This window comes from Chiloscyllium punctatum, chromosome 51 (assembly GCF_047496795.1).
Source record: "Chiloscyllium punctatum isolate Juve2018m chromosome 51, sChiPun1.3, whole genome shotgun sequence".
NCBI lineage: Eukaryota > Metazoa > Chordata > Chondrichthyes > Orectolobiformes > Hemiscylliidae > Chiloscyllium > Chiloscyllium punctatum.
The window spans coordinates 12,179,396-12,251,484 of NC_092789.1; positions in this window are offsets into that span (position 1 = coordinate 12,179,396).

The window sequence follows — 72,089 nt, forward strand, 5'->3', positions numbered from 1 at the left end:
GAATGTCACAGTGTGTGAGGGCGTGGGTGAGTGAGCGTGACGGTATATGAGCATCATGGTTGGTAGACTGCGGCTGTGTGAGGGTGAAGTGGAAGCAGTTTGCAAAGAGTGAGCATGATGGTAGGAGAGTGAAGGTAACAGTGGGGGTGTGTGTAGGGAGTGACCATCATGGTGAGCAAGTGTGCAGAGGAGGGAGTTTGACAGTGAGGGAGAGATGACATGCATGAGTGCGATAATGGGTGAGTGCATGGAACAGACTGTGTGACGGTGAGGGACTGTGCAGGGAGTAAGTGTGATGACTGGGAAGTGCGTGAGAGAGTGAGTATGATTTTGGGGGAGTGTGTGATGGAGTAAGTCCAGCTGTTGGGGAGTTTGCGGGGGAGTGAGCAATGCAATGGGGGAGTGTGCGGGAAGTGAACCTGATGGTGTGGGTGTGTGGTGGGAGTCATTTTTACAGTGGGAGAATGTTTCTGGTGTGTGTTTGGCGATGTTCGACTGTGTTAGGCAGTGGGTTTGATAGTGCGGGAGCGAGGGAGGGAGTCAGAGTGACTTTGTGGAAGTGTGTGGAGGCGTGAGTTTGCCACTTGCAGAGTGTGTGGGAGAACGAGTGTGACGGCGCGTAGAGTATACTGAGTGAGTATGACGGTGTGGGAGTTTGTGGGGATGTGGGCATGACGATCGAGGAGTGTGTGGGGAACTGAACATGATGGATGAAGAGAGTGTAGCTGTGTAAGCGTGTTGGTGCAGCAGTGCACAGAGCGTGGCAGATGGTGTTTGAGCGAAAGTAACAATGGGGTGAGTGTGTGGGGAGTGTGCAGACGAGGGAGTTTGACAAAGTAGAGAGGTCGAGGCATGAGTATAACTTTGCGTCATTGCATGGAGGAGACTGTGTGACAGTTTAGAACTGCGCAAGGGAGTGCGTTTTATGCCGGGGAAGTACGTGGGGGAGTGAATGCGATGATGAGGGACTGTGCATGCCAGTGAATGTGACAGGGGGCAGTGGGCATGGGAATTAGGGTGCAGCTGTGCGTGAGAACCGCAGTGGGGTGTTCGCGTGACACTGGGCGAGTTGCGGGGGGTGGGTGTGATGGTGTAGCATTGTGTGGGCCGGTGAGTGTGAAGACAGGTGGTGTGAGTGTGATCGTGTAGAAATGTGTGGCGTCCTGAGGTTGACGTTGGGGGAGGCTGTTGGGGAGTGAGTGAGACAATGTGGGAGTGTAAGAGGAACGAGTGTGAATTTGGTGCAGTGTGTGCAGGAGTGAGCATGACAGTGGCGGAGTGTGCTGGGAGTGAGCATGATACGTTGGAAGGTTAGGGAGGAGTCAGTGTGATGTTGGGGAAATGTATGGCGGCGTGAGGTTGACACTGGGGGATTGTGTGTGGCAGTGAGCGTGCAGGTGGTGGTTTCTGCAGGGGATTGTCTGAGCCGGTAGTGTATGTATAGGGAAATGAGAATGACTAAGTGGGAGTGCTTTGTGGACTGAGTGTGACAGGGGAGAATGTGTAGGGGAGGGATCCTGACAGAAGTAGATTGTGCGGGCTGGTGAGCATGATGGTGTTGGTGTGTTAAAGGGACCGAGCAGGACGGTGTCGAGAGGTGTGAGCGTGTTGATGGGCAAGTTAGGGTGAAACTGTAGGAGTGTGCGGGGCAGTGAGTGTCATCATCAGGGAGTATGCCAGGGAGTGAATGGGGCAATGGGGCAGGGTTGCGGGAGTGAGTGTGATGGTGGAGAGAGTGTGGGGAGGGAATGTGACGGTGCGTGCACTGCGTGGGAGAGTGAACATCGTGGTCATGTTGCGTGATGGGAACTGAGCATTGTTGTGGGGGTGATTGCAGCGGTGTGAGGTTGATGGTAGGCAGTGCAGGGGGAGTGGAGATGATGGTGGGAGAGTGAAATTAAGAGCGGCAGTATGTGGGCAGTGAGCATCATGGTGAGGGACGTTTCAGGGAGAGTATTTGGCGGCAGGGATGTGCACGGGAGAATGAGTGTGACTGTGGCTGGATGCGTGATGGAGTGTTACCGTTGGGGACTGTGCAGGGGAGTGAGCAATTCAATGGAGGAATGTGCAGGGAAAGGAGCCCGATGTTGTGGGAGTGTGTGGGAGAGTCAGTATGACGGTGGGGAAGTGCATGGGAGAGTGAGTGTGACAGTGTTGGATGGCATTGAGCTGGACAGAACGGGAGTGCATGGTTAGTCAGCATAATGGAGAGAAAGCGTGCCAGTGTGAGGTTAACGATGGGCGAGCTTTGGGGGCGTGAGTGTGGGTGGGTAGAGTGTAGAAAGTGGGTGTGATGGCGTGGGAGTGTGTGGGAGAGTGAGAATAACAATCGATGTGAGTTTGGCGAACTGAGCATGATGGTCGTGGAGTGTGGAAGTGTGGGAGTTATGTGGGGCAGCACACGGGGAGTGACATGATTGTGGGTGTGCAAAAGTACACCCACAGGAGTATGCAAGGAGTGAGAATGATGGTGTGGGAGTCTGCAGAGATGGCAGGAGTGAGATCGGGGACATGTGTGTGACTATGGTGAGCGCACGGAGGACATTGCATGATGTGGGGGTCGATGCATGAGCGTGAGCTTAATGGCGGGGAATTGCGCAGGAGATTGAGTGTGACGGTAGGGGAATGTGTGGGAAGTGAGTGTGACGGTGGGGGAATGTGTGGGGAAGTGAGTGTGACGGTGGGGGAATGTGTGGGGAAGTGAGTGTTTCGGTGGGGGAATGTGTGGGGAAGTGAGTGTGACGGTGGGGGAATGTGTGGGGAAGTGAGTGTGACGGTGGGGGAATGTGTGGGGAAGCGAGTGTGACGGTGGGGGAATGTGTGGGGAAGCGAGTATGACGGTGGGGGAATGTGTGGGGAAGTGAGTGTGACGGTGTGGGAATGTGTGGGGAAGTGAGTATGAAGTTGGGGGAATGTGTGGGGAAGTGAGTGTGAAGGTGGGGGAATGTGTGCGGAAATGAGTGTGACGGTGGGGGAATGTGTGGGGAAGTGAGTGTGACGGTGGGGGAATGTGTGGGGAAGTGAGTGTGACGGTGGGGGAATGTGTGGGGAAGTGAGTGTGACGGTGGGGGAATGTGTGGGGAAGTGAGTGTGAAGGTGGGGGAATGTGTGGGGAAGTTAGTGTGACGGTGGGGGAATGTGTGGGGAAGCGACTATGACGGTGGGGGAATGTGTGGGGAAGCGAGTATGACGGTGGGGGAATGTGTGGGGAAGTGAGTATGACGGTGGGGGAATGTGTGGGGAAGTGAGTGTGACGGTGTGGGAATGTGTGGGGAAGTGAGTATGAAGGTAGGGGAATGTGTGGGGAAGTGAGTGTGACGGTGGGGGAATGTGTGGGGAAGTGAGTGTGACGGTGTGGGAATGTGTGGGGAAGTGAGTATGAAGGTGGGGGAATGTGTGGGGAAGCGAGTGTGACGGTGGGGGAATGTGTGGGGAAGTGAGTATGAAGGTGGGGGAATGTGTGGGGAAGCGAGTATGACGGTGGGGGAATGTGTGGGGAAGCGAGTATGACGGTAGGGGAATGTGTGGGGAAGTTAGTGTGACGGTGGGGGAATGTTTGGGGAAGTGAGTGTGACGCTGGGGGAATGTGTGTGGAAGTGAGTGTGACGGTGGGGGTGCGCGAGGAAGTGAGCCTGATAGTGTTGTAGTCTTGGAGGGAATCAGTTTGACTTTGGGATAGTGAGTAAGACAATATGGGGCTGTGTAGAGACATGAGTTTTACAGCGCGGGAGTGAGTGGAAGATTCGGCATAGAGGTGGTCAAGTGTGTAGCAGTGTAAGGATGACATTGAGACAGCGTGTGGGGTAGTGAGCGTGATGAAGTGGGAGTGTGCAGGGGAGTGTTTGCAATTTTGAGTGAGAGTGAGGTGGAGGCCACATGGCAGTTGGGGTGCAAGCAGGGGAGTGAGCCCGATGGTGATTTTGATGGTGGGTTTGCATGAGGGTTAGCAAACGAGTCAGTGGATAATGTTGTGAGGGAGTTAGTGTGACAACCGAGGGCTATGCGGGAGAGTCGGTTTGACAGCGTGGGAGTGCATAGCGATCTGAGTCTATTAGTTGGAGAGTGCATAGGGTAGTGAGTGCGAATGTGTGGGACTGTGTAGAGGAGTGAGTTTGTTGGCAGGGGAGTATGTGGTAGTATCAGCGTGACAGCGGGGACGTTTGTGGTGCCGTGAGATTGATATTGGTAGTATATGCAGGAGTGAACATGACGTTGGTGAATATCTTGGGAAATCACTGATTCGGTGAATGTGACAACAGCAAAGCGTAATGGTGGAGACGTTTGTGATGGATTGATGGTGACAGTTGGGGAGACTGAGGGGGAGTGAGCGTCATGGTGGGGGAGTATGCTTTACGGTGAGAGAGTGTGTGAGACTGTGTACGGGTTACTGAATGTAATGGTGAGGAAGTTTCTGGGGAGTCAACGTGAGTGGGAATGTGCGGGGGAGTAATTGTGACTGTGGAAAAGAGTGTGTCAGGAATGAGCATTCCAGTGGGGTATGTGTGGAGGAGTAAGTGTGACGGTGGTGTGTGCAACACGGTGAGCATGATGGTTAGGGTGTGTGTGGGGGAGTGAGTGTTACCCCATTCCCACACTGTTCACCTTCCTACAGCCTGCGACACCAACACCACACCTTTCAGCTATCAACGGCCATTAACACAATCCCCACTGTGTTCCCCTAGTAATGAACTCCGCAAGTATTCCCATTCTGTACTTTTAGCAATGGCCTCAATACCATTCTCATGCTGTTCACCTAGCACTGGCCTTTGAATGAAACCTCAATATGCTCTCCTAGCGTCCCGAGTGGTGGGAGAGTTTGTGAGGGCTGAGAGTGATTGTGTGGGTGCAATAGAGTTAACAGGACAGTGGGTCAGTGTCTGGGGGAGTAATGAGGCAAGTGCAGGGATGTGGGCAGGATAGATGGGGCAATGTGCGGGGAAGTCAGCATGCTCGTTGAGGGTATGTGGGGGAGTGAGCATTAATGTGTATGGGCGAGTTTGTGGAGGCGTGAGCGAGATGGTTTTGTAGTGTATTAGGTAGTGAGATTAACGGTGGTCGAGGAGGCAGAGGAGCGAGCGTGACGGTGGGTGTGAGGTTGACACTGGGGGGAGAGTGCGGGGGAGTGAGCGGAACATGTGGGAGTGTGGGGGTGTGAGTGTTGCGGCGGCAGCCTATGCAGTGAAGTGAGCGTGATGGTGGGTGCAATTGCGATGGTCTGAGGGTGATGGTGAGGGGCTGTGGCGGGAGTGAGCGTGACAGTGGTAGGATCTGCGAGGGAGTGCGCATGGCAGTGTGAGAGTGTGTGAGTGAGTGAGCGTGATGGTGTGGGATTGTGTGCGGGAATAAAGGCGAAGGTCAGGAGTGTGTCAGGGAGGGAAGTTGATGTTGGTGAGTCTGTGGGGAGGTTGCTGAAACGGAAGGGTGTGTGCGAGGGGGTGAGTGAGATGGTAGTTTAGTTAAAGGGGAGAAACAGTTTCGGCCCAACGGCCAGGTTGACAGAAGGGGAGGGAACGAACGTCAAACGCAGGTGTTGGGTTTAAGTTACTCTGTACTTGCTTTCACTTCTGATGATCTGCACCCTGCCCCATTCTCCATCACTTACCCCCTCACGCACTATTCGCACATCCAAATATCTCTCTCACTGTTTTACGTCACGATTGTGTTTCATTCTAGGGTGATGAGTGGACAGGTCGTTGCTCAGAGAGCACAGTGTGTATTGGCGTCACAATCCATTGCTCACGGAATAGAGTGGAGATGGTATCACAGGCCATTGCTCAGACTACACAGTGGAATTGGGTCACCGGCTAAGGTAACAGACTGGGTATATGGTCCCAGGCCGTTGCTAGGGCCACAGATAGAGGATGAAGTCACAGGTGATTACTCGGAGAACAGAGCAGGGACAGGTTCACAGACCGTTGCACGGGAAGAGTGTTGCAATAGGATCACAGGCTTTTTGTTGGGAAATAGAGTGGGTATTGGTAATAACCCGTTGCAAGGGGAATAGTTTGGGGATGGATTCACAGTCTGTTACAAAGAGTACCCGGTTGGGATGTGGTGACAGGCTTTGTTCGTGGAACATATTAGTAATGTGTTCACAGTCTGTTGCAAGTTCAACAGCGTGTGGATGGGTTCGGACGCCGTTGGGAGTGGTACACAGTCGGGAAATCTACAGAGACCATTACTTGGGGAACAGAGTAGAGATAGATTGTCAGTCCGTTGCTGGGAGAAGGGTGTTGGGTTCTAACGCCTTTCTGATTATTACGGGCAGCAAGGTGGCACAGTGGTTAGCACTGCTGCCTCACAGCGCCAGAAACCCGGGTTCAATTTCCGCCTCTGTGTGGAGTTTGCACATTCTCCCCGTGTCTGCGTGGGTTTCCCCCGGGTGCTCCGGTTTCCTCCCACAATCCAAAAATGTGCAGGTTAGGTGAATTGGCCATGCTAAATTGCCCGTAGTGTTCGGTGAAGGGGTAAATGTAGGAGTATGGGTTTGGGTGGTATACGCTTCGGCGGGTCGGTGTGGACTTGTTGGGCCGAAGGGCCTGTTTCCACACTGTAAGTAATCTCATAAGAAGAGAGGGGGAACGGGTTCAAGGGCTGTTGCGAGGTAAACAGAGTGCGGAAGGGGTCACGGGCTATCGCAAGGGGTACAGACCAGGGATGGGTTCACAGGCTATATTGAAGAGAAAAGATTGGTGATGGTTTCAGAGTCCATTGCTTGGACAACAGATTGGTGGAGTGTTCACAGGCGTTTGCGTGGGGAACAAGGTGGGGATTGTGTCACTAGCGTTTGTGAGGAGAACAGTTAGGGATCGGGTCACAGGACCTTGTTACGGAAGCAGACTGGTGATGGGTGCACAGGTGCTTTAGGCAACAAACTGCCGATGGGTTCAAAGGTTGTTGCCAGTAGTAAAGAGTCGGGATGGGGTCACAGGTAGTTACTCGGAGAACAGAGCAATGACAGGTCATAGGCAGTTGCTAGGAGAACAGTGTGGTGATGAGTCAAAGGATGTTCCAAGGGGCACACTGTGGAGATGTGTTCAGAGGCCGCTACTCGGACATAAGAGTGGGGATGGGATCACAGACATGTGGTACGGAAACAGAGCGAAGATTGGGTCACTGGCTCGTGCTGGACAACAGAGTGGGAATGGGTTCCGAGACCGTTTCTGGGAGTACAGAGTGAGGATGCTATCACAGTCCATTATTTGGGAAACAGAGTGAGGATGAGTTCACAGGTGCTTGCTCGGGGAACAGAGTGAGGATGGGGTCACTGGCGATTGCTCGGTGAATAGAGCAGGAATCGGGTCACAGGACGAGGCTGGAACAAACGAGTAAAGGGATTGAGGATGGGATTAGCGGCCATTGTTACAAGAATAAAGTGCAGATACTTGCTCAGGTCGCTTCTCGGGGAATAAAGTGGTGATGAGTTCAGAGGTCATTGGTTCAAGAACAGATTGGGGATGTTTCATCTCTCATTGTTCGTGAAACAGAGTGGGAATGGAGTCACTGGCTGTTGTTAGGAGTACAGAGTTGATATGCGTTGACAGGTCGTGAATACTGGAGCAAACACATACTGCAAATGCCTTTGCAGGTCCTTGCGGGGAAAACGGAGCAGAGACAGAATCACATGCTGTTGCTAAGGAATCAAGGTGTCAGTGGGTTCACAGGCTGTTCTTGGGAACATCGAGTGAGGACCTATTACAGGCCTTTGCTCAGGGAGTAGACTCGGGACGCTAGGAGAACATAGTGAGGTTGCGTTCAAAGGCCAGTGCTGGATGAACAGCATGACAATTGTATTGAGGCCATTGCTAAAAGTACAGAATGGGAATACTTGCGGACTCCATTGCTGGGGGAACACAGCGGGGATTGTGTTAATGGCCGTTGAGAGCTGAAAGGTGTGGTGTTGGGGTCACAGGCTGCAGCAAGTGGAACAGTGTGGGAATGGGACAACAGGCCCTTCCTGGGAGAGGAGAGTGAGGATGGGTTCACTGACGTTTCTATGACAACAGATTTGGGATGTGGCTTTGTCAGTTGCTAGGGGAATAAGGTGGGAATGGGTTCCTGGGTGAACAAAGTGGATATGTATCTTTGCGTTGAAAGGGAAACAGTGTTGGGGTGTGTTCACAGGCCGTTGCTTAGAGAGGAGTGTTGGGATTGAATCATTGGTGTTTGCGAAGGGAACAGAGTGAGGCTGGAATGAGAGGCGGTTGCAAGGAGAACAGTGACGATACTTTTACAGGCTGTTGCTAAGGCAATAATGCAGCAGTGGGTTCACTGGTCTTTGCTTGGTGAAGAGATGGAGAATCAGTTCACAGGCCGTTGTTACGGAAGTAGACGGGGAATGTCGCCAAAGGCTGTTGCTAGGAGACCACAGTGGGATGGGTTCAGAGGCCTTTCCAATGAAAGAATCGCAGGATGGGTGCACAGACCTTCGCGAGGAGAACACAGTGAGAATGGGATCACAGGACGTTGCTGGGAGAAGACAGTGGAGATGCGTTGAAAGCCCATTGCGACCATAATACCTTGAGAATGAGTTCACGGCAATAGGAACAGATTGCAGATGTGTATGGAATTTGATTTTTCAGAAGTTGGTGGAGTGGAGTAAATTGAAAATGTTTAAGGTAGAGTTAGATTGTTGACGAATCAGAGTGGATATGGGTTTGGAGATCAAAACTCAAAATCATTAACCATTCTCATTGAATGATAAGGATACTTTGTGTAGCTGAATGGCATTCTTACTCTTCCGTATTCATGCTTTTGTATATTCGCCCTTTATCCTTCAACACATCCCACGCTCTCCAATATGGCAGATTTCCCCCTTCCATTCCAAATATGTCTTGCTCTGTACCAAACCACATTCCCCAGACACAATCCAGCTCCTCCTATACACTCGTAACTGAAGTGTGAACACAGAAACACAGTTCGAACGAAGTCACTCCGAGCTTGAAATGTTAACGCTGATTCTCTCTGGACAATCTCTGTAGACCGAATAGCTCTCCTAACATTTTCTGTGTTGGTTACGTTTTGTGCTTTACTGAATACATTTCAGGCCGAGACAAACATTGTTAGTCTTTCGGAGAACGTAGGCATAAGAGGATTGGACAGGGAAGTAGAGTTTAAATCGGGGAGCAGTCACATTCACACTGAACAGCAAACCAGACTCAAATGACCGATGGGTCCTATTTACTGCATTCTCTCGGTCGTAGGAATGGGCCTGGATGCTTTTTTTTATTTCATTGGAGACATCATTCCTAGATTTGGTAGAATTGTACGTTTGCAACAGAGGGATAATTACCCAAATCTGAAAATTTCTGATTTAAAGTTTGTGTATCGTGTCAGTCATGAGAGGCATAGACAAGTTTGATAGCCAGCATGATAGGGGAGTCTAATTCCAGACGGCATAGGTTGAAGGTGAGAGGGAAAAATAACAATGGGTTGTTGATAACTGTTTTCATGTACAGGGTCGTGAGTGTCTGGAACAGGCTGCGAGGGGTATCGGTGAAAGTGAATACAGTTTTGTTGCTTAAGAAGAATTGCAGCATGTGTAAGGATAGGAGTGGAGGGACATGTATCAAATGCTGGAAAATGGGACCAGTTTATATTGTGAAAAATGATCAGTATGGACACCTTGAGCGAAAGGGCCTTTTTCCATGCTATGCATTCCGAGACATCTAATTACATATCCCTCAATATCCTGATATTAATTTCCTCTGACTGCACAAACTGTTGTTCTGAACTGGGCATTGACGAACAGGTTGAAGACTTGGATCATATTTTAGTTGGTCAGTGAAATGCCATAAGCATTTCCGGGGGCGGGGGTGGGGGTGGGGATGTGGAGACGGAATATGGAAGTTATGGTTGTGATCCACACCTGATCGAATGAAAGTCCAGATTCCCCCCTTGACAGAGAGTCTCTCCTTTGTGACGAATATCCCAAGAGAAACTGTTTCACCAATCTCAAACAGGATCAAAAACCAGAACTAATATTCCTCTCAACCTATTCTCAGAATGCATTCATGACGACCTCTGAGCTCAAAAATTGCATGAATTTATGTAAAACTCTGTTATCTTACCTTTTAGAGTAGAATCAATCTAAACATCCTGGCATAGACAGAGAACACAGGGGGCCAACGCCTTCAACATATTGTCTCGCTATCATCATTGTTAACAGCTAACCCGAGAATGCAAGTTTAAAAAAATGTTTTGTGATTTACACATGAAAGAAGTGAAACTATCACTGTATTCTAACAGATGAAAGGCTTAACAGACAATCAATTTTTCAGTGGATAATTTCAGTTACATCACACTGTAAATTTTTGCTTTAAATTCTGTGTTACGGTCGAGCCCTCCACTATCACCTGATGAAGGATCGTCGCTCCGAAAGCTAGTGTGCTTCCAATTAAACCTGTTGGACTATAACCTGGTGTTGTGTGATTTTTAACTTTATTCTCAGAATGAGAGTACTGTTTGATCAGAGAGACGTTTACTGCCTGTCTGTAATTACGCCTGGGATTATTGACTTCTTTTTGGCACAGCTTTATATCAAGGTATAACATTAAAGCAAATGTGACCAAACAGGTAGATGAGAATAAATCGGTTGATGTGGTGTTAATGGATTTCAGCAAGGCGTTCGATAATGCTCCCCACAGTAGACTATTGTACAAAATGCGGAGGAATGGGATTGTGGGGGATATAGCAGTTTGGATCAGAAATTGGCTTGCTGAAAAAAGACATAGCATGATGGTTGGTGGGAAATGTTCATCCTGGAGTCCAGTTACCAGTGTTCTACCGCAAGGGTCGGTGTTGGGTTCGTCATTTTCATAAACGACCTGGATGAGGGCGTTCCAGCCCTACCCAACCTCCCTTTGTAACTCAACCGTTTCCAGTACAGCTCTCATCCTAGTAGATCTATTCTGAATTCTTTCGAGTTTTATAATATCCTTTCTTTGGTGGGGCGAGGAGAACTGTACACAGCAAGCTAAATGTGTCCTCACAACGTATTGTACAGCTCCAGTAAGACGTCCCATCCCCTATGCTCAATGTTCTGATAGACGAAAGCTAGCATGCCAAGTGCATTCTTTACGGTCCTGTCTACTCGTGACTCCACTTTAGTATTTGTTGATGATACAAAACTCGATAGGAACGTGGGTCCTATGAAGGATTCGATAGCCTACAGGAAACTTGGATAGTCTCAGTGAGCATTTATTTTATTCACTCCTGGGCAGTAGACATTACAGGATACACCATTGTCCGGGAAAGTAATGGCCTCGAAGTAGTATTGCTTCTAGAATCTAATGTTTTTAGGAGACTGGCTTAAATCCCACCAAGGCACATTGTGGAAACTGAATTCAACAAAAAGAAAATGAATTGTGAATCTACTGATAAAAATATTCCCGATTGTCAGAAAGCTGTATCTGTCTCAGTCAGAAGAAAGGAAGGAAATCTACCTCCACACATGGTCTGGCCTCCGTGTAAATCCAGATCCATAACAATGCAGTTGAATCTCACCTGCCCGGTCAAATGACTCAGGAAACCAACAATCACCATGACGTCTCGCGTTGACTGCAGCAGTTCTACAAAGCAGCTCAGCACCACCATCTCAACGACAACGTGAAAATAAAAATAAATACAGGCCATTGTCCCACAGTGAATTAATAAAAGTATTACCCATCTTTGTTTTCCCGCTGGAGGTGGTGGTGAGCTGCCTTGCTGACTCAAAGCAATCCTTTTGTGATAGGGGCAACCACAGTGCGAGGAGGATTGAGCGTGGTTTGGAGCGGTAGTTGAAAATGCTGCGGGTAACATACACAAGCTGTCTTTTCCCTTCCCATGCGCAGTGTGTTTGAGTGTGTAAAGTGTTTCTGAAAGAATTGTGAAATCGTTGCATCCGTTGCATGGTACACACTGCTGTCACTGTGTGATGTACTGAAGTGGGTGAATCTTGAATTTAATGAATGAGGTGTTAAGTACGTGGCTGCTTTTTCTGGGTGGTGTCAGGCTTGTCGAGCTTTTGGAGCTGCATTCTTCCTGGCAAAAAGGAATTGCCTTATCACCATCCTGACTTGGGCGGTGTCAACGGTGGGCATGTATTCTATACGGTGCAGATTTATGAAGTTTTCAGTGGATTACGAGATCAGATCTGTTTTTGTGAAGATTGGTTTGATCCTGTGATAGATGAATGATAATTTGTGCATTTGGAGCTGTTTATTCTCCTTCCTGTTTCCAAGGTGGTGAGTACCCGGTGGTGTGTGTGTGTGTGTGTGTGTGAGTGACTGTGTGTGTGTGTGTGTGTGTGTGTGTGTGAGTGTGTGTATGTGAGTGAGTGTGTGTTGAGTTTGTTTTTATTCTGTAGACTGCAGACACTTGTTTCAATAGAAGGGCCTGTTTTTCTTCCATCCTGCGCACTGCACATTGCCAGGGACTGTGTGGGGGACTGGGTTTGTCACTTGTTAGATATGAATGATCAGTTCGCTGATTGGAGCAGACTACTATCTTTGTTCTGTGCACTCTGAATTTTCAATCCCCATTTGAGGTTTGGTAATTATACTTAGGTCCGCAGATGGTCAGTTCCGGTGTGAGGAGCTAGTTCCTTACAATGGCCTGCAGATTGTCAACTGCTGTGTTGGGAACAGCTCCTAAACTGTGGCCTGTAGATAATCAGTTGCTTCATTACGTCGAGTTGTTATCCTGTCGCCTTCAGGTGGTCAGTCCCTGTGTGGGGGCTGGTTATTATCCTGTGGATGGTCAATGGTTAATCCCTGTTTGTGAGCTGTTTAGTATCCTATGGGTCGTCGATGGTCAGTCCCTATGCGGGGGATTGATGTTATCCGGTGGTCTCTCGGTAATCTGTCCCTGTGTGGGGAACTGTTTCCAAGGTGTGGAAAGCAGATCGTCATTACCTGTGTAAGGGCAAGTTATTTTCCCGTGACCTGCACATTGTCCGTCCCGGTGTGGGCGTTGTTCCAACCTAAGGCTCAATGATGGTCAGTCACTGTGTGGCCTGGATAATATCCTATGGGCTGCAAATGATTTAGCCTCTGTCTGGAAGTCTGATTATTATCCTGTGAGCTGCAGCTGGTCAGTCACTGTTTGGGGGCCTTTTATTTTCTTATCACTTGGACATTGCCCCTCCCTGTGTGCGCATAGTTACAACCTGTGGCTCGCAGATGGTCAATCTCCTGTGTAGGAGCTGATTATTAATCCTGTGGCCTGGAGTTGATCAGGACCTGTGTGGGAAGCTGTTTCCAACCTGTGGCCTGCAGATGTTCAGTCTCTGTGTAGTGAACTATTCCCAACCAGTGGGCGGAAGATGGTCAGTCTCTGCATGAGGGGCGGAAATTAACCTATGGCCAGTCCCTCTCTGGGGGCTGTAGATTGTCGCTGCTTGTGCAGGTGCAATTCGAAACTGTGGCCTGCAGCTGATCAGTTTCTGTGTGCGGTCCAGTTGTTAGCCAGTGAGCTGCAGATGGCCAGTCGCCGTGTTGTGGGTCTTTATTTTCTTGTGGCCTGCAGATGGTCAGTCCCTGTGCGGAGGTGTTTATTAACCTGTGGACTGTAGTTGTTCAGTCCCCGGTAGGGGAGCTGTCTCCAACCTGTGGCTTTTTGGTGGTCAGTCTCTGTTTGAGGAGACTGTTTGTGCAGGGAGTTGTGATAAGTATTATGGTCTTGGAATGGTAAAATTTTTTTTTTGTAGCAGTATATTATGTTATGGTCTATGAATGGTCATTTTTGTATAAGGAAGCTGTGTTTAGAATTATGGTTTGTGAATCGTCATTATCGTGTCAGGAGCTGTGCTTGACATTACAATCTATAAATGATCAGTATTGTATGGGTGAGCTGTATTTATGATGATTGTAGATGAATGTTCAGTTTTCCATAAGGGAGGTGTGTTGTAATATTGTAATCTATAAATAATTAGTGTTGCTGAGGTAAGCACTGTGTATAATGTTACTATCTATGAATGGTCAGTTTGGTGAGAGTGAGCTGTGTTTACTATTGTGGTCAGTGTCGCAAAATCAGCTATGTTTAATGTTGCAGCTTATGAATGGTCAGTTTTATTTGGGTGAGATATTTCTAAAAGTACCGGGTATTAATGGCCAGCTTTGTTTGGATGTGCTGTGTTTAATAGTATGATCTATCAATGGTCAGATTTACGCTGTGATTAATATTGGTGTATGAATGGTCTAAATGAATGAGGTGCTGTGTTTAATATTACGATGTATAATGTCATAGCCATAGAGATGTACAGCATGGAAATAGACAATAATCAGACCTTGCAAACCTCGATAAGGTCACGCCTCAGCCTCTGACGCTCCAGGGAAAATAGCTGCAGTCTGTTCAGCCTCTCCCTGTAGCTCAGATCCTCCAACCCTGGCAGCAGCCTTGTAAATCTTTTCTGAACACTTTCAAGTTTCACAACATCTTTCCGATAGCAGAGAGACAAGAATTGCACGAAATATTCCAACAGTGGACTAACCCATATCCTGTACAGCCGCAACATGACCTCCCAACTCCTGTACTCAATGCTCTGACCAATAAAGGAAAACACACCAAACGCCTTCTTCACTATCCTATCGGCCTGCCACTGCACTTTCAAGGAGCTATGAACCTGCACTCCAAGGTCTCTTTGTTCAGCAACACTCCCTGGGACCTTACCATTAAGTGTATAAGTCCTGCTAAGATTTGCTTTCCCAAAATGCAGCATCTCGCATTTATCTGAATTAAACTCCATCTGCTACTTCTCAGCCCATTGGCCCATTTCGTACAGATCCTGTTGTAATCTGAGGTAACCCTCATCGCTGTCCACTGTGCCTCCAATTTTGGTGTCATCTGCAAACTTACTAACTGTACCTCTTATGCTCGCATCCAAATCATTTATGTAAATGATAAAAAGTAGAGGACCCAACACCGATCTTTGTTGCACTCCACTGGTCACAGGACTCCAGTCTGAAAAAGCAACCCTTCACCACTACCCTCTGTCTTCTACCTTTGAGCCAGTTCTGTATCCAAATGGCTGGTTCTCCCTGTATTCCATGAGATCTAACCTTGCTAATTAGTCTCCCATGGGGGACCTTGTTGAACGCCTTTCTGAAGTCCATATAGATCACATCTACTACTCTGCCCTCATCAATATTATTTGTTACTTTTTCAAAAAACTCAATCAAGTTTGTGAGACATGATTTCTCACGCACAAAGCCATGTTGACTATCCCAAATCAGTCCGTGCCTTTCCAAATACAAATACATCCTGTCCTTCAGAATTCCCTCCAACAACATGCCCACCACCGAGTCAGGCTCACCAGTCTATCGTTCCCTGGCTTGTCTTTACCGCCCTTCTTAAACAGTGGCCGTCTTGTGAATCTTTGAGGGGCCCTATTCTCTCCCTAGTTACCATTTTGTCCTTAATATATTTGTAAAACCTTTGGATTCTCCTTAATTCTATTTGCCAAAGCTATCTCATGTACCCGTTTTGCCCTCCTGATTTCCCTCTTAAGTATAGTCCAATTTCCTTTTTACACTTCTAATGATTCACTCGATCTATCCTGTCTCTCCCTGCCATATTCTTCACCAAACCCTCAATTTCTTTAGTCATCCGCATTCTCTATACCTACCAGCCTTCCCTTTCACCGTGACAGGAATATACTTTCTCTGTTTTCTCATTATCTCATTTCTGAAGACTTCCCATTTTCCAGCCTTCCCTTTACCTGTGAACATGTGCCTCCAATCAGCTTTCGAAAGTTCTTGCCTGATGCAGTCAAAATCGGCCTTTTTCCAATTTAGAAGTTCAATTTTTAGATTTGGTCTATCCTTTTCCATCACTATTTTAAATCAAATAGAATTATGGTTGCTGGCCCCAAAGTGCTCCCCTGCTGACACCTCAATCACCTGCCCTGTCTTATTTCCCAAGAGTAGGCCAAGTTTTGCACGTTCTCTGGTAGGTACATCCACATACTGAATCAGAAAATTATCTTGTACACACGTAAGAAATTCCTCTCCGTCTAAACCTTTAACACTATGGCACTCTCAATCGATATTTGGAAAGTTAAAATCCCCAACCATAACTACCCTATTATTCTTACAGATAGCTGAGATTTCCTTGCAAGTTTGTTTCTCAATTTCCCTCTGACTATTGGGGGGTGTATAATACAATCCTAATAAGGGGATCATCCCTTCCTTATTTCTCAATTCCACCCTGGATGTATTTCCGGGAGGGTGTTCCCTCAGCGCAGCTGTAATGGTATCCCTGATCAAAAATGCCACTCCCCTCCTCTCTTGCCTCACTTTCCATCCTTCCTGCAGCATTTGTGTCCTGGAACATGAAGCTTGCAGTCTTGAGCCATGAGCCATGTTTCCGTAATTGCTATGATATCCCAGTCCCATGTTTCTAACCATACCCTGAGTTCATCTGCTTTCCCTGTTAGGCCTCTTGCGTTGAAATAAATGAAGTTTAATTTATTAGTCCTACCTTGCCCCTGCCTGCCCTGACTGTATTTCCGGGAGGGTGTTCCCTCAGCGCAGCTGTAATGGTATCCCTGATCAAAAATGCCACTCCCCTCCTCCCTTGCCTCCCTTTCTATCCTTCCTGCAGCATTTGTGTCCTGGAACATGAAGCTTGCAGTCTTGAGCCATGAGCCATGTTTCCGTAATTGCTATGATATCCCAGTCCCATGTTTCTAACCATACCCTGAGTTCATCTGCTTTCCCTGTTAGGCCTCTTGCGTTGAAATAAAAGAAGTTTAATTTATTAGTCCTACCTTGCCCCTGCCTGCCCTGACTGTATTTCCGGGAGGGTGTTCCCTCAGCGCAGCTGTAATGGTATCCCTGATCAAAAATGCCACTCCCCTCCTCCCTTGCCTCCCTTTCTATCCTTCCTGCAGCATTTGTGTCCTGGAACATGAAGCTTGCAGTCTTGAGCCATGAGCCATGTTTCCGTAATTGCTATGATATCCCAGTCCCATGTTTCTAACCATACCCTGAGTTCATCTGCTTTCCCTGTTAGGCCTCTTGCGTTGAAATAAAAGAAGTTTAATTTATTAGTCCTACCTTGCCCCTGCCTGCCCTGACTGTATTTCCGGGAGGGTGTTCCCTCAGCGCAGCTGTAATGGTATCCCTGATCAAAAATGCCACTCCCCTCCTCCCTTGCCTCCCTTTCTATCCTTCCTGCAGCATTTGTGTCCTGGAACATGAAGCTTGCAGTCTTGAGCCATGAGCCATGTTTCCGTAATTGCTATGATATCCCAGTCCCATGTTTCTAACCACACCCTGAGTTCATCTGCCTTCCCTGTTAATCCTCTTGCGTTGAAATAAATTAAGTTTAATTTATTAGTCCTACCTTGTCCCTGCCTGCCCTGACTGCTTGACTCAATGCTGTTCTCAGCTGTACCCGTCTCTGCTCGATCTCTTTCCTCACTATCTCCCTGGGTCCCACGCCACCCTCCGAGTTTAAATACTCCAAAGCAGTTCTTGAAAATTTCCCTGCCAGTATATTAATCCCCTTCCAATTTAGGTGCAATCTATCCTTATTGTACAGGTCACTTCTACCCCAAATGAGATTCCAATGATCCAAAAAAGTGAAGCCTTCTCCCATACAGCAGCTCGTCAGCCATGTATTCATCTGCTCTAACCTCTTACTCCTGCCCCTACTAACTCGTAACACTGGGAGTATTCCAGATATATATATTTGGTCACCTTTGAGTGGGGAGATGTGTTTATTATTATGGTCTATGAATGGTCAGTTTTGTACGGGCGATTATGTTTATCATAAGGGCGTATGATTGTTCGTTTTTTCATGAGTAAGCTGTGAATTGTATTATTGTCTTTGAATGGTCAGTTTTGTTTTGGGAGTAGTTTTTAATATTATGGTCCATGGATGTTCCGTTTTGCATGGCTGAGCCATACCTTTTATCATGATCTCTGAATTCTCTTTTTTTTTGGTTGGACATATTTAATATTCTGGTCAACCAATGGTCGGTTTTGTATGGGTGAGCTGCGTTTAACATTATGGTGTATGAGTAGGCAGTTTCATGCCAGGAGCTGTGTTTAAATTTATGGTCATGGAATGGCTTGTTTTGTGCATGGAACTGTATTTCATTCTAGTCAATGAATGGCCAGTTTTGAGAGGGGAGCTGTGTTTATCATTAGTCTGCCAATGGTCAGTTTTGTGTGGGGCAGGTGTGTTTAATATTGCGGTATATAAATAGTCAGCTTTCTTTCGGGAGCTGTGTTTAATGTCACGGTCTATGAATGCCCAGTTTTATGTGGGTGAGCTGTATCTAATATTAAGGTCTGCGAGTGGTGAGTATCTCGAAGTCAGCAGTGTTTAATACTACACACTATAAATGGTCAGTTTTGTGTGAGTGAGCTGTGTTTCATGTTGGAGTCGCGAATTGGTCAGTGTCGTGAAGTCAGTTGTGTTTAACATTACAGTTTATGAATGGTAATTTTAGCGTGTGAAGCTGTGTTTAATATTATGATCTATGCACTGTCAGATATGATTGGGGAGCTACGTTTACCATTACGGTCATTGATTAGTCAGTTTTGTGTGGGGAGATGTGTTCCATTATCCAGTATATAAAAAGCCCGTTTTGTGTTGGAGCTGTGTTTAATATTACTGTCAATTCGTCGTCCGATTTGAGTGTGGAGTTGTGTTTAATATTGCAGTCTATCAATGGCCAGTTTTGTGTAGGTGAGCCGTCTTTAATATTACATTCTTTCAATTGTCACTTTTCTGTGCATGGGCTTTGATTAATATTATCATTGACGAATGATGAGTGTTCAGTGGTTTGCTGTGTTTAATCTCATCGCGTATGAAAGGCCAGTTTATGTGGGTGAGCTGCCTTTAATCTTAGGGTCTATGAATGATCAGTTTATGCAGGGAACCGTGTTTAATCTTTTTTGTGCAAAGATGTTTTTAATATTCCGGTGTATGAATTGTCACTTTTGTGTTCGTGAACTGTGTTTAATATTACAATCTATGAGTGGTAGTTCTTGTTTGGGACAGCTGTGTTTAATATTAGTCTTTGAAAGGTAACTTATATGTGAATGAGCTGTGATTAATGTGTGGTCTAAGAATGGTCAGTCATGTGTCAGTGAGATGTGTTTAATATTTTGGTCTCGGAATGGTCAGTACTCTGCAGGAAATTGTGTTTAATATTAGTCTATGAATGGTCAGTTTTGCGCGTGGAGCTTTGTTTAATAGTACAGTCTACGATTGATCAATTTTGTGTGGGTGAGTTGTTTTTAATATTGAGATCCGCGAGTCGTCAGTGTCCTGAAAATAGCCGTGCTCAATATTACACAGTACAAATGGACAATAATGTGTTGCGGTGCCATTAATATTACAGTCTCTGAATGTTCAGTTTGTTACTTTGAAATGTGTTTAATATCATGCTCAATGAATGGCCACTTTTGCACGAGGATGTCTGTTCAATATTAGTGTGTCTGTGTGGTCAGTTTTGTATGGGGAGCTGCGTTTCCTCGACGGTCTAATAAATGGTAAGTTTCATAGCAGGAGCCGAGTTTCATGTTGCAGTCTGTGCATGGGCTGTGTCTAATATTACGGTCAATAAATAGAAAGTTTTTGTTCAACGACCTCTGTTCAACATTACGGTCTATGAATTGAGTATGTGTGCGTGAAGCTGTTTTTAATATTACGCAATATGAACTGTCAATTCCGTGCGGGTGAAATGTGTTTAATATTAGAGTCTAAGAATGGCCATTTTTGTTTGGATGTGCCATGAGTGATATTAGTCTTTCAATTGTCAGTTTTGATTGGTAGCAGTGTTTCATATTGCATTCTATGAACCGTCAGTTTTGTATGGGGAGTTGTGTTTAATGTTACAGTTTAAAATCGACAGTTTTGTGATGTGCCTGTGTTTAACATTACATTCAATGAATGGTCAGTTTTGAGTGGGGAGCTGTGTTCAATAGAACTATCTATAAGTCGTCAGTATTGTGTAGGGTCTTTCAGTGTTAATATTTTGTGGGTGAGTTGTTCTTATATTATATTGCATGAATGGTCAGTAAGGTGTCAGTGAGGTGTGTTTTGTATTACATCTATGATTGATCAGTTTTGAATGGTTAGCTGTATTTAATTTTATGATCTATGAATGGGCAGCTTTGTGTGGGGAGATTTGTTTAATTTTGTGGTCAATGTATGGTCAGTTTTTGTGCGTTCGAACTGTGTTTGATATTTGTGTCTATGAATTGTCACTTTTGTCCGGGATGCTGTGTGTATTAAATGGTCAGAAACCATTTTATGTGTTGCGAGCTGTTTCCTCTACGGTCTATGAAAGGTTAGTTTCCTGCCAGCAACTCTGCTTAATATTTCAGTCTGTGTATAATTATTTTTATTTTATTATTCCAGTCAATGAATGGTGACATTTCTTCTGAGTGTTGTGTTGAGTATTACTGCATATGAATTATCAGTTTTGTCTGGTTCAATTGCGTTAATATTACGATGAGTTTTCGGCGGAGAGCTACGATTATGATTAATCTATGAAGGGTCAGTTTTGCTTTGGGAACTTTAATTAATATTGTGTGCTATGATTCGTCAGTTTGGTGTTGGGAGTTATGTTAATATCAGGGTTTTGAGTCGTCAGATTTTTGTGGGTGAGCTGTTTTTAATATTTCTGTCTGTGAATTGCCACTTTTCTACGGGGAGCTGTGTTTAATAATACGTTCCCTGAATGGTCACTTGTGTGTGGTGAGCTGTGTTTACTTTACGGTCTATGCAAGGGCGGTTACATGTCACGAGCTGCGTTTAATATACCGGTCTATGAATGGTCACAGCCAGTGACCAGTGAAATACTCCGTTAGCCACGTGAATTCCATCTCATCTCAATTTCTCAGGAGATCTCTGACTGTGATGTTACTCTTTACTCAGGTTCTTTATTCAATGCTTGATCTGAGATAAATATATTCCGAGCTAGTTGTACAATGTTTTGTTCCAGGAAACACTGACAGAAAGAAACATTTTACAAATTGTTCATTGAGATCACTCTTGATGTGTGATTGCCCAAGATGATATGGAGATTACTGAATCAGCCGTAACAGCCCCCAGAAGGACACAACAGAGACCGAGCGCAGTGGCCAATCCTCGATCCCGTGGGTGTGCAATCTAAATCACCATCCCAGTATCCGTTACACATGTTTCTAGGGGTTCAACGGAGTGATCGAGAGAGTGGATCACACAGTGAGCGAGAAAATGGACGTGGCCACCACTCGTCAACTACAGTGGCAGTCGCTGTGCTTTCCTTCCCGTCCTCTCCCCTTCCTCCCACTCTCCTCACCTCTGTCCTCGTACTGCCTCAGCGGGAGCAGTTGCCCAGCGCTGAACTGTGAATCTGCACTCGCAGTGCAGGCAATCTGAGTTCAAACAGCAGTTCCTGCTCTCAAGTTAACTTAGACCCATCCCTCGCCACTGTGCCAACCCCTTGTGCAGCTAAGCCCGTGTGGTAGCTGATTTGTAATGGTGTCCCCATGTTAAAGATGCCACACACGCATCTTTCACACCCTGAGGATGGAGTTGGGACATGGAACATCAGGACTCATTATGGACAGTCCCACCAGTGACAGACTGGAACGCCATACTGCCATTATTCCCCAGGAACACAGACGCTCTGATACAACCATGAATGAAACCCAGCGGGGGGGGGCGGGGGGGCGGGGGGGGCGGGGCAGGGGAAGGAGATCTCAGCTCAGAGAGCAATGTGGCGGCGGTACATATCTCGAGGAAGTCAAGGCCGAAGAAGAGACCTGCATTCATGGAGTCAGCTTCACAGTGAAAACCAAACTGATGGACCAACTATGAGTTCCCCTGTGAAATAAATCAACACCTCATGTCCCTCGGCCTTCCCCTTGTGGGAACCAATGTTACAACATGGCGTGAAGCCTTTCTGCAAATTAAACCGAACTCACAGAGAAAGCTCAACTCGCCTCGTAATCTGTTCATGTATGAGTGACAAGAAATTCCCAATTTCCACTGTTTAGAGAAAAAAAATCAATTGTATGCTTTAACTTTAAAAGTGAATATTAAACAACAACTACTTCCGACTCAATAACTCGTTTCTCTTAACAGCTTGTTATCAACCTCCCACTCTCTAACAATATACTGATTCAATAAAAGTCCAAAATAAATTTAAAGCAACTGAATTTTCAAAGCTATCCAGAAGCTGTCATCGACGTTGTCGGTCTTCTATGCACTGCCAGATGTTCCTGGGTTGTTATCGGTCTTTTGCTGCAAAGATGTTTCATATGAAAAAGGTGTCTTTGATAGAGAATGTTTTACCTGCAGTCTCTGAATGGTAATTGCTCACTCCCTCTGGTTAACGCTCAACATACCAGCTGCTTTACAGCCCGAGCATCGGTTCCTTTCTTTGGCTTGATTTTGTCAAAAACAATAGATTGAAATTCGTTTTGTTTTTTCATCTTGGGGCATCATCTAAACTGGTTAAATTCGGACTGTTTTGAAAACAGCTAAAGGCAACATATTTTCAACTTTGCAGTACGCTCTACGATTGATAGTCGGTCACATGACAGTAACCTGCAAACTGTCAGTGGTACGGAGCTTTGACTCTCTCTCAAAGGCACAGTACATGCCTGCAAATTCACAAAACCAGTATGTCACCATATTCAGTGCGTATGCACCAAGGCTCGATGTCTCAGCTGGGGACAAGTCGGAATTCTACTCCAGCATTGAACAATCTCTCTCTCTCAGGACCCTGCAGTGAATAAAGTATCTTCCCATTAGACTTCAACGCCACAGTCTGGAAAAGTGCAGACCTCTTGGACAAAGTAATAAGGAAAGAGGGAGGAGAGAAGCGAAACTCCAATGCCACACTTGCCCTGACAAAATGCTGCTAACCCAACTAACTCATCACCACAACACTGTTCCACGAAAGTGACAAATACAGGACAACCTGGCAGCAGCAGTGCCCCAAACACTGGTACCTGCTTAATTACGTCATCGTCATAGCAAAGGCTCAGAACGACGTGAGTGTCACCTGCGCCACGGGACAGGAACCGCCGACTGTTGGAGAGACCATCGGCTGATCAGAGCCATGTTCATAGTATATAAAGCCCTACCGCAGTGGAGACACCTGAAGCAGAGCCACAACAAGCTCAACACGAAGGCACTCAGAAAGAGTGAAAAGAGAGCCTCATAAAGCCAGCCCCTCCCCACAAACCGGGCGACCTTCGGCAACAGGATGCCAACAGCCACTTGTGCAAACTCAAGGCCGCCATCATTAATGCATGCATACACTCGACCGGTCACTTAACCCGGAAACACTGTACTGGTTTATCCAGAATGACCATAAGATACAAGAACAGATACACTGGAAGCACATGGCATATATCCATGATTATTGTAATCTCCATAAACTATTTCAGAGGCAACGGCACACCTTAACTGTGTAACCTTCTTCAGTCCCCACGACCCTCCCGTTCTCCATAAACGCCTTCAATCCCCACGACTCTCCCTAACTTTGTAACCTTCTTGTAACCACACGAAACTCCCTATCTGTATTGCCTCTTTCAGTCTCCACGAAATTTGCTTTCTGTGCGACTCCTTGAGTCGCAACAGCCCTCACTTATTGTGTAATCTGCTTCAGTTCCTGAGACCTGGTCTATCTGTACAAAGTACTTCAGTCCCGACAACCCTCCTTATCTGTGTAACCTCCTTTAGTCCCTCCGATCCTCCCTTTCCATGTAACCTCCTCCAGTTCATTACGACCCAACCTAGCTGCTCATCTCCTTCAATCCCCATGGATCCCTTAACTCTATACCTTCCTTCATTCCCTCGACACTCTCTATCTGTGTAACCTCGTTCAGTCCCCACTGTCCCCCATGTCTGTGTAGCATTCTTCTGTACCCACGGCCCTTCCTATCTCTGTAACCTCCTTCACTCCCCACAACACTCTCTATATGTGAAAGCCTCTCGGTCTCTACAACCCTCACTCCTTCAGTACCCACGACACTCCATATTTGTGAAGCCTCCTTCAGTCCATACGTCCTCCAGTGCCCTGGATACTTCTTCTGGCGACACGACACTCGCTCTCTGCATAACCTCCTTCAGTTCCCACGGCCCCCCTATCTATGTAACCTCCTTCTCTCCCCACAGGCCTCCCTATCTGTATAACCTCCTTCTGTCCCCACAGTCAATATACAATAGACAATTGGTGCAGTAGTAGGCCATTCTGCCGTTCGAGCCTGCACCACCATTCAATATGATCATGGCTAATCATCCTTAATCACTATCCTGTGACTGCCTTATCTCCATAACACTTGATTCCACAATCCTTGAGAGCTCTATCCAACTCTTTCTTAAATAGATTCAGAGACTGGACCTCCACTGCCCTCTGGGGCAAAGCATTCCACACAGCCACCACTCTCTACGTGAAGAAGTTTCTCCTCAGGTCTGTCCTAAAAAGTCTACCACGTATTTATAAGCTGTGTCCTCTGGTTCGGCACTCACCCATCAGGTGAGTTATCTCTATAACCTCTCTCATTCATTCGACCTCCCATTCAGTGTAAAATCATTCTTCAAATCCTAGAAGACCCCACATATGTCAAGGTGCTTCAATACCTTCAATCCTCCCAAATTGTGTAACTTCCATTTGTTCCTAATCCATTCCTAGCTTTATAACGTAATATCCTGCAGTGTCTAAATCTCTCTCGATCTTTGTGGGCTCCTGCAATCACTACAACTGTTCCTGTGTTTGTAACGTTGACCCACACCTTGAAATCTCCTGAATGCTGAACCTTCTTCTGGCACTTCCTTGATAGTACCTTCCCCTGCTCTTAGAAACCTGTCCATGTATCTGATCCCCTGCTGTGTCTCGAGCCCTCCATATCTCCAACATCCACTCGCCTCCACAATCCTCCCAACATCTGTAACTTTTTCCATTCGCTTCACCGTCCGCCTTTACTGCAAACTCCTCCAATATCTGTATCACTTTCCATTTGCCAAACTGATTGCAGTCTCTAAAATATGTCTGTGTCTGAAGTGCTTCGCTTTCTAATCTCCATACGTCTGCAAGTCTCGCTATAATCCATAAACTCAACCAGGGCTACACAACCAGCCCTACCTCTCCCAGCTCTTCCTCACCCATTGACCGTTCTATTCTTACACATGCTATAACACCTGTTTTTGTGCCGAAAACCTTTCCTGTCTGTACACTGCTTGAAACCCGTCCACTACCTCCATGAAACACCGAATTCCGTGTTAATTATTATGTTCTTGAGAACAATCTTTGGAGCACCAAAAACTTCCCTCATTGGCTAATTCCCTCAGGGCCCTGCAGAATTCCTTATCTGGAGCAACCACTCCAATCTGTGTGAGTCTCCAGTTCGTCCAAGACTGACAATCAGTATCAGCTCATCCAGTCACGTCATCCATCCACTTATCTCGATATCCTTCCGCAGCTCTTACACCCCAATCTATGCAAATAGACAATCATTAACCCACCCTACCTAGGGTACCTCCTCCAGTTTGTTGATACCCCCTATGTATGTAAGTTCTTCTGGTCTGTAAAAGCTTCCACACTCCCCAAATGTCCTGTCTGAGTAACTTGTAGAAGGCACAAGCATTCTTATATTTGTAAGTTTCTGCAGACACAACAATCCTCCATATCTCTGTTAGGTTCTCCAGTCTTCTCTTTCGAACAGTCCTCTCTCTGTGTGTGCTCCTCATTCTGCCTGTCTCTCACTACACCCATCCCTATTCCTTGAGTATAATTCAGCCTGCTCTGTCTCTGCAAATCCATCCAATTCCTAAAGCTCTTCATTCCACGAACATTCTCGACTGCTTGCATCTGCGCTTAACCTTGTCAAACCCTCAAGCCCCTGAACACGTCCCTATATCTGTGCCCTCTCTCCATCCCCTTAACTCACACTTAAACACACCAGGGATTTGCAACAAGGGCAACTGGAATGACAGCATTAACTGAAGTGAACAGATATGATCGAACTGTCATTACGAAGATATGACTGAAGAATGGCCATGACTGGCAAGTGAATATTGTAGGGTTGTCAGAACTTAGGCAGGATTATTAAGAAGTCCAACAAGGTCTGGTAACGTTGTGAGGAAAGGATGCATTCATTGAACTTGTGGGACAATCAAATGGATATGAAAATCAAAATTCTGATTCTATTTGGATGAAGATAAGAAACAGAAGGAAGCAGTAACCATCAACAGGATATATTTTATCGACACCAAGCAGTGATGGTAAAGTAAATATGGTTACAATAAGGAAATTGATTGTACCTGTTGCAAGTGCAGTACAGTTACTGTGTGCTACAGTAGTCTCCGTCCTGACGAGATAACTAATGCGTGTCAGGACTGTAATTGATGGAATCCTGCATCTTATACAAGATGGGTTTCCGTAACAGCGTGTGAAGAAACCATCAAGGAAACGGAATATTCCAGACCAAATGTTGTGCAGAGAGAAATAATTAATAACCTCGTTTTAAAGAATCTTTCTAAGCAGAGAACCAGAATAAGATGTAATCCTTTTATTGAGCTTGAATTTGATGAAGAGAAAGCCATGAGTGGCGGAGATGAATTAAACCATTTGGCCCTTTGCGTAATTCCGGTATTCATTGGTACCATGGCTGATCCGATGACCCCGACCTCTACTTTCCTGCCTTTCCCATGCTACCCTTGTTTCCCAGATGAGTTAAAGTCTTACCATTTCTGCTGTAAGTAACTTACTGACCCAGCCTCTACAGCTCTCTGCTGCAAGGAATTCCCGAGATTCACTATACTCTGAGTGAAGAAGCTCCTTCGCATCTCTGTCTCCAATGGGTGAGCCCTTGCTGGGATTCTGGTTTACAGGTTCTCACACAAGGGAAAACAAGTCCAATGGCAAAAGTAATTATTGCAGACGACAAGAAACATTGTGGAGTTATGGATAATAGGGGCAGTATCAATGGCTGCAGCAGGATATGTTTACTGAAAGGTTAGATGAAGAAAAGGCAAGTAGAATTTAACCTGACATGTGTAAGATGATGCCTTCGTCGGGGTTAATTGTAAGAAAGCTGTGATACTGAGGGACAAAAAATATAAAGGGATCTTGGCGCACCTGCAATGCTTCATGAAAGTGACCATACAATTTGGTGAGCTCGGAAAGAAAACAGATGGCATTGTTGTCTTCACCATTCACAGAACTGAGAAGGAATGTTTGCATGTTATGGTGTAAGGATATGAAACTTTTGAAAATGTTTGGTCATACTTGAACTAGTATGTGTTGTTCACATTGACACACGACAGACAGGATATGGAGGATTTGGAAAGGGTGCAAAAGCAGATTACCAACATGCTGCAGGTGTTTGTTGTTTTCAGACTGTGTTAGCAGTAAGGTGAGATGGAACAAACTTGGATTGTTTGGCTCGTGTCAAATGCGAAGTGGTGACTGTGTAGATTTATATAAAATTAGGAGAGGCAAGAACAACGTGGATTGTCGAAATCTCTTGTTTCAGTGCAGAAGACTTAAATACAATGGTGCACAAGATTAGGGTGAGGTGGGGAAAGATTAAATGAGATGGGGAAGCAATTGTTTTCTTTTTACAATGAGGATGGAAAATGCCTTGGGGACTAGTGAAAGCAGAAGTGTGAGCAAAGAATCTAAGAGGCACCTCAGCAGAAACATGTTGATGGGGTGCACAGAGAGTGTGGGTATTCAGAGGGAGGGCGAGAGAGAGAGATTGGTGAGGGTTTAGATAGAGTCGGAGGGGAGACGGGAGATAGTGGGAGGAGGACAGAGAGAGGGAATGGGAAGATGGAGACAGAGTGGGTGGGGCCAGTGAGAGACAGGCAACAAGGAAGACGAGTAGAGGGAAAAAGAAAGAAAGAAAGGGAGGAGAGTGGGATCGGGGAAGAGAGAGGGAGTGTGGAGAGTTAGAGCCAGAAAGCGTGCAAGAAGGTAGATCGAGAGATGGAGTGGAGAGTGGAAGGTGTGTAGAGAGAGATATTGGGAGGGACGAGAGGGATAGATTGGGAGTGGAGAAAGGGAGCGAAGTAGTGTGTAAAAGAGACAAATTGGGGTGGTATAGACTGAGATTGTGAGGGAGTAGACGGAGAGAGAGAACGGAGAGACAGTGAGGAAGGGAAGAGGAGAGAGAGAGAGGGAGTGGAGAGAGAGAGAATTGGACGGGGGCAGAGAGAGTGGGTGTGGTACAGAGAGAATGAGAGGGGGTTAGAGAGAGAGAGCGGGGAGTTTAGAATGAGAGAGAAAGTCGTACTGTGGGTATAGTGAGAGAGAGAGTGTAGGGGTGTAGAGAGAGAGGGGGAGGCAGTTCAAGAGAGAGACAGAGAGACAGGGAGAAGCAGAGTGGGAGAGAGTGGGAGAGGACGTTCCAGAGATTTGGAGACAGAGACAGTGGGAGGCGGGAGAGAGAGAAGGAGGGGCCAGAGAGTCAGAGAATGGCAGTGTGATAAATAGACGGAGACAAAGAGGGAGAGGGGAGTGTGAGCTTTGTCGATAGAGAAGCGAGTGCACAGAGAGAGGGGGGTAGAGTGTAATTGGAGAGAGAGAGTGGAAAGATATAGAGAGATAGAGAGTGGAAGGGGTGGAGAGACAGACAGACAGTGGAAGGGCAGTACAGGAAGGGAGAGAGTGGGAGGGGCTAGATGGTGAAAAAAGAGAGCGAGGAGAGTCGTAAGGCTGCAGAGGAAGAGAGAGAATGTGCTGGAATAGAGGGAGAGATCTGGGGTGGAACAATAGTGAGAGAGTTGCTAATAGATAGAAAGTGGGAGAGGTGTAGTGAGAGAGGGAATGGCAGGGTTTTGAGAGTAAGATCGAGCAAGAGAGAGAGAGGAGGGTAAAGAGAGGCGAAAGGGTAGAAGGAGACACAGAGACTTGGAGGATTGTAAAGAGAGAGAGGGAGGAGGCAAAGTGTGATAGTGGGAGGGTAGAAGAGGGAGAGAGACAGGAAGTAGGAGGGGATTAGAGAGAGAAAGGGAGGAAGGTGGTATTGAGAGAGAATGAGAGAGATTGGGAAAGCAGTAGAGAGTGAAGTGTTATAGAGCCAGAGAGTGGCAAGGAGGTACAGAGAGAGAGAGACGCGTGGGCGGAGAGGAAGAGAAAAGAGAAAGATAGAGGGGGAGTGAAACAGAGTGGGGGCGTAAAGGGAAAGAGTGTGAGGACAGTGGAGAGAACGAGAGAGAGGGAGCATGGTAGACAATGAGAAAGATAGATTGAGAGGGATGTAGTGAGAGAGGGTAGAGAGAGAGAAAGAGCGTGTGAGGTGCGAACATGGAGAGAGGGTGAGAGTGGGATAAGATGTAGAGAGTGAGTGGGAGGTGGTAGATGAAAAAGATAACGAGAGAGAGAGATTGTGAGGAATGTAGAGATTGAAGAATGGCAGTTCGAATGAATAAGAGAGAGGGATGAGGAAGAGAGAGGAAGGTAAGGGTAGAGAGAGAGGGAGAATTATGGGGAGAGTGTAGAAGGTGGTAGACGGAGAGAGACACGGGGAGTGGTTCGAGAGAGCTAGAAAGAGAGGGATGGGTGCAGAGAGAGGAAGAGTGCGGGGGAAGAAAGAGAGAGTGAGAGGAGAAATTAGAGAATGTGTGGGAGAGTTGTTGAGAGAGAGGGGGCGAAGGGTAGAGATACATATTGTGGAAAGCGAGTGTGGCGGTGTAGAGATAGAGTGCAGTGGGTAGAGCGAGACAGAGTGGGTAGAGTAGAGAATGGGACAGGTCGAGTGAAATGACTTATAGAGAATGAGTGGAATGGTTTAGAGACAGAGAAATCAGAGGAGAGGGCCCGGGAGTGACAGAGGAGGAGCCGTTCTGGAGAAGGTGGGAGGGCATAGATGGGGTGAGTCTATGAAAGGCGTGCAGTGAGAGGGTAGAAAGAGAGACAAAATGGGAGGGTTCAGAGATAATTCGTCAGAGGGATGTAGAAAGATGGAGAGTGTGTTAAACGGCACATGAAGGGAGAGTGGGACGGCGATAGCGGGAGGGAGCGAGATAGAGTTGAAAGGGTGTATAGAGAAAGAGGGAGGGGCACAGACGGAGAGATTAAGAGGTGGGAAGAGAGAGAAAGTGAGACTGGGATGGTTTAAACAGAGAGAGTAGGAGTGGTTAGAGAGAGAGATAAGGAATTAGCGTGGCTTAGGGGGACATTGGATATGGTGTAGAGAGAGAGTAGGAGAGGGTATCTAAGGAGAGAATGAGAGATTGGGAGGAGTGCCGAGAAAGAAGGAGGGGAGTTAGAGAGAAAGAAAAAGGGAGGGAATGGAGAGAAAGAGAAAGGGACTTAGACAGAGAGCGTGACAGGTGTTCAGAGAGAGCGTGTGAGGCGAGTAGAGAGTGAGCCAGAGAGAGGGAGGGGGTGGGGTAGAGAGACAGAGTAGGAGGGTTTGAAGAGAGAGGAGGAAAGGTAGAGAGAGAGAGGAGGTGGTAGCGAGAAGGAGATGCTTAAATAGACAGTGTGAGGTGGAGTACAGGCAGACAGAGCGTAGGATTTCAGAGAGAAAGTGACAGAGAGGGAGTGAGGTCGAAACATGGAGTGAGAAGGGTATAGAGGGAGAGTGTGGCGTGTATTGAGAGGGAGTGAGAGTGGGAATCTAGAGAGAGTGGGACATAGGTAGAGAAACAGAGAGAGAGTGGGAGGGGTGTAGCGAGGGAATGAATGGGAGTTCCGTTAAGAGAGTGAGAGTGGGGGCTTGGCGGCAGAATGAGTGGCAGGTGGGGAGAGCAAGCGGTAGGTGGGTGGAAACAGCGTGAGAGGGATTCGAATGAGAGAGTGAGACTGGGTGGAGACAGATTGAATGGAATGCGGTGGAAAGTTTGTGGGAGGGCACAGATGGAGAGAACGGGGTTGTAGCGGTAGAATGACTGGGAAGGGCGTAGAGAGAGAAAAGGCAGACGGTGGATGAGGTTTACAGAAAGAGTGGGAGCAAGTCCGCGAGACAGAGAACGGAAGTGGTGATAATTGAGAGAGAGGGGGATGGGCCTTCAGAGGGAGAAGGAGAGAAATAAGGGGAAGGGGGTCGGGAGGGATAGATTAGGAATGGGTAGCACGAGTGTCAGAGTGGGACGGGCGTTGGGAGAGGGAGAGCAACTTAGGTAAAGAGAGACCGAGACAGTGTGAATCGGGTGAAGAGAAAAAGGGGAAAAGATAGAGAGACAGAGACAGTGGGAGCAGGATAGTGAGAAGCAGTGAGAGGCAGAGAGAAAGGGTGGCGAGCTGAAGACAAAGAATGGCAAGGACGTAGACAGACAGATACAGATTGGGAGGGGGCAGACAGAGAGATGGAGTGGGAGATGGGTTGAGGAGAGAGTGAGACAGAAGGAGAGAGAAGAGAGTGGGAGTTGTTAGGAGAGACAGAGAGAGTGCAAGGGAGGAGACAGAGAGGGAGGTTTAGAGATAGCTTATAAGAGTGACAAGAAAGAGAGACAGTGGGATGGGTGATAGAGAGAGAGAGTAAGAGAGAGATTCGGTTGCAGAGAGAGGCAGTGGGAACAGGAGTAGAGTGAGAATTTAGGAGAGGGTATGGAGAGAGTGGGAGGGTGGAAGAGAGAGAGGGATGTTCTGTAGAGTGGAGGGAAAGAGAGTCTGGGAATGAGTAGAGCCAGTGTCAGAGTGTGCTGGGTACTGAGAGGTTAATAGAATGGCGCAGACAGAGATGCAGTGTTGGATGGGGGTACGGGGAGACAGAGAGAAAGAAGAAAATGGGAGGCTGGTTGAGAGAGAGTGGGAGGCGCATAGGAAGAGAGAGTGGCACAGGTTAGATCGATAGAGAGAGGGACTGGAGATTGAGAGGGAAGTCGAGAGAAAGTGGGAGGGATAGAGGAAGAGAGATTGGGAATGTCCTAAGTCAGAGCGAAATGGAAGTGGATAGAGAGGCAATGGGTGTGTTGTGAAAGTAAATGTCAGGGAGCAGCGTAGAGCGAAAGAGAGAGTGGGTGGGGCATTGAGAGAGTGCAAGAGAGAGTGAAAAGGGTAGAGAAAGAGACGGAGTTGATTAATGAGAAAGGGAGTGAGTGCGATCGGATATAAGGAGAGAGGGAAAGGTAGAGAGAGAGTATGGGAGGTAGATTGAGAGACAGAGCGAGAATGGGAAGGGGTTAGAGAGGGAGATGGTAGGAAGCAGTATACTGAGAAAGTGGGAAGGTAGAGATTGTGGAAGGGAGGCAGAGAGACAGAGAGTGGGAAGAGGAAGGGAGAGAGACAGAGTGGCTGAATCGTAGAGGGTGTGAGAGAAATAAAGATGAGTGGACGGTGTTAGAGAGAGTTGGCGGGGGTAGATAGAGAGTGACAGAGGGAGAAGAGAGTGGGAAGGAGTACAGAGAGAGTGCGAGGGAGGAGACAGGGAGGGGGTAGGAGATAGAGTCGGGAGAGTGAGGAAAGAAATCGGGATAGAAAAGTGTGAAGAAGAATTGGATGGGGCCCAAAGAGAGATCATGGGAGGATACAGAGTGAGAGTGAAGGAGAGTGGCAGAGAGTAGAGGATGGGAGTGGTTACAGAAAGCGAGTAACACAGAGTGCAGAGAGAGAAATGATGGCGGCAGAGAGATACTGGGACAAATAGATACAGAGTGGGTTGGATAGAAAGAGAGTCAGTGGGGTCAAGACAGAGAGATTGAGGGACAGGGTTAGAGAGGGAGAGTGTAAGGGTGTTGAGAGGAGGAGTTGGAGGCGGTTTGAGTGAAACAGGGAGACAGAATGTGGAAGAGTTAGAGCAAGACTGAGAGAGGGAGTGGGAGGGACTACAGAGAGAAAGGGCAACAAAGATTGGGAGGGAGGTAGGGAGATAGAGAGTGGGAGGAGGGGAGAGAAAGAGAGTGGGTGAAGTGTAGAGAAATGGAGAGAGAAGTGAAGGCGAGTGGATGGGGATGAGAGACTGTGAGAGGGTAGGTAGATATTGATAGTGGGAGAGGAAAGTGGGAGAATGTACAGAGGAAGATAGCGCGCGGGTAGCAAGAGAGAGCGGGAGGGAGGAGACAGACAGAGAGAGAGGACGGGGTAATGAAAGGGGGAGGGTTGTAGAGAGACAGAGAACGAGTTTGGGTTTGTAGAGAGAGAGGGGGAGAATGTGGGTGGATAGGGAGAGAGAATGGCAAGTGAGAGAGTTGGAGAGAGGTAGAAAGAAAGAGAGAGAGACAGGGGCACAGAGACAGAAATTGGAAAACAGGCAGTGGAGCGAGAGAGAGAGAGAAATAGCAGAGTGGGGCGGGGTAAATAGAGAGAATGAGGACGGGAGGAGAGTGGACGTTGTGTAGAGAGGGAGAGAGTGATATGTGATAAGTGGAAAGATCGGGGTGTGTCGAAAGAGTGAGTGGGCATATGGGATTAGCGAGAGATAGAGTTGGGGGGGCTAGACGAGAGAGTTTGAGGATGTGAAAAAGAGACAGGGCAGGGAGAGATAGAAATAGTGGGTTGTGGGGAGAGAGAGGGAGTGGAGGAGAGAGAAAGAATGGGACGGGTCAGAAGAAAGAGACTGGCTTGAATAAAAAAAGCGAATGAGAGAGAGTGGGGGACGGTAGGGACAGTGATGGGGAAGAGAAAGAGAGATATTTGGACCAAGTGGAGTGAAAGAGAATGTGCGGGTAAAAAGAGAGAGAGAGTCGGAGGAGATTCAGTGAAAGAGTGAGGGGAAAAGATAGGGTGTTGTGAGTGAAAGAGGGAGGCGATTCGAGAGAGAACGAGACAGTCAGAGATTGGGAGCGTTGTAGAAAGACGGGGAGAGAGTGTGAGAGGGTATAGAGAGAGAATGGAGAGACACTGTGGGAGCGGGTAGAGAGATTCAGTGGGCCGAGTGTATAAAGAGAGAGAGGGAGAGAGATAGAGAGAGGGAGGTGTGCAGAGAGAGTAGGGATTGCGAGAGACATGGAGGTCAGTAGAGAGAGGGAGACTGGGTGGGAGTCGTGTAGAGGGAGACAAAGAGAGTAGCTTTGGCGGGAGGGAAAGATTGAGTAGTTGCTGCTGGACAAAGAGAGAGAATGAGAGAAGAGGAGAGAGATTGAGTGTCGTCAGGGTAAGAGACACCGTGAGATTTTGGGAGGGGGTTACATAGAGGGACAGAAGAGTTGGGGGTGAAGAGAGAGTAGGGAGTGGACAGACATAGAGGGGTACAGTGGAAGACAGAGAGTGGGGTAATGTGAGTTAGAGGGTGGGGTAGAGAGAAATCAAGAGAGGGAAGGAAAAGAGTGTGGGACGAGAAAATGATAGAGAGGGACATGGTGGAAAGAGACTGAGGATGGGAGGGGACAAAGAGAGTGGAGCGGGGCTAGAGATAAAGAGGAGAAGCAGAGAGATAGAGAGTGGGAGTGTTTAGCCAGGAAGAGTGGGGATGTAGGGGGAGAATGAGTGGGAGGTAGGTAGACAGAGAGATGGGTGGGCGAAGAGTGAGTGGGCGTTAGAGAGAGTGAATGGGACGGAGTGGAGAGAGAAAATGGGACTGGTGCAGAAAGAGTGAGAAAGTGAGAGACGAAAGAGTGTCGTGGAGAAAGAGAGAGATAGAAAGAGGCAGCTGGTGGAGACAGACTGAGATTGGATGAGGAGATAGAGAATGGACCGAGACTAGAGAGACAGTGTGGGAAGGTAAACGGAGAAAGAGAATGGAATGGAGTTGAGAGCGGGATGTAGTGAGAGAATTAGAATGAGGCAGTGAGAGAGACAAAGAGAGACAGTAGATGGAGATGGGAGAGCGTGGGCGACTGCTGTCGAGAGAGGGGAGACAGTGGGAATGGACTAACGAGAGAGAAGGAGAGAGAGGGCTTTGGGTAGAGAGTGTGGAGAGGTGTAGATAGAGAAATGGGGAGCAGAGTGGGAGTTGTTCGGGGGAGAGGGAGAGAGTTGGAGAGAGAAGAGTGGTGGGATAGAGAGAAGGAATGGTGTAGAGAAAGAATGTGGGTGTACATCAAGAGAGTGCAAGGGAGGCGAGAGAGAGAAGGGTGAGAGAGGAGAGAGAGAGAATATGTAGGAGGACCAAGAGATAGACTGGCGGGTGTTAGGGAGAGAGGGTGGGGTATAGAGAGAGACAGAGGGAGGCGGGGCGAGAAAATGGCAGTGAGAGACATTAGGCAGTGTGCAGAGAGTCAGAGAGAGAGACAGATGGAAAGGGATATATAGACAGAGGTGAGAGAGAGAGAGAGACAGTGGGAGAGTTTGGAGACAGAGGGTGGCAAGGATGTCGAGAAAGAGAGTAAGAGGGGTGTATAGTGAGAGGGAGAGAGACAGTGGGGGGAGGGTGAGAGAAAGAGAGTGAGGAGTATAGATAGAAAGACATTGGGATGGAGGCTAGAGACAGTGATAGTGGGAAGGTATAAGAGAGTGAAGGATGGAGGAAGAGAGACAGAATGAGAACGTGGGAGTGGCAGAAGATGATGAGGGCGGAACATGGGTTGACAGAGAGATGAGGTAGAGGAGAGTTGGGGCAGTTAAGGGGGACAGAGTGGGTGGCGTTTGAGTGCGAGATTGGTGTCAAGAGAGAGCGTTTTAGGAAGAGTTAAAGTGGGGGGAAGAGAGAATGCGTGGGTGGAGACAGACAGATAGAGGGATAGCGATAGAGAGGGCGGGATCAGCGATAGACAGGGAGTGGCAGACGAGAAATACAATGCGATGGGGCAGAGAGGTTGGGATGGTTTTAAGAGAGAGAGAGTGGGACAGCATTGACAGAAGGAGAGTGTGGGCAGGTGCAGAGAGAAAGTGTAGGGGTATGTAGGAAGAACAGATGGGGTAGAGAGGGAGTGAGGGGTGTAGAGAGAGGTGCAACAGTAGGAGGGGCTAGAGAAAGATTAGGACGATGTCGAGAGAGGTGGAGGAGCAGGGCTTTAGAAGAAGAGAGATAGAGAGAGGCGATTAGAAAGAGTGTGGGAATAGAGAGAATATGAGGTGGGGAGAGAGAGGGACAGTGAGTGGGAGGGGGCATAGAGGGAAACATAGTGTGAGTGGGTAGAGTGAAAACGAGAGATAGGACAGTAGGAGTGGGGTAGAGAAGGATTTGGGAGACGCTGGAGGGAAATAGAGAGAGATGGAGTTGGTGCAGACAGATAGTGGGAAGAGTGGAGAGAGACAATGGGAGATGTTAGATGGGGAGATACAGTGGAAGATAAGAGAGAAAGGGTGTAGCGTGAGGGAGTGTGCAGTTAACAGAGGGAGAACGTGAGGCGGATCGACGGAGAGTGAGTGGGAGGAGGTAGAGGGACACAGAAAAGGCCGTAGTCGAGAGAAAGAGAGAAGGATAATGGGGTGAGAGACGGATGTGGAGGAGAGAGTGGGACGTGGTAGGGAGACAGAGTATGGAAGACGAAAGAGAGACAGTGGGAGACGTTGGAGAGAGAGTGTGGGAGAATGGGTGGCAGGCGGGTTTACACAGAGAGACAGAGAGGAAGGTGTGCAGAGAGAGATTGGGAGTAGGTAGAGAGAGGTGGTTGGACCGGGTGGAGAGAGGATAGGGTTTTATACAGCGACTAAGTGGGAAGCAGGTGGAGAGAGAGACAGAAAAGTAGTGAGAGGGATGCATAGAGAGGGAGGGAGGGTTTGGTCGGTACAGAAGGAGATATCGAGGAGAGAGATAGTGTTAGTGAAGAGAAAATACGACTGGGAGAATTGTGGAGAGAGAGAATGGGAGGGATGTAGAGAGAAATAAAGAGAGTGAGAGGGGCCTACAAGGAGAAGGAGAGATAAATTGGGAGAGGGTTGAGACAGAGAGCGGGAGGAGAGATCGTCGGGAGCCAGAGAGTGCAGTCAGAGACAGGGAAGGAGAATGGGAGTGGTGCAGAGAGAGCGGGATGATGTCAATAGACAGATATTGAGAATGTAGAGTGAGAGGAGGAGGGAGTATGGAGAGTCTGAAGTGGGAGGGAGAGAGATTGCGAGACAGAGGGAAGGGAAAGCTATCGAGATGGACAGGTGTGAAGAGAGTGAAGGAGTGGGAGGGGAAAGAGAAAATGAGACCGGCTGAGAGAGGGAGAGATGTAGATTGTATTGGGTAGAAACCGTGAGCGAGTCAGAGGAGGAAGAGGGAGAGAGACTGGGAGTAGAGAGTGAGGCTCTAGTGAGAGTGAGAGGGAGGCGGGTCGATTGAGAGAGGCACACAGAGGGAGAATGGGAGGAACTATGGAAGGGGTTATAGGGACAGACGGAGAGATAGAGGGGGGCATTAAGACAGAATGGGGAGAAGGAGCGTGGGACGTGGGTAGAGAGAGGCAGAGTGAGTGGTAGAGGGCTGACAGCGAGACAGAGAGAGTCATTGACTGATAAATGTATCTTTAAGAGAGCTCTGTGTCTCTGGTAGTCTGCACATGCTGATGGGATTGGCAATTCTCCCTCACGTTCACGTTTTCCAGGTATTTTACCGCTAAAGTATCGGACTATGTCACTGTTTTTTTTAATATATTCAATATAGTAAACTAAAAATGGATTGGAGTTTGGTATTTTGGGGATATAGTATAAATTTATTGCCCGAATTCATATTTCTTTTTTTCTCTGTAGGCAACCAGCTACACTGGCTGCCGGACCGTAAGGTTACATTGTATCTTCTTCAGAACACTTGATTCTGTCAGGTAGTTCTGCTAGTTTTTAACTTTATTAAAGGTGCAGTACACCCAATTTTCATAACAAAAGAGAAATTTCAGCACATTCTTCAACTGCTGTCTGAACTTAGTCTGGGTCACGGCATAAATCGCGGTGTTTGTGCAGCAACTGAGGAGCTGCAGCATGAAGGCCAATTCCAGCACAAAGTCATCGAGATGCACAGATTGATATCCAATATCATACATTCGATACCATATAGAATATACCATAAACATTGTCCATAACAGTATGAAATTGGCCGAGATGACAAACAGTAAAATGATGGATTTTTTCCGATTTTGCATTTCTGTGTCAGACTGAGCATTCCCATTGGTGTGAGCGCGGAGTCTCCTGCGGGCTCTGCTGCTCACTAAAATGTGTTTGATGGTGAAAACATTGAGCAGCAGAATCAGGAGAAATGGGAGAGCCGGGGTTAGAACGTGATGAAGGAACTCAATTGTGGCCCAGACAGGAGAGTGCTTGACAGTGAGTGTTATAGAACAAAACGAGGGAGAGTTCCAAAGCCAATACCGAGATGTGTACATAAAATACCAGAAAATGTTCTTTAAAGAGCTCAGCACAGTGACTGTTCCCAGAACCACAGCCGCCGTTTTCTCACTGCAATATTTGTTTTTCAGCTTCTGGCAACAAATGGCCACGAATCGATCAAAGGTCAAAGCAACGGTGAACCAGACAGAACAGTCAGTGGCTGCATAAAGCAGGACGGCGTGGATATTACACACGGGAATGGACCTCACGAAATGAAACTGGTTTGGAAAAACAATGGGAATGTGTCTCAATATCAGGTCGAGGATGATGACCAATAGATCCGCCACTGCCATTGCCCCAAGGTAATGCCTGACACACGGAGACAATCCACAATCTTTATAAATCAGGACATAGATCGTTACTACATTAACTGTGAAAAAAGACAAACATACAAATTAAACATCAACCTGGAATCAACGTTACCAGTTTGATTGATAACACAATGAGACTTTGAAATGTGTCTCGACATTCAGAGATTTATTGAAATAATTGGAGCTGAAATATAAAAGAGAAATGTCTGAAGTACTCACAAAAATGTGACGTGAAACGCAAGACATCCGCCCTCCCCAAACAGACACAGACAAATCCATAGAACAGAATGATTTCTGGAACACTCCTACAGACTCGATCACTCGAGGGCAGACACAGGTCACATCATCCCACTTCTATCGTCAACGTTGCTGTCCTGAGTATTCTATCCCAGTTTATTGAAGGCAAATGACATTTGGATATTTCTGTCTTTTCGTCTCAATTGTGGTCAATCATTTGCCGTGAAGAAATGTAAATGCAGGGAAAATGTATTCATTCCTTTAATTGCCAGAGGGAATATCAAAACCGTGTTCCCTTTTCACTGGAAGAGGATCTCTTCCCTCAGAATCTTATCTTTTGTTCAATTAACTAATGTTGGAAGTTCACAAATCTGGGCCGCTGGGAGTTGAATTTTCTAGAGAATGACGGGTTTAGAATATTCCAAGGATTGTCGGCTATAGAATGGTCCATGAATGTTGACTCCAGAATGTTCCGGAGTATTCCCGGCATAGAACGTTCCAGGGAATGTTGGTTAAAGAACGTTCTGGGCAATGTCAATTCCAGTGAATGCCAGATCCAGAATGTTCCGGGGACTACAAATAGAGAATGCTCTGGCGAATGACAGGTATAGAACGCTCAACGGAATGCCGTTGCAGGGAGTGTCGGGGAGAGAATTTTCCAGGGAATGTCAGGTATAGAACACCCGGGGGAATTCCTGATATCGAATGCTGTGGAGAAGGTGGGGTATAGAACGTTTCAGAGAAAGTCAGGTATAGAATGTTCTGGGAATTTCAGTTACAGAATCTTCCTGAGAATATTGGCATGGAATGATCTCGGAAATGCTGACACAAGAATGTTCTGGGGAATGTCAGGTATTGAATGTTCTGGGGAATATTGGGTATGGAATATGCTGGAAATGTCATTTTTAGAATCTTCCAGGCAATATCGGGTATAGAATATTTCAGTGAATATCTACTACAGAATGTTCCACAGAACATTGGGTATGGCATGTTCTGGTGTATGTCGGTACAGAATGTTCGGTCGGATGTCGGTTACAGAATATTCGGGGAATGTAACTTATAGACTGTATGGGAAGTCTAGGATGCAGAACGTTCTGCAGAATGACAGTTTCAGAATTTTCCAGAGAACGTTGGGTACAGATCGTTCCGTGGAAGTCAGATATAGAACGTTCCAGGGAATGTCGGTTATTGAGTGTCCCGGAGAATTCCAGTTACAAATGTTCTGAGGAATGCCAGGTGTAGAATATTCCAGGAACTGCAGTTTACAAAATGTTCTGTGGAATATCGAGTATGCAATGTTCTTGAGAACGTCATCCGAAGAATGTTCCAGAACGTCATTTGTGAAATGTTCTGGAGAATGCCAGCTATAGAACATTTCAGGGAATGCCAGTTACGGAATGTTCTGGCGATATTCGGGAATAGAATGATCCGTGGATGTCGGGTATATAATATTTGTGGAAAGTCAGGTGTAGAATCTCCCAGTGAGTGTTGGTCGCAGAATATTCCAGAGAATGTTTGGTATAGAATGCTCCATGGAAAGTTGGTTGCAGAAATTGCAGGGAATGTCGGGTGCACAAAGTTCTGAAGACGGTTGTTTATCGAATGTTCCGGGTATTTTATGTTATACAATGCTCCGAGCAAAGTTGGGTGCAGAGTGTTTCAGGGAGTGCCGGGTGTAGAATGTTGTAGATTTATAAATATCCATATCTATGAAGCTCTTGTGCCCAATATTTTGATGAGATCCGCTCAGCCGCAAGGCGGTAATGTGTCTCCAAATTCAACTCAGCTATTATTTTAAACAAAATCGAATAAGATTCAGCCAAAAGGTTCATCATTTCCTGCAAAATCGTACTCCATTGTCAGACGCAAATAATCCCTTGTTTGGATAACTACCCAGTCTTTGTTGTCAACTTTGTGTAACACTCCCAAATGTCTTGGACATACAGTTCCCAATATTGGTCACACGCTTGATGTCCATTTGCTCGCTGAGCTGGCAAGTGCATTTTCAGACGTTTCGTCAACACACTAAGTAACGCCATCAGTCAGTCTCCAAATGAAGTAATGTCGGTGAAGGCCGCTTCACATTTATATGTTTGGGTTTCCTTGGGTTGGTGATGTCATTTCCTGTGGTGACATCATTTCCTATAGTGATGTCATTTCCTGTTATTTTTCTCAGGTTTTGATAAATGCAATCCAAGTCAATGTGTTTGTTCATGGAATTCCGCTCGGAATGCCATGCTTATAGGAATTCTCGTGCATGTCTCTGTTTGGCTTGTTCAAGGATGTATGTGTTGTCCCAGTCGAAAGTGGTGTCTTTCCTCATCCATATGTAAGTATACAAGTGACAGTGGATCATGTCTTTTTGTGTCCAGTGAATGTTCACGTATACTGTTGGCTAGTTTTCTGACTGTTTGTCCCATGTAGTGTCTGTTACAGTTCTTACAAGGTATTTTCTAAATGGTGTTAGTTTTGCTTGTTGTCTAATAGGGTCTTTCAAGTTCATTAACGGCTGTTTGAGTGTGTTGGTCGGTTTCTGGGGTCCCATGATGCCAAGGGGTCTGAGTACTCTGGCGGTCATTTCCGAAGTGTCTTTGATGTAGAGGAAAGTGGCTAGAGTTTCCGGAGGTGTTTTGTCTGCTTGTTTGCTTTACTCCAAATGATTCAACCGAAACTGGAGGTTTTCACCTGTAAGAATAAGCTGGGATTTTTGGTTTAACCGTCTAACATCGGATGATGAAGAATTACCTTGTAGATTTTTTAAACCATATTTTGAGGATCCAATGTCCCTACCCATGGCAGAGTGATCTGAAAGTAGACAGGATATGTTGAAGGAGATAGGGGTAAGATTTCAAATCTTAAATGACTTCGCGGCTACTTTTTTCTAACAAGTGGGTGGTGCATGTATGGAACGAGCTGCCAGAGGAGTGGTAGATGTAAATTCAATTACAGTATCTAAAATACATTGAACATGTGCATGAATATGAAAGGTTTCGAGTGGAATGTACCAAAAGAAGGTAAATGGACCACACAGTTTAGGAAACCTGGAGAGCATGGAGGAGTTGGTTGGAAGGGTCTATTTGCAAATTGTATGACTCCAAAATTCTATGACTGTGTAACTCCAATTTCACGGCAAATTATTCATTACCCTCAATTCACTTAAAGCTCAAACACCATCTTTAAATACTTCCACTTATCAAGCTCCTCTAACTTTAAATCGAGAATACCTGACATTGTCTGCTAGTTGTAGACCACAGCAGCAGCAGAGGAAGATTTGTATTCAACTCCAATCTGTAACATTGTCCTGCAATAATCCGTCACTCTACCACCACTATCAAGCCAACGTGTGGTTCAGTGACGAGTGTGGTTGAACATGCAACGATCATGAGTATCTAAATCTGATGAGAACCCGGAAAGATACGGCATTGGCTGCTTACATTCCAGACATGAAAACTCGCATCGAATACAGAGAGAGAAACGATCCCAAAACCAAAATGAGTGATCGAAGTTCCACAGCCCAGAATCATCCAGTCATAAATGATAAGGGACTACTGGAAAACTCACTGGAAGGGAAGGCTCCACAAAACTCCTCATCTCTGACATTGGAACAGCATTGTATGTTAGTGCAAACGGCAGCAAATCGTATCTGCACCATGTGGAAAATTGCTCAACTGTGCCCATTTCAGTGAGAGGAGAAAAATTGCAATCAGGTCAATTACCACTCCCTCATGTCCATCACGATGGTCAAATGGGTGGGAAGCTTTTGATTTGTCCGAACTGTCAACCAGCACAGAAATAACTTACTCAAAATGGACATGGCGATGACATGGAAATGTGTGTTGGCGGCACAGTGGCACAGTGGTACAGTGGTTAGCACTGTTGCCTCATAGCTCCACAGACCGGGGTTCAATTCCCGCCTCTGGCGACTGACTGTGTGGAGTATGCACATTCTGCCCGTGACTGCGTGGATTTCCTCCGGGTGCTCCGGTTTCTTCTCACAATCCAAAAATGCGCAGGTTAGGTGCCTTGACCATGCTAAATTGCCCGTAGTGTTAGGTGCAGGGGTAAATGTAGAGCAATGGGTCTGGGTGGGTTGCGCTTCGGCGAATTGGTGTGGACTTGTTGGGCCGAAGGGCCTGTTTCCACACTGTAAGTAAGTAATCTAGTCACTCGATTACTGCTCCAGAACAGGCTATTGGTCTGACAGCTGGTGGAAGTTAAGAACAATTAAAAATGTCGAGATCTCAAATCTGACGTCAGAACCATTGACCTTGACGCCTAAGCCGATGGAAAACACCAACTTGCTTCCCCAATGAACATTAGGAAGCATATTTCCCATGCGTTCCTGCTCTGGCGTAAAAATGACCCCAAACATGTGATAAAGTATTTAATAGTCTCTGAAACGTTCAACGAAGTCACCCAATTGCATCAAACTGCTCCGAGGACGAAAGTATAAAACCAGACAGAATACTCGGCACTTGCCTCAGCATCAGAAAAGGGTGTGTAGAAATCGTTATTTTTATTCAGTGCCTTGGCTTCCATAGCTTTATGTGGTGGATGCTCCCCCAGGGGCCACATTTCTGAGGGCAGACGTTTACTCAAACTTGAATGCAGAGTGGCCTGCCGACATCTAATATTGTGGGCCCTTGTTTGGGATGCCCTAGTCAGGGGAATTATCATCCCTGCTTCCACTCTTTCTCACGCTGTCAGAGTTTTCTGTACTTCACGAGATCTGCACTCATTTACATAAACGCCGAATATAAAATACCAGTCGACTCAAATTCTACACCTACAACAAGCCAGTCATCCCAGGGATAATTCTGGTTATCATATGCTGCACTCCCTGAAAGACGGGGTTGCCCTTTATTAGTTAAGGAGATCAAAACTGCACATAACATTGTATAGTGTTCGAGGTTGGGTCTCAACACTGCCCTGTACAGCTACAGTTAATTACCTTACTCCAGTACTCAATTAAACCTGAAGTGAAGATCAACACACCATTTATCTTCCTAACTGATTTCTGGTCCTGCAACATTGCTTTCAGTGACTGGTGTGCAAGGAGATCCAGATCCTTTTCAATGTTACAGTGACCTAGTTGGTGGCTGTATGTACACTAGTCAGCGTGACAATATGGTTCTCAGTAATGACTTCTGGCTTCTGAATTCACTGCCCTTCATGGATCCTGGAGGTCTCCGCAGACAGAATCGAAGTGCAGAATGTGTGCCTAAATACACAAACAATTTTTTTACCAATCACTTTTCAAATTGTAGGCTGCTCTCCCAGGATTCATTCGGAATTCGGAAGCACACGAAAGATGTTGCCTAGAATGGTGACGAAACGTCTGAAAATGAGCTTTCCACGCAGAGATTAAATCCACCTCCAGCTGCTGTGGTGTTTTTTTGGCATCAAAATGCACAACGTCACGTCGACTGACATTGTTCTTCTTCTGCGATGTATTTGCCCGTTCACTCAAATTGTCTCAGGTTCCTTGGAGCTTTTATACATCTTCCTGTCCCACTCACCATCCAGCATTGTTTAGTGCTATCAGCAGACTTGGACATATTACATTTGATTTAACGTTTGATGTATATGGGAAAAAGCTGGGGACAAAGCACAGATTCTTGCAGCAGCCCAATTAGACTTCTTTAAATTAATGTTTTCAGTCCACATTGGCGGTGGAGGATGGCTCCTGTGCCGCAGCTCATCCGGTCCGACGAGTTTTCTTTTTTTTGTGACTTTCCTCTCTTTCCTTTAACGTATATTATCCTGAGCTTCAGGGTGGCAAGAGGCTAGTGCGTAAAAGTCAGTTGGGCACAGCCCTAATCTCCAGCTTTCCCAGACTGCCGACCACGTGTGAGTCAAGCATGTACACTTTGAGCAGTTATACCTTGGATCTTGAGTAGCCTTTCCGCGGAATTCGAGTCGGCCCTGCTCGATGAAATCGAGTAGGCCTTCGACGGACCTCGAGCTGGGCCCAGAACATAGACGTCGAGCTGGACCCAGAGAACAGACCTAGAGCAGGATTGCTGTGAAAAATAGCAAGTCCAGCTGAGACGTGAGTAAGCCCGACTTTCTTTGCTGGAACAAGCACCAGCAACAGGCAGTCTCAGCCACCACATCAGCAGAGGCAATATTGGCGAGGTATGCTCAACAACGAAAGATAGCACCTGAGGGTCATTGACTTTGTTCTTGGTTCTTCCCGGCGCTGGCACAAGTGAAGCAATGGTGGAAAGTCATCATAGCAACATTGTGTGTAGGACTAACAGCGAGGGATGCGACTCCGTGGTTAACGTTTCTGGTGCAGGATGTGATGGGACAGCGATGGAGGAGTATCTGACCAGCAACAAACATTTTGCCTGAGTATCAATTACTTCAGTGTGGGTTGGTTTTGGTGTCGATGGTGAGGATGTAGTGGTGGAATAATGGCAGTCCACGCATCGTTGATGGTTTGGAGCTCAGGACTGATCGACTTTCTTCAAGCTCTCGCTTCTATATTTGCCGTGTTTCTTAAATTATTCAAAATGTCAGTGCATTGTGGTGAGAAATGAAAGTGTTTCATTGGATTTTACTGCATGTTTACCGTTAAATCCACCTGTCAATAAAATCGGCATTCATTGCTTCTCCTTAATTTATCTGACAGTCGGTTTCTTAAAAGTGATTCCCACTTCACAAATCTTTGTTGACATTGTCTCTGTCAATTACTTTCTGGCACAATGTTTCCTCCAAAACTGTGAAAAATCACACAACAGCAGGTTATAATCCAACAGATTTGTTTGGAAATACTAGCTTTTGGAGCGCTGCTCCTTCCTCAGGTGATTGTGGAGAACGAGATTGTCTCAGTCTGCTCCTGCCGCACTGAACTCATCTCTGTCCTGTCCCCCTTAGTCCAAGAACTTCCAATCTACTTTGGGGACACCACCCACGCCCTCCAACGCCTCCACGAGTTTCGCTTCGACTTATCTTCACGATGGATATCCAGTCGCTATACACTTCCATCCGCCATCACGAAGGCGTCCAAGCCCTCCGTTTCTTCCTCACCCGCCGACCCAACCGGTACCCTTTCACTGACGCACTACTTCGACTGACTGAACTGTTCCTCGCTCTGAACAACTTCTCCTTCCACTCCTTCCACTTCTTCCAAACCAATGGAGTAGCCATGGGCACACACATGGGCCCCAGCTCTGCCGGCCTCATCATCGGATACGTGGAACAGTCCATCTTCCACAGCTACACTGGCACCACCCCCCACCTTTTCTTCCGCTGCATCGATGATTGTATTGATGCTGCCTCGTGCTCCCACGAGGAGGTTGAACAATTCATTCACTTTACTAACACCTTCCACCTCGACCTCAAATTTACCTGGACCATCTCAGACTCCTCACTCCCCTTCCTAGACCTCTCAATTTCTATCTCGGGCGACCGACTCAACACAGACATTCACTACAAACTGACCTACCCACAAGCTGCCTAGATTACACCTCCTCCCACCCTTCCCCCTGTAAAAACGACATCCCATATTCTCAATTTCTTCGCGTCCGCCGCATCTGCTTCCAGGAGAACCAATTCCACTACCGAACAGCCCAAATGGCCTCCTTCTTATAAGACCACAATTTCCCCACCGACGTGGTCGACGATGCTCTCCACCGCATCTCTTCCACCGCCCTCTTGACCTGCAATCTTCTTCCCGACCTGCCGCCCCTATCCCCTCTCCAGCCTATCGCCCTCACCCTCACCTCCTTCCACCTATCGCATTCCCAGGGCCCCTGCCCCAAATTTTCTCTACCTTTTATCTCAGCCCGCTTGGCACACCAGCCTCATTCCTGAAGAAGGACGTATACCCTACACGTCGATTGTCCTATTTCCCGGATGTTGCCTGGCCTGCTGCGCTTTTCCATGACCACACTTTTCGATTCTGGCCTCCAGCATCTGCAGTCCTCACTTTCTCCAACGAGATTGTACGACACAGAATGTAGAGCAAATGTGTACAGTGTGATGCAACTGAAATTGTGCAGTGAGAAAGATCTGCTTTGTTTGTTAAATCTATCATCTTTTAGAATGGCTATGTTTGGGTTCAGTTCTTTAACATGTAAATCGTAAAACAACTTTTAAAAGTTGTAATCTCAAGTGAACTTTAATAATTGATGTTATGTCGGCCCAGATAATGTATTTAAGGTGTGAATTTCCCAGTGTGAGGCTGTCTGTGCCACAGTGGTCAGACTAATTCTAATCTAAAAAACGGATTTACGGAATCTTGCATGGATTCATGCAGGTTTTGAGCAAAGTAACATGTAATTGTGCAAGTACAAATCACACTGTAAACTTTTGCGATAAATTCTGTATCATACAATCTTATTCTCCATAACCACCTTATGAAGGAGCAGCGCTCTGAAAGCTAATGCTTGCAAATAAACCTGCTGAGCTATAACCTGGTTTTGTGTGATATTTAACTTTGTACACCCCAGTCAACACCTGCATCTCCAATTCTAAAACTCTTTATGTGCTATATGCATTCTTAGCCATTTTCTCATCACATTCAGGTTTCCTCGTGTTGCTGAGAAGTTTTGTTTGTTTCTTGCTTTTTTAAGTGAAGACAGAACTTACGTAGCTGCTTCATTGTTCTGCTATTTCCCTATTGTCCGTTCTCTGCTCCTAGACTGCAAGAGAGCTGTACTTGTTTTGTCTGACCTTTTCAATTGGCATAATTTTAGAAGCTATGACGGTTCATTACTGTAACTCTTGTTAATATACAGCTGTGAAAACCATCAAGTCCTGTCATAATCTACTCAATAAATGGCCTTTAACAATCATCCGTTCACAGAAGCATGGACCCTCAAATGGTCTCTAACACTCAACTTTGCAGCTGCGATAGCAGCAGTGTATGATACTCCCGCTGGAATTCCGATGCTCACCAATCGCTGTTCCTTTTTCTTTATTCTTTCTCTCTTTGTTGCAATTTATTCTCCCTCCTCCCAACTTTTAACTTATTGCTCTCCCGACTTCGAGGGAGTGGAGATTGGGGTCCAAGCTCAGCCTAGCAAGGGAAACAATTTGGAGACCAGGACAGTGCAGAAAGTGAGTTGGAACACGAGCCTCAAGCAGGAGCAGATCATTCATAGTCTGGCCACGGGGACGAGACTTGGAGGTAAATCTGGGAGAGAGGCTAGCGCTTGGTGTTAACGTAGCCTCGTGTACAGAAGCCCAACGGGCACGGGCTAGGTGAGTAAGCACTGCAACTTCTGTTATCTTTTATTATCATTTTTGACGTTTTAAAACTCTCTGTTTCCATTCTAGCTTTCTTTTTGCTATTTCAATACGTTAAAAACGCCTAAAATAACTGTACTGATGTACCGTGCACCTACAATATGCGACATTACAAATTTTTCACTGAACCCATTCACATGGACTTGCTAGCAAAGGCTTTTATATTGTATTTCATTCAAGCCTCAACTCCTTCATATTAAAGATGTGTTGTCTTTATCTTTACCCTTTGACTAAAATGAGCAGCTGCTGTCTATCTGCCCGATCCATGTCCCTCGAAATCCTATATTTCTTAATTGCTGACAAGTCAGTCTTCTCTGCTCCAAAGTAAACAACCCGTGTTTATTCAGCTTCCCATCATAGCTGATGTGCTTCATCAAACGGTCCATCCAAGTGAATCTCCTCAACAACCCGTCGAGTGCAATTCCTGGAATGTGGCCAGCAGAACTGCACATAATATGTGCCTGTGTAATGTCCTAACCAGATTTTGTTACTTATGCGTCGATGAATGCCCGCTCTGCCGTTGGAACCGATGCCTTCTGAACTAACCTATTACTTTGTCCAGTCACATGTAGTGATCTGTTGTGAAACATCTTCGCAGCTTCCTCGTGTGCTGCTATTCATTGAGTACTCTCCTGTCTCGTTCCTTTTTCCAAAGTGCATCACTTCATATTTATCAGGATTACTTTCCAATCTTCCACTGATCTGCACATCTGACCATTCCATCCATATCTTCCTGTGACATAAGATCTTCCTCCTCGCTGACAACCAACCGGAAAATCTTTATGTCAAACGCAAACTTACTTATCACAATCCACCCTTACACACCAACATTGACATTTATATCATTTGTGAATACTACATATAATAATGTACACAACACTGATCACTGTGGCACAGCACTGGAGACTGGTCTCCAGTCACACAAAGAGCCTTCCACCAGCACCGTCTGTTTTCTGCCACCAAGACATTGTTGGATGTGTCCTGATGAGTTACCCTTGATACCATGAGATGTTAGTTTGCTAATCAGTTTCACATGTGGGGATTTGTCAAAGGCATTGCTGCGAAACTATATAAAAAACGTCCTTGAAAAAGAAAATCAATCACATTCATTCAACATTCCTTCCCTGAGATAGGTTCATGCTGATTATCCCGGATCAGACATTGGCTGTCTGAATGGAGATCGATTTTCTCCTTTCCTATTTTCTCCGTTAGTTTCTCCAACATTGATTCTTGATACTCATGGTCTATAATTCGCTTTCTGCACACATCCTGCAAATTGGGGCCTCATTAGCTGTTCTCCAGTCCTCTGGCACCTCTGCTGCTGAAAGGTTCTACTTAACCATTTGACTCAGGTGTTTTCCACCATTGTCTCTAACGACAGACTATGATTCAACCGATCCAGACATGCCAATCAGTCCCCTTTCATACCAGCCCATGTCTCCATTCGTGCTTTCATATCAATCTGGTCAAGAGATCGATTTCTGCACCGGGCACCTCCAGTTGTCTGAATAAAAGGCTGACCACAATACCTCGCATTTTTTCTGAGACAATTCCTTTCATCTAATGCAATTTTAATATTTTTTTCGAACTATCGTTGAGTCTCCTTTCCTTGCTGTTTGCTCTGTGGTGGGCGCTTTTAAAACTTAATGCCGTAGTTTTTATTTAACCAACAGTCATTGCCTCTCTTCCTTACATCTTTGTCATGTGCTTTTGAAAATCGCTGAAGTCATCTAACCTCTCACATATTTATCGTAGACAAAACGTTGGCTGGAAGACCACAGCAAGGCAGGCAGCATCAGGAGGTGGAGAAGTCGACGTTTTAGGTTAAATCTTCTTCAGTACTGTGGGTGGGTGTAAAGGGAGCTGCAGATAAAGGAGGTGTCGGGGGCAGGGTGGTAAATTGTAAGACATGTAGAGGGCACTATCTAGTTGATCAATGGGAGAATGAAGCCTGCAGGCAGCTTGGTGGATTGAAGCGGGGAGGGGCTGGGAAGGAAGTCGGGTGTTGGGATGGGAGGTTACTTTAAATTGAAGAACTCAATTCTGAATCCTCTGGGTTGCAGGCTGCCCAGGCGAAACATAAGGTGTTGTTCCTCCAATTTTCCTTTTGGTTCATTATGGTTGTCGAAGAGGCCAAGGATCATTGTGTCGGTAAGGGAGTGAGAAGCGGAATTAAACGTGTGATGGCTGGGAGCTCCGTTCGGCCCCTGTAGGCCCAGCTGTGATGCATGAAAAACGGTTCCCTAAGTTTACGTTTGATCTCCCCAATGTAGAAAAGACCTCATCGAGAGCACCTGATACAGTAAACTAGATTGAGAGGTTTGTTAACCTCTGTGTTGCTCCATTTCCCAGATGTTTTGTTCCCTGGTATTCCCAGTGAACCCACTGCTCTAAGGACACACAGGATATTTTGTGTGGTTGGTTGACGGTCGGGAGTGGTGAGGGGACGGTATTTTGAGCTATGTATCATGGAGACAGTCTTTATCTGAGAGTGGGTATTCACCAACATGATGGACTGTGCATGGGCACACTCTACCATTAATTGAGTGAGAGGTCATTCTGTTCCTTACCGGGCCAGGTCTCCAGACTGCGGCAGGCCAAGTTGGTCTCGTCGTGTTGAACGAGGTGACATCGTCCTGTGATCAGCTTCATGTTCAGTCACACACTCTGTTCCTTGATTATGTTTAGCTTGGAAAGTTGTTCTTGGAAAATCATGGGTGGATACGGCAGATCCCTTTCCCCACACACACTCACTCTGTGGTTCCTGAGCTTCCCCTCTGTGTATTATCTGCTCTTTTTTTGTTCATGTTATAGACGCATATGGTGTAACTACAGTCCCAATTCGCCATACAGACTTGGGACTCCAAATTCTCAGGTCTCCCGGAAAGTCTGAGGCAACTCAGAACAACCTCCAGCAAACCGTCCCCAGCAGCTACACTAACCTTTCAATAACAGGAGACAGCCCTTCAATTGCAAGTTAGATTTCTGCACCTTTCCAGTTGTACACGAGGGACTTCCTCGTGTTATTGGCCACGCGATCAACAAGTGAGACAAACAGTGGACAGGCACAAGCCAAGCTTCAAAGATGTGAATCAAGTCTGCTGAAACCCCCATGCCCAACATTGCACACACCGGGAAGTGAACACACACAATTTATTGTTTCTGAGCTTCACAATGCCAGCACTGGATACAAACACGAAGCCAGGAAAGATACAGTGGGACAGAAAAATTCACATTAAAGTTATAAACAGACAATTAATTAACTAGTAAAATGTTGTGGAAACATAAACAAAAATATGAGAGAGTGAGACCTTGGAAGGTCCAAACACAAGAATGAGAACATTGCAGAAAGGCATTGCCAGATCAGCTGGAATGTGTTGATGCATCAAATTCTGAAGCTGCCTCACGAAATGAGCTCAGAAACCATAAACAAGACATGACTAGATGACAGCCCAACAACGAAAATTGTGCAGACAATGCTTGTTCATGCTCGGTTAACTTGACTATCTGCCCAGCTTGGGAATCAGTGAAAAACTACAACAGTATATTGCTGTTGTCCCTGCACGAGATAACTGCCTCACATGGGAAAATTTACAGCCCATGTTGTGAGCGACAGTCGATGGGGGTCCCAGAAAGTAATGACTCCATATATCCACCACAGCAGAAAAAGGCACGGAAGTGTGTGTGTGTGTGTGTGTGTGCGCGCGTGTGTGTGTATGTGTTTGTGTGAGTGTGTGTATGTGTGTGTGTCTGTGTGTGAGTGTATGAGTGTGTGTGTGCATGTGAAGTGGGGCAGGGGGACTGTGTGTTGGTCTCTGTGTGTTGATGTAGTTGAATGTGAAAATTATTGTTTGAAAGAGAGAACGCATGGACGAAATGAGATTGAATGTGAACAACTGGTGGAGATTTGGCGAACCGACAGAGAGTGACTGAGGGACGGTTTATGAACAAATCTGATGATATGCTTTAGAATATTTAAATCAAATCATTACCGGACCGAATAACAATATAGATCAGTGCATTCATGACTGGTGGATGGATGGGATTTTGGTGTGTAGTCGGATATAAGCCGTGGAGTACCGACTCAGATTGACTTTTGCAGGTGTGAAGCTGGGAGAGACAGAGCGCATTATTGGCATCATTGATGCTGTATTTCATAGCTCAAGTTTAAAGAGCAGATTGATTGAGCTATTGAAATTTATTCTGGAGGTGTCACTAGTTAAAATTAGGAATGTCAATTTGGTATCAGCTCATGGTCAAAGTGATCCAGCTTTGATGCGTCTGTGTCAACCTCAAATATTGTTCCTGGATGGGTTGCAGTCAGAAGAAGGAAATAGAGTTCAGAACCAGAGCAGAAGACAGCGACCTCCATGTTCCCAATATTTAAGTAATAAAGACATTGATACAATGAATAGTACTTCACACCCGAATAGATCAGCTTAAGGACACATGAAGAGCATTTCCAGAAGCAATGAGGGAGAGAGCGAATGAACAAGTCTACTGATGAGGTTAGTCATCTTCTGTAGAGTGAACAATTGGATCCAGAGTCTCAGCAGGAACAATAATAAGGAGTGCACAGTAGATGCAACGAATAGTAATGCAGTCTCTGCTTCATTTATAGAAATAACATCTGAGACTTACCACACGCATCAATGATAGCCATAATAGGACAATAGAAAAAAGAATAACGAAAAATGCATAACAGATTCATGAAAATAATCACAATCAATATGTTGCAAGCTTCCAAACATTCCCAGAAAAACCCTGTTCCATCGCTATAGCATTCCAGTCTAACCCTCTCAGATTCTGATCCACTGTTGGAAGATTTCAGTCCAATGTTCTCAGATTCTGATCCATTGTGAGAACATTCAAGTTTAATGTTCCCAGAGTATAATCTCTCGTCCCCGTCTCTCTGGAGCTGCTTAACCGTGATACCACTGTTGGTGACGCTTTTCCGCATATAATGTGATAACATATTGAACAGTGGTTATTTATCATTGAAAGATCAAATCCCTTCACATTGCTTAACTCCACACAGAAGCAGGTAGAATGGTTTCACTGTGACGTGCCCTCCTTTTCCCTCTTAAAAAGTGAAGACTGCAGATGCTGTAGAACAAGTTCGAGAGTGCGGTGCTGCAAACATTCAGCAAGTCAGGCAGCATCCGAGGAGCAGCAATTATGATGTTTTGGGCAAGAGCCCTTCATCCTTTTCCCTTCCCGATGAATCATATCCCACGCCCCAAACTCTAATGGGCACACCTTTCAGCTGTAACCGACCCGTCTGCTGTGCTTCTGCACTCAACCCTTCCCCTCGATCTCAGATCAAGTCAACTATTAATACTGCAGTAAACAGAATAAATTTCTGATCTGAAATAAAACACAGAACTGCAGATGCGAGAGATCTGAAACAATACATCGTACAATGAATAGTGCCTAGATTTGACATGCTATCTCCGCTTTCTTCCTGCAGGTGCAGCCAGAACCGCTGAGGCTTATAAACAATTTCTTGCATACCTTATTTCCTGCTTATAAAAAGCAGTAAAATTGCCCTGCAGGTTTGAATTCGACATACATATTTCACCAGTGTTTTTTTTAAGTCTCCTTGCTGTTTCGAAGACACACACAAATTGTTTCTGTGCAATATTAGCACTGTTGTCTCTGGTGATGCTAATGGCGCATTCAGTGATGTGTTTCCAGAGGCCTTCCTTAATGTTAAGATAACCCTACTGCCTCTTCTTCGTTATTCTCAATGGGAATGGTGAGCTTGTCTCTCAGTCTACACTTGTTCAGGCAGGGCAGAAAAGGACAATGTTTGCCCAGCAATGCTGAGCATTCATGCTGATGGCTGTAGATGCTGTAACCTGGAGGGTGGGGGAGACAACCACAGGCTAAGCAAGCATGGTTTGCTTTCATGGCTTCCATCCTCATCCCAGGCAAAGGGGAAGTCATGTTTGTGACCCTCCCCACCCAGAAGAAGCTTCGTGACCATTCCCACAATGCAGGTTTGGGGAGGGCAGTAAATTTCCTTTTGCCTTCCACGTGCAGACTCAATATCAGGGCTGTGCATGGCAGCTCTGCATGGACTGTGCTTGTCCCGGTGCACTATTGAGCTTTCACAAATAGCACTGGTTTCCGGGATACTGTGTAATTCAGGACTCCGGTAAATGGGAGTTTATCTGGAATGGTGTGCAGTAACCAGTGGGAATAATCCGACGAGAATATCATTGTGTGGCCTCAAACACATGTGTTGAGTTGGGTGAGATTCACGCAGCCACACGGTGGGAATCTCTCCCCAAACCTAACTCAATTGGCAGTTTGCTTAAAATACGAAAAGATTAATTCAATACATGAGAACATAAGCACATGGAGTAGGAGTAGGCCATCTATTCCCTCTGCCATTCAATAAAATCATGATTGATATTTTCATGGGATCAGCTCCTCTTACGCTCCCGCTCAATATAGCCCTTAATTCCTGCACTGTTAAAACAATCTATCTTTATTTTCCTTAAAAACATTCAACAATTAGCCTCAGCTGCTTCCCTCGGCAGGGAATCCCACAGAGGGCGGCAAGGAGGCACAGTGGTGAGCACTGCTGCCTCACATGTCACTGATCCGGGTTCAAGTCCCGCCTCGGGCAACTGACTGTGTGGAGCTTGCGCATTTTCCCCGTGTCAGCGTGGGTTTCCTCCGGGTCCTCTGGTTTCCTCCCAAAGTCCAAAAATGTGCAGGTTAGGTGAATTGGCCATGTTAAGTTACCCGTAGTGTTAGGTGTAAGGGAATAGGTCTGGGTGGGTTGCTCTTCGGTGGGTCGGCATGGACTTGTTGTTTCGAAGGACCTGTTTCCACACTGTAAGTAATCTAATCTAAACAAGATTCGCAAGCTTTTGGGTCAAGAATTTCCTCCTCAACTCAGTCTTAAATCTGCTCCCCCTTTTTGCACGCAATGTTTCATCAATCAGTAGGAACAGCCTCCCTGTTTTGATCTTATTTACTCCCTTCATAAGCTTGTAATTTTCTGTAAGATCCCCCTCATTCTTCCTAATGCCAATGAGTATAGTCCCATTTTACACGATCGTTTCTCAAACGGCAAACTTCCCAACTCCAGAATCAACCTCGTGAACCTGCTCTGCACCCAGTCCAGTCCCAGTACATCCATTCTGAGGAAGGGCGATCATAACTGAACACATTACTCCATGTTTGGCCGCATCAGCTCTGTATATAGCTGCAACATTATCTTCCTGTTTTCAAACTCCACCCCTTTAGCAATTAACGACAACGTCCATTTGTCTTGTTTATTTGCTGCACCTACAAACTAGCTTCTATTGATTCCTTCACAAGGACACACAGATCCCTGCACACAGCAGAATGCTGCAAGTTTTCTCCATTTGAATCTTACTTTATTTTACTGTTAGTGCTAACAAATTATTCTGGCAAATTGGACGACCTTACATTTACCAACGTTGTACTCCATGTGTTAGAATATTGCCTACACTCTCTACTGGTTAAGACTGGTTTCTGAGCCGGAATATTGCAGTCATAGAGTCATAGAGCTGGACAGCATGGAAACAGACCGATCCCTCCAACACGTCCATGCCGACCAGGTATCCTGAACCAATCTAGGCCCACCTGCCAGATCCCAGCCCATATCCCTCCAATCCCTTCCTATTTATGTACCAATCCAGATGCCTTTTAACTGTTGCAATTGTACCAGCCTCCACCACCTCCTCTGGCAGCTCATTCCATACACGTATCACCCTCTGTGTGAAAAACATTATCCCTGAGGTCTCTTTTATATCTTTCCCTTCTTATTCTAAACCTATGCCCGCTAGTTCTGGACTCCCCGACCCCAGGGTAAAGGCTTTGACTATTTATCATATCCATGCGCCTCATGATTGTGTATACCTCGATAAGGTCACCCCTCGACCTCCGACGCTCCAGGGAAAACAGCCCCAGCCTTTTCAGCCTCTAGCTATAGCTCAAATCCTCCAACCCTGGCAACATTCTGTTAAATCATCTATGATCCTTTTCAAGTTTCACACCATCTTTCAGATAGGAAGGAGACCAGAATTGCATGCAATATTCCAACAGTGGCCTAAACAATGTCCTGTACAGCTGCAACATGACCTCTCAAATCCTGTACTCAATACTCCTACCAATAAAAGAAAGCATACCAAACGCCTTCTTCACGATCCTATCTACCTGCCTCTCCACGTTCAAGGAGCTATGAACCTGCACTCCAAGGTCTTTTTGTTCAGCAGCACTCCCTTGGACCTTACCATTACAATTTGCTTTCCCATAATGCAGCACCTGCATTTATCTGAATTAACCTCCATCTCCCACTTCTCACCCCATTGACCCATCTTGTCAAGATCCCGTTGTAATCTGAGGTAAATTTCATTGCTGTCCACAGCAACTCCAAGAATAACTTAGTTTCCAACGGTTTATCAAAGATTGAGGACTGCAATGTCACAGTGATCAGTGCTGGATTCTCAACGATTTGCATGTTATGTCAACAGTTTAAATAAATTGGTGGACAACATTAACATAGGCAGGAAATTGAGTTATTAAGAGGGGGAAGCGAATCTGTAAATGAATTAGAAATGGACAACAACTAAGCAATTGGAATATAATGTAGGTCACTGTCGACCTTTTTTTCAAGAAAAACAAAAGGCAGTATATTAAATAAATGGAAAGAGATTACAAGGCTTACTGATACAGTGTGTGCTAGTTGGTTCATTCTGAATCGCTCAGAAGTCGGAAGTGTGGCTCCATCCACCAGATGGTTGACTCCCTGATGTTCACAGTGGCCTCCCCCCCTTGCTCTCAGTACACAAGGGATATTTTCATTTGATTGGTTGGCGGGGAGGTTGGGGAGTGGTGAGGGGGAGGGTTTTATGGCCGTAGTGGTGGCCTTTATCCAAGTAAGTGGAGACCCTAAAACGATTGGAATTTTTAACTGCTTCTCAATGAAGAGACTGCGGCAGTTGCCAGGACAGTGAGTATTCACCAACATAATTTACCGTGCATGGTCACACTGCAACATTAAGGGAGTGAGAGCTTGAGGGTCCAGTCACAGGAATGACAACATAAAATAAAGGCATTGACAGATCAGCTGTAATGATGATTTATGTCACATTCTCAAATCCCCTCACAGAACCGGTCCAGGCACCATACACCCAGAGGACATATCCCTTCAGCATGCAATACTGTATATACCAAGCTGGATCCAACCCGGAAATCTGCCCAGAGTAGAACGCTGAGCAGACCATAGTAGTGTATGATATTTCAACCCCGATTAGACAGCAGTATCCCAACAGGAGCTATGCAGACAACAGCAGGATCATTCTATCTTGGCCACTCTAAGTGAAACACGTCGGAGGAGATTGAGATAAATTTTATTATACTTTCAGGAACTTCGCATGTGTTTTGATGTACTCTTCCAAATTATAGTGTGAATGGATTCTAGAGTCCTGAAACACACCCAATGGCAACATACGGGTCAGCAATGTGCATGTTCATCTCCTTCTGTTAATATCAAAGGGACAGCATTGCAAGGAATTGGACAAAACTGCTCTGAGTCTCCAAAGTCATTCTTTGAAGAACAAATCAGCCACTAAATGTTCTATCTATGACGGCAGAGTCAGAATGTCCCAGCCGGAGCTCCTCTGCTACACTGCTCTTTGTTCATTTTTTTGCTTTAATGGAGTGTTTGCATTCCCCAAACATTTCATTTTCTAACGTTACTTGGTGGTGAATAGAGGGGGTGAGTCCCAGAACAGAGTTTGACCATGGGGCATGAGGTCTGGGGGAATAAGTCCTGGAGGCGGGTCGTTGACCAGACGTTGGCGTGGGACGGTAGTCCTCAGGTTTTGAAGCCTAGTGCACTCTCGAAATTGGCTCAGTGTGGTCTGAACACTAGGCCCGGCTTTGGTCTCTCGACTGGACCCGTTCCAGTCTGGCTACTAGTCCCAGTGCAGTCTGAAGACTCAGCCCAATGCTTTGTGAATACTTGGTTTAGTTTCGTCTCGCGACTCGCACTGATGCAGCCTGGATACATGGCCCAGTACAGCATGGAGACTCTGTCTGATGCGGTCTGGACACTGGGCACGGTGTAGTCTGGAAACTGGATCCAGTTGTGGTCTGGAGGCACGGCTTGGTGCGGCGTGGAGACTCAGTCTGCTGTGGTCCAGAGGCTGGGCCCGGTGCTGCCTGGAGACTGGGCCGGTTGCGATCTGCATACGTGGCCTGACGTGGTCTGGAGACTGCGCCTGGTGTAGCCTTTAGGCTGAGTATCGTGCAGTATGAACACTAGCCCTAGTGCGCTCTAGGTACTTCGAATTTTGAAGCTTGGAACTCAGTCTGGAGGAATCGGGACACTACGCCCAATGTGGTCGGGAGACTTGGCAATGCGCGACCTGGAGACTTGATTGGTGAGGTCTGGAGACTTGGCCCAGTGCAGTCTGGAGACTGGGCCCAACACGCCCGTAGACTGGGACTGGTCCAGTCTGGAGATTGGACCTGGTGCAATCCGGAGACTGGTTTCAATACCATCAGGACACTTGACACGGTAAGGTGTGCAGACTTGGCTTCTTGCAATCTGGAGACTTGGTGTGGTGTGGTCTGGAGACATAGCCTGATGTGGCCAGGAGACTGGGTCTGGAGCAGTCTGTGGATTGGTTTTGGTGCAGTCTAGCGACTGGACCTGTTGTGCTCTGGATATGTGGCCTAGTGCGGTCTGGAGACACGGCCCAGTGTGATTTGGAGGTTTGGCTCAATGCGGTCTGTAGGGTTGGCCCAAGGTGACCTGCAACCTTGGCCAGTTGAGGTCTGGAGACTTGGTCTGGTGCAATCTGGAGACGCAGCCCAGTGTGCTTTGGAGAATTGGCCTGGTGTGGTCTGGAGACTTAAAGCAGTGTGTTCTGGTGAATCGGTCTAATTTGTGGTATGGACACTTGCCCTTGTGCCGTCTGGGGATTTGGCATGGTGTGGTCTGGAGACTAGGACTAGTGTGGTCTGATGACTCGGATAGGTGCAGTGCGGACTTGACATAGTGCAATCTAAAGACATGATCTGATGTGATCTGGACTGTGGGTGCCATACAGTCTGTGGACCAGGTATAGTGTGATCTGGAGACTGGGCCCGATGCGCTCGGAATACTTGGTCTGGTTTGGTCTGGAGTCGTGGCCCAATGCACTCTGGATGTTGGCCCTGGCACAGTCTGGAAACGTGGACTGCTGTAGAATGGAGGCGGGGCCCAGCACAGCCTGGAGACGAGGACCAATGCGGTCTGGAAACTGGGCTCAGTGCAGATTGGAGATTCAGCCTGGAGTAATCTGGAGACTTAGCCATGTGAGGTTTTTCGATTTGGCCTGTTGTGGTCTGGAGACTAGGCACAGTGCTCTCTGAAGACTGGGATCAGTGCAGTCTGGAGACTGGGCCTCGTGAGACATGGAAACTAGACCTGGCAACAGTCTGCAAACTGGGCTGGGTGCGATCTGCAGTCTTGGGTGATGTGGTCTGGAGACACAGTCCAGTGTGCTCTGGAGACTTGGCCTGATGCAGTCTGGAGACTAGGCCCGGTGTGGTCTGGAGACGAGAACTGGTGCAGTCTGGATATCGGGCCTGGTGCGGTCTGGAGTCAGAGCTCAGTGCAGTCTGGAGACTGGGCCTGTTGCGTTATCGAGACTGGCCCTGGTGTGATCTGGAGACTGGGCCCAGTCCGGTCAGGAAATTGGGCTTGGTGCTGCCTGGAGACGATGTGCTGTCAGAGACTGGGGTGAGAGGACAGTCAATATTATCCATTCCTTTTTTCATTTATTTTTCGTTTTGTAGGAGTTTCGCTTGCTATGATTTCAATTTTGTACCAAATCCATAAGAATCTGTTCTTAGGTATATTGTACCGACGGTGGCTGAATAACCAACAACATTGTAAACTTTTCACTGCACACATTCGAGTGCTTCTGAAAATAAAGCCAACTAAATTCAAATGTGTGAGTGTAATTATCTTTGATTCGTTTTCCAATCAAAGCAGCGTTGTTTGGCAGCCAGCAGCGGGTAGTATTACTTAAACATTAAACACAATAGGAAGATACAGACGGAAAGAGAGTGAAGACAGACATTTTGATTCCAATTTCGTGGATTCACCCCCAAAACAACAAAAATTCAAATGCTCAGAAATTCATCTGCCAAGACACGCACATTAATACACGAAAACACGCACAGGCAATCACAGATACGCACACAGACAATCACAACAAAATACACACAGCCACATGCAGACATTCGCCCCCTTATGCCTGTCTTGCCATTCGGAAAGACCATGGATGATCTACTCTGGGCATCAACTTTATTTCCACTTCAGAAATAAGGCAGAGCAAGTAACTGAACTGTTCGAGTGGGAGCACTTTTGGGACCAGTGACCATAATTGAATTAGTTTTGCAATAGTTATGGAAAAGGAGACGACTGTTTCACAAGTTAATGGTATTAATTAGAGCAAGGAGATGGAGAGGACTGCAGATGCTGGAGATCAGAGCTGAAAATGTGTTGCTGGAAAAGCCCTTTTTCCTGAAGAAGGGCTCATGCCCGAAACGTCGACTCTCCTGCTCCTTGGATGCTGCCTGACCTGCTGCGCTTTTCCAGCAACACATTTTCAGCTCGAAATTAGAGCAAGGTCAATTTTGATGGTACTTGCAAAATTGGTAAAACTGTTCGCAAGTTAAGGGACATCTGACAAGTTTGGGCCGAATGGCCTGTATTCATGCTGACATACTGTATGGCTTGATACATTTACCTGCTTATATTCATTTACAGTCTCTCTGCCTTCTCTTGATATTTTAGTTTCCTGCTTACTTAAATTGTAACTTTAGACACTGGTTACAGTATATTTGTTCTTACAACTTTCCGTTTTATACATTAACATTCTTAAACAGTAGAATAACTTTCGCCACCCTCCATTCTTCCAAAACGTCCACAGTGGCTGAGGAAGAAACAGAAATTTCCTTCCAAGCCTCCCACCACGTACAAGGATGGGCTTTGATCAGGCCCAAGGTATTTATCCACCGTTATGCAATTGAATGCTGCGAACAGCTCCTATCTGGAATAGGAATGCGGCGCCAAAACACGCCCACCTTTTAAACAAAAGTTCTCACCTTCGCATCCATTATTCTGCCTTCAGTAAACACGGAGAAGAGATTTTTATTTAAATTTTCCCCATCTCTGGTGGCTCCATACCGAGACAGCCAATAGATAACAGTTCAGCAGGGGTAATATAACGTGTCAGCTCAGCTGTCATTTCTTATCCGGGAGGAATGACAGGCAGTTTCTCAATCAAATGGACAAAGATGACAGGACTGAGTGATACACTGTGTGCTGGATGTCTTGCTTTGACCCGTTCAGACACCGGAAGTGTTGTTCCTTCTCCTTGATTGTTTGTTTCATGACGTTCCCAGTGGCTGCATTGCTCTCAGTACACACGGGATACTTTGATGCATTTGGTTGGCAGTGGGGATTGGTGAGGGGAGATGGTTTTGGTGCTGTTTCCGGGGACGGCTTTATCTGAGGGGCCATTTTTCTTTTCTGCACGGATCCCCTAAGACGATGGGAATGGCTGACTGCTTTTGAACGAAGAGGCTGTGGTTGTTGCCAGGACAGGGAGTATTCACCTGCATGATGTATTCCGAATGGTCACACTGCAACATTAATTGAGTGAGAGTTGCTTCGGAACCTCTACATCTCCCCAGTGACGTGGGGACGCCGCAAATCCATGTACTCTATCGGGAATGTCGCTATACTGGGAAAACAAGGATACATCTGGCAGCAAGGAGATAGTGAGGACTGCAGATGCTGGAGATCAGAGTCGAGAATGTTGTGCTGGAAAAGTACAGCAGTGCAGACAGCCTGGGAGGAGCAGGAGTGTCGAAATTTCAGGAATTAGCCCTTCATCAGGAATGAGACTTGTGCTCCGGGGGGCTGAGAGGTAAATGAGACGTGAGTGGGCTTTTGGGGAAGGCAGCTGAGAATGCGCTAGGTAGTTGAAGGTGAGGGCACATGGTAGCTCCCAAGTGAGGGAGAAAACATTGTATTCACCTCATCCACCATACATATCTTCCGACATCGAATGGTGTCATTGATGACGACATACTGGGAGATGATGGATATGTGAGCAACTCCTGACGGGAACGTTCCAGATCATAGAAGCTGAATGAAATTGTGACCCTAACAACAACTGGCAGCACCAGCCTCCCCTCGGTGTAAAGCTTCAGGTCGCGTTCAAAGAGGTGACACCGTTCAGTGACAAGCCCCTTGTTCTATCAGGATACCCTAACACTCTGCTCCTCCGGAAACTGTAGTTTGGGAAGCTGTTCTTGGAAAAGCCGGGTGGAGACAGCAGATCCCTTTCACTAAAAACAATCAGAAATTGACGTTGTCTATATGGACCTCAGTGGAGTGTTCAACATGGTACAGCCTGGGAGACTGGTTAGTACAGTTAGATGACATGGAATAAAGAGAGAACTAACCAATTGCATATAGAACTGTTTCCAAAATAGTGGTTCGAGGGTGATGGTTAAGGGTTTGTCAAACTGGAGGGAAGGACCTGTTCTGTGCCCATTGCTTTTTGTCACAATGATTTTAGTGTAAGCGTAGGATGTATTCTGAGCAAATTTGCAGATATCACCAAAATTGGAGGTGTAGTGTACAGAAAAGAAGGTTCCCTCAGAGTACGATGTGATCTTGACCAGTTGGACTAATGGGCTGAGGCGTTGCATATGGAATTTATTCAGATAAATGTGACTTGCTGCATTTTGGAAAGGCAAATCGGGGCAGAACATGTACACTGATACGTAATATCCTGGGCCGTGTTGCTGAACAAAGAGTCTTTGCAATGAAGGTTGAGAGTTGCATGAAAGCAGAGCAACAGTTAAATAGGTTAGTGAGGACGGCGTTTCATATGCCGACCGTTACTTTTCAGCGCATGACATAAGAAATTAGGAAGTCGAATTGCAGCTGTACAGCACTTTGTTTTTGGCAGATGTGGAATATTGCGTTTAGTTCTAGTCTGTCTGCTGTAGAAAAGAGATTGTGAAACTTGAAAGGGTTCTTTAAGAATGCCGCAAGGATATTGGCCGTTTTTGTATTCTGAGCTCCAGGAAGAGGCTGAACAGGCTGGGTCTATTTTCGCTGGTGTCAGAGGCTGAGGGATGACCTTATTTAAAATCATGAGCGACATGGATAATTTGAATATTCACAATCTTTCTCCAAGGCTGGAGGAGTCCAAACCTTGAGGGTAAAGATTTAAGGTGAGAGCGAAAAAAAATTAAAATTCTTTAGAGTCAATGTTTTCACGCAGACAGCGGTGTGTGCAAGGAATTATTAGCCTCTGGAAGCTGGAGGCTGGGACAATTACAACGTTTCAAAAACATCTCCAGGGGTGCATGAATACGAAATGTTTAGAGAGACATGGGCCAAATGCATACCTCCCACCCATCCTCCTTCTCTAACCTACAAAAACAGTTGTGGGAGCCAGACTGACAAGGTAAGGAAACTAGTTTATTTCCTAATCCATTTTTTTAGTCGTCACTTCGGCAGTTAGAATACTGGGAATGGTGTTTAGGACAGTGGAATGTTCCTCCTGCAGAATGTGGGAAGTAAGGGTCACCACTAGTGTCCCTGCTGACTCTATCTGTGGGAAGTGCACCCAACACCAGCTCCTCCAAAACCGCGTTAGGGAACTGGAGCTGGAGTTAGATGAACTTCCCATCATTCAGGAGGCAGAGGGGGTTATTGACAGGACTTACCAAGAGGTAGTCACTCCCCAGATAAAAGAAAAATATAGATGGATGACAATTAGGGGACAGAAAGGGAACCAGCAGGCAGTGCAGAGATCCCCTGTGGCCATGCCCCTCAACAATAAGTATACCATTTTGCATACTTTTGGGTGAATGACTTATCGGGGAAAGCAGTGGGGCACCTGCTGCTCAGAAAGGAAGAAGGAAGAGGAGCAGAGCAGTAGTCATTGGGAACTCGACAGTTAGGAGGACAGATAGGAGCTTCTGTGGGGACGATAGAGATTCACGGTTGGTGTGTTGCCTCCCGGGTGCCAGGGTCCGTGATGTCTCTGATCGTGTTTTTGGGATCCTTCGGGGGAAGGGAGAGCAGCCCAAAGTCGTGGTCGACATAGGCACCAACGACGTAGGTCGGAAGAGAGATGGGGACTTGAGCCAGAAACTCAGGGAGCTCGGATGGAAGCTTAGAGCTAGGACAAACAGAGTTGTTTTCTGTGGTTTACTGCCCGTGCCATGTGCTAGTGAGGTGAGGAATACGGAGAGAAAGGAGTTGAACACGTGGCTACAGGGATGGTGCAGGAGGGAGGGTTTCGGGTTTTTGGATAATTGGAGCCCTTTCTGGGGTAGGTGGGACCTCTACAAGCAGGATGGTCTTCATCTAAACCAGAGGGGTACCAATATCCTGGACTCGAAATTTGCTAAAGCTATTAAGGTGGATTTAATAATACAGCAGGGGATGGGAACCAAAATCTTAGGACAGGTATAGAAGAGGATGAGAGTAGGGTGTTCCAAAATCAAGTATCTGACACTGGCAAGCAAGAACCTGGTTTGAAGTGTGTGTACTTCCACGTGAGGAGCATTCCAAAATAAAGTGGGTGAACTGGCAGCATGGGTTGGTACCTGGGACTTCGATGTTTTGGCCACTACGGAGAGCAGGGACAGGAATAGCTGTTGCAGGTACCGGGATTCAGATGTTTCAGCAAGAGCAGAGAAGATGGTAAAAGAGGGGGGCGGGGGCGGGGGTGTGTCATTGTTGATCAGGGACAATATTACAGTTGTAGAAAGGATGTTTGGGGACTCTTTCACTGAGGTAGTATGGGCTGAGGTTAGAAACATGAAAGGAGAAGTCAACATGCTGGGAGATTTCTGTGGGCCTCCGAATAATCCCGATTAGTAATGCTAATTACAGACCAGTGAGTCTCATTTCAGTTGTTGGAAAAGTGTTGGTAAAAGGTTAAAAGAGATAGGAAATATAACCATCTAGAAAAGAATAATCTGATCAGGGACAGTCAGTACGGTTTTGTGAAGGGTAGGTCGTGCCTAACGAATCTTATTGACTTTTTTGACTAAGTGACCAAACAGGGAGATGAGAGTAAACCGGTTGATGTGGTGCATATGGATTTCAAAAAGGTGTTCGATAAGGTTCCCCACAGTAGGCTATTGTACAAAATTCGGAGGATTGGGATTGTAGGAGACAGAGCAGTTTTGATCAGTAATTGGCTTGCTGAAAGAAAACAGAGGGTTGTAGTTGATGGAACATGCTCATCTTGGTGTCCAGTTACTTGTGGCATACTGCCAGGGTCGGTATTGGGTCCACGGCTGTTCGTCATTTTAATAAATGACCTGGATGAGAGTTTAGAAGGGTGCGTTCGTACATTTGCGGACGACACTAAGGTCGGAGGAGTTGTGGATAGTGACGAAGAATGCAGTAGGTTGCTGAGATACATAGATACGATGTAGAGCTGGGCTGGGAGGTAACAAATTGAGTTTAATGCGGATAAGTGTGATGTGATACACTTTGGACGGAGTAATCGGAATGCAAAGTACTGGGCTAATGGTAAGTTTCTTGAGAATGCAGATGACCAGAGTGATCTCGGTGTCCATGTACACAGATCCCTGATAGTTGCCATCCAGATTGACAGGGTTGTTAAGAAGGCATACAGTTTTTTTGCCATTATTGATAGAGAGATTGAGTTCTGGAACCAGGAGGTTATGCTGCACGTGTACAAAGCTCTGGTATAGCCAGAATTGGAGTATTGTGTACAGTTCTGGTCACCATATTCTAAGAAGGATGTGGTAGCTTTGGAAAAGGTGCAGAGGAGATTTACTAGGATGCTGCCTGGTATGCAGGGAAGGTCTTACGAGGAAAGGCTGAGGGCCTTGAGGCTGTTCTCGTTAGAGAGAAGAAGGTTGAGAGGTGACTTAGTAGAGACATACAAGATAATCAGAGGGTTAGATAGGGTTGACAGCGAGATCCTTTTTCCAAGTATGGGGACAGCAAACACGAGGGGACACAACTTTAAAGTGAGGGGAGATTGGTATAAGACAGATGTCAGAGGTAGTTTCTTCACTCAGAGAGTAGTAAGGGTGTGGAATGCTTTGCCTGCCACGTTAGTAGATTCGCCAACTTTAAATAGATTTAAGTCGTTATTAGACAGGTATACGGACGTATATTGGAGTAGTGTAGGTTAGATGGGCTTCAGATTAGTATGACAGGGTGGCGCAACATCGAGGGTCGAAGGGCCTGTGCTGCGCTGTAATGTTCTATAGTCTATGTTCTATATGGGAGGAGATTAATGTCAATTATCTAGGCGATAAGCACGAGTGGGACCGACGGATCTGTTTCTGTGCTGCACATCTTTATGCCTGTGTGGCACTCCATGGTTTCAGAGATTCCTCTCACTTCAGCCTTTGCTCCATTTGTTGATCATGTTGTAGACCCAGATGCTGAAACTACAGTCCCTATGCTCCGTCAAGTGTTGGATCACCAAACCCTCAGGTCTCCCTGAAATTGTAAGGCAGCTCATAGCACAACGTCCAGTAAACCATCCCCGGCAGCTCTACTGACTTTTCAACACCAGGAGCCAGTCAGTAGCCACTCTGCAACAAATTGCATGCCTGGTGTATTTGAGTAGTATTCAATTGGCTTCCTCATGTTCCTGAATACACGATCAGCTGACCGGAACAAACACAAATGTTCAGTGGACAGGCACAGACCATACCGGTTCTCAAATAACAGTGAATCCAAATGCAGAAGGTTATTGTGATGAAATGATAACAACCTGTCTCTCAATGTTGGTAATACAAAACAAAAGAAATGATCATCGAATTCAGAATGAATGTAGGTGAACACGCCCATCTACATCAATGGAAATGAGGTGGGGAGAGTGGAGAGGGTCAAGTTCTTAACACTGACGAAAACCAATAATATGTCCTTCTCTGACGACGTCGAAGCGACAGCCAAAAAGACACAACAAGCCTCTTCTTGCTCAGACTGCTCAGGAAGATTTTTTTTATATTCATAAGGGTCCTCACCAACTTCTACAGATGCACCATTCAAATAATACTGTCCAGATGCATAACGGTCTGGTATGGCTGCTGCTCTGTGCAGCAATGTAAGAAATTACGGAAAATGGTGTGCACAGCCCATTCAATCACGGAAGCCATCCTCCTATCGAAAAACTCCATTTATGGCTCCCATTGGCGCGGAAAAGCTGCCAACATCATCAAAGATCCTTTCCACACCGCTGATTCTCTCCTACAAACTCTGCTGTCAGACAGAAGATACAGGAGTTCGAGTATACGTAGCAATCGGTTCAAAAACAGCTTCTTCCCTTTCATTACGAGACTGGCTATTGGACTTCTGCAACGTCAAATAATGTTGATCTTGCTAATCTTGATCTTGCTTTGTGCACTTCCTGTGCAGCCATCACCTTGTATGCCTTGTATGTCTCAGCAATCAATGATCTGTATACTCTTGTTTTCTATGGTGTACTTCTACTGCTCCCAAAATAAGCTTTGCACTGTGCTTAGGCACTTGTCACTACAATAAACCACGAGTGTGCAATCGCAATCATGAGAACATTGAATAAAGGTAGGGCCAGATCAGCTGAAATGATTGGTTACATCAAATTCTGAATCGGCTTCCCAGAATTAGCCCAGGCACGATCAACTGGGACAAGGTGATAGCCTACCATTGACAGCTGAGCAGAGTTTACTGGGGCATTGCTCAGTAAACTGCACGACCTGCCCAACTTGGGGAGCTTTAGAAACCTTTTGGCAGTACATTAGTGCAATGCTTGCAGTTGATAACTGCTTTGCATGGGGAAATGTGCGGCTCTTGTTGTGAGTAACAGTAAATAAGGCTCCCATATGTCTCTGCAGCTCCATTGCACGCGAACCAGGCAAGTGTGTGTGTCTATGTGTCTGTGTATGTTGATTTGTATATATATATGTGTGTGTGTGCGTGTGTGTGTGCACGCGTGTGTGTTCTACTTGAAAGTCACTGTTTGGGAGAGAACGTGCATGGAGGAAATCAGTATAAATGTGAACAACTGGCAGGGGTTTCGGGAATCGACAAAGACTAAGGGACAGATGTGAGGACATGCTTGAGTATATTAAGACATTGCCAGTTCCAATAACAATGTAGATTAGTGTACGATGGAATCTCGGATGAATTAGATGTTGACGTGAGTTTGGATATAAAATGTGGAGTATCGACTCAGATTAACTTCTGCAGATTTGAAGCTGGAAGTGTCAGCATCCGACGATTAAAATCATAGAGATTGTATTTCATTGCTCAACGTTCAAATAGCAGATGGGATGAGCCAGTAAACAATACTCTCGCGATATCACTAGTTAGACTTAGGAATGGTCAGACTATCGTGTCAGGATTCAGCTCACAGCCAAAGGGATCACTACAGCCGTGATTCATCTGTTTAAGCCACAGAGTTTTGCCAGAGATTGAATGGAGTCAGACAGATGTTTGGTTTGTAACCAGGAGAGAAGACACTGATCTCCATGATCCCCGTATTTAAATAACAAGGGCAGTGATTCCTGTTGTTCCTAGCTGAAGCTCAGTCAGTCAAAATACAGATGCTTCCAGAGGCAAAGAGGGAGAGAATGACTGAATATGTTCACTGATGCAGTTATTAAAACTTTGTGGAATGCATATCTCGATTCGGAGTCTCAGCATGAACAAAAGCAGTCGAAAGGACAGTAGGCTAAATGTAAAAAGAAACAGCCGTAGAGTTACACATCGTTCATGCAAATGATAACTGAGCAGTGAGATTAGCAGGGACACGAACTACAGCCAGGATAGGATACTGAACAAATACTGAATACTGTAAAGTTCATATTGGATCAACCATGATTATGACCATCAATCATAATATTTAGAAAATTGTCAAACTGAAGAAACTGATGTCAAATTGAATAAACTCCTGTCCATTGTTGTGATATTCCAGTCTATTGTTCTAAGATTATGATCTCCCGTTCCCCTTTCTCTGGAGCTGCTGATCTCTGGTAGTGCTGTCGGCCATGCTCCCGCTCATACTATGGGATAGCACATTGAACTGAGCCCATTCATCATTAAAAATAGAACCTCTCCAGCGGGATAATTAGAGTTAATGGAGACTGACATTAATCACAGTCACTGAACAAACGGGTTCAGTTAAACCCTCCTTTGCCTCATTATTAATACAACAATTAAAGGAAACATTTATTCATCATGGATGCTGTAGATGAGGGTTGCTGAGGGACTGACTATAAATCTTCCAATTTGTTAATTCTCCTATCTTGTATGTGGGAGTACTGCCAGAACTTTGCAGGGTTGTATATATTCAATATTGTTTATAAAAGGAGACAGAGATAAAATAACAGACCAACTGCTTATAATGTCTGTCAGGGAAATTTCTAGATACCATACCCCAGGGCAACAACGTTTATTGCCCATTGACTTTGTGTAATGCTGCTCCTAATTTTAAGTGCCCCTTTATAAAACTCTTTCAAATCTTGAGATACCATTCAGAGCATTGAGACTGCTCCTCAGGAACAAAAGGGACCAATTCTATCCACATGTACCCGTTACAGAGGTATAGGAAGAGGCCATTCAGCCAACTTCCGCTTATTATCACTTGAAGAGCTGTAAAGCTGGATTAATGGCATTTCATTTTAAAGGGAATCATTCAAAACACAGAGATCTGTAACTGCAGCTGTCCATGTGTTACTGAGAGGACACCTGGAGTACAATGTGTTGTTTGTGTTTCCATAACTGAGAAGGGCAGGATATCCAACAGACGAGTCTGTTTCAGAGGGACAGAGGAGGCCATTCATCCTCTCAGATCTGTCACAGATCGACAGGTGGAGGCCATTCCGCCTCTCAGGTCTGTTACCTAGGGAGATGAGGTGTCCTTTCAGCCTCTCAGACCTGTTACAGAGCGACATGAGGAAGCCATTCAGCTTCTTTTCCTTGTTACACAATCAGTCTTAGTTTTCAAAATATATATGAAGAACAATAGACCTGATATCAGTTTTAAAGTTCGAAATAGAGTGAGATATAGTTTGCATATGTTAGGCAAGCACTTTAAGAAACTGATTGGGAAACTTTTTTCGTTGGTGAAGAGACATTTGGAAAGCAGAAGGCATTCAAACATGTGATAATGAGTGTCCAGCGATAGTATGTTAGTGTTGGTGAGAAGTGCAATGCTGGTCGGTGCAGGGAATGCTGAATGGCTCGCGAAATTGAGGTTCAGTTCAAGACAAATGAGGAAACATAGATAGGCATTGACATTAGGGATCGAGTGAAGTCATTGAGGGCCATAGCGTAATACTCGAGAGGGAAATTGGAGGGCAAAATGGGAACATGATCTACTTTTGGCAAATAGGATCTTGGAAAATCCAAACAGGTTCTGTAAGTATGTCCGTGATAAAAATGAAATGAGGGAGAGAGCAGGGCCTCTTAAAGTACAGCAAGGGTGCGTTTGTGGAACCACAGGAGATGGGGAAGTTATGAACGGCTATTTTGTGTCAGTATTTACTTTGCAGAAGAACATGAAATAAAGGGGTAATAAATAAAGATATCTTGAAAAGTGTCCATATAATAGTAGTGGAGGTGCTAGAAGTCTCTAAAACTCATAAAGGGGGCTCACTCCCTCGGACATGATCTTTTATACCCCAGTACGATATTAGAGGGTAATTATGTATTATTGAGCCCTTTGCTGAGCAATACGAAACATGAATAGCCTTGGGCAAGATGCCAGAAGACTACAGTATGGTGAGTTATTTGGTAGTGAAAAGCCCTGGAACAGCAGAACAGTCAGCCTGGTGGGTAAGTTGTTGGAGGGGTTCCTTAGGATCAGGTTTTATATGTATTTGCAGGGCCAAGGACTGATTAGAGGAAGTGAACACGACTCTCAGGAAAATGATTGAGTTTTTTGAAAAAATGAAAAAGAATTTCGTGAAGGCCTAGCAATGAAGGTTGCTTATACGGCCGCCAGTAATGCGTTCGACTGGTTACACATGGTAAACTGGTTAACAAGTTTAGATTACATGGAATCCAGGGAGGGCTGGAGGCAATTGGCTCGAAGGTAAGAGACGGGGGTGGGGGTGGGGTTTGGCAGTGTGGATGGTGATAGAGTGTTGCTTTTTGGAATGCAGGCTTTTCACTAAAATTGTGCATCAAGAATCGGTGTTAGGATCATTGGATTTTGTCATTTATATCAACAATTTGGATGTGAATATTAGTAGGAATGGATAGAAAGTTTGCAATGACAACAAAAGTAGCCGAGTGTTATGGTCAAACTTCTTGATGCACCTGTATTTTAACCTTTTGTGTTTAATTCAGAACAACACGCATAACTCTCTGTGCTGTTCTATTTTTTAGAATTTCTCTCCACTTGAACAATGGTTTATTTTTGAGTATTCTGCTCGACTGCATGACCTCACATATCCTTACAGTGAGCTCCATCTATCTATTTCACCATGCAAATTTCTTATATTTTTATCACACCATGCAATCCAACCCATTTACGTCAATATCGCTAAATTTTGATAGATTGCATTCTAACCCCGTCTCCAAACCATTAATATAGAGAATTACGAGTCCAAGGGCAAATACTTGTGGTACATCACCAGTTATATCTTTCGTCCTCGTCGAGATATATTAAACAAGACTCACCCTTTTGTGTCTTAACAAATCACTAACCTCTGAACAAAAAGGTCATAACTTGTGCAAAAAATGTTTTCTATGATAGCTTACCAAAGGTTTATCTAATCTAAGTACACGGTCGAACGGTTATCTTTTAATAACCTTGCTTGTTACATACTCAAAAAACACAACAAATTTGTGACACACGATTTCCTTTTTCAATAACGGTTTTGATTTGTTTGATGCCATTGAGGTTTTGTAAGTCCCCTGTTAATTTTTCTTCCCGTGAATAATCTCAAACATTTCCTAACAACAGATGAAATGCTACCTAACCGATAGCTTCCTGCTTACTGTCCCCTTCTATTCGACCTTGAAGCCATTTATCACAGAAACTGTGAATCTACTGGAATCCTCCTGAGAGTTTGGAGATGTTTCAAAAAATGCCAGGAATATCTCTGTGGCAATTTATTTCAAAATGCCATTAGCAGACCACCAGCTC